The 72089-nt window shown below is 33.8% G+C and overlaps 1 protein-coding gene across 1 annotated transcript; it reads right to left on the bottom strand.

Annotated features, from left to right (window-relative positions):
- Positions 1-17713: 17713 nt before the first annotated feature.
- On the bottom strand, positions 17714-68803 carry LOC139889599 (polycomb group protein EMBRYONIC FLOWER 2-like). Its single transcript, XM_071872542.1, has 22 exons — positions 67748-68803; positions 67151-67525; positions 65865-65945; positions 65675-65742; positions 65105-65204; positions 55988-56069; positions 55659-55800; positions 55267-55322; positions 54911-55022; positions 54670-54829; positions 54520-54579; positions 53662-53783; positions 28363-28425; positions 28162-28283; positions 21685-21690; positions 18884-18941; positions 18574-18627; positions 18419-18472; positions 18276-18335; positions 18054-18094; positions 17836-17932; positions 17714-17758 (listed from the first exon to the last, which is right to left on the bottom strand). The coding sequence occupies exons 6-22, from the start codon at positions 56020-56022 to the stop codon at positions 17714-17716; spliced, it is 1287 nt and encodes a 428-aa protein (XP_071728643.1). The 5' UTR covers positions 56023-56069; positions 65105-65204; positions 65675-65742; positions 65865-65945; positions 67151-67525; positions 67748-68803.
- Positions 68804-72089: the final 3286 nt, after the last annotated feature.

Genomic DNA, 72089 nt, shown 5'->3' with positions numbered 1-72089 from the left:
TGGTTAAATTGATAGACATCAAAATTTTTTGGTTCGTAGTAATAGTTGGATTTGTACGTGGACCGGGTTATTGGAGCCAAACAGTCCTCAATTATATTGAGACCAAACGAATCCTGCCCCTCTGCTGCATCTTTTGGCTATTCGAAACGTGGGCAAAATCAGAAAAGTCTATTGATTGGATAACTTATTATAATTTTTCTTTCCTTTTAAAAACTAATAGGATATTCAGTGAATGCACCGAGCAAGACGTTCACCACCTTTTGTACGTTCACCACCTATAACTAGATCAAGACATTTAGCAAATATTACTGCCGTTGATTTTTCTTTAGAATCGTCATCCAGTCGACCAAGTACTTCAGTTCAAATTTCCGATAATCCATTTTTTGAACCCGACCTCACAATTGAGAATCCGGAGAATATTCAGGAACGATTCGTAGATCCTGAACCACTAAACTTTCCTCCGGAACCACCAATCATTCAAACAGAGATTGTTGTGGAACGAACCATTAAATCAGAATCCTCTAGTGATTCCGATTCAACAAATTCAATTATGGAGAATCTGGAACCTTTAAGTATGGAAGACCGAATGAGAGCTAAACGCACTGGCCAAGGTCACGCAATTACTCATCCAGACATTAATGCGCCAGATTATGAAATCAAAGGACAAATTCTACACATGGTGACTAATCAATGCCAATTTAGTGGTGCGTCGAAGGAAGATCCAAATGAACATTTACGTACCTTTAATAGGATCTGCACACTATTTAAAATCCTAGAAGTGGAGGATGAACAGATATATCTCATGTTATTTCCCTGGACTTTAAAGGGAGAAGCCAAAGATTGGTTGGAATCGTTACCTGAAGGGGCGATTGATACATGGGACGTTTTAGTTGAAAAATTTCTTAAACAATTCTTTCCGGCATCTAAAGCCGTAAGACTTCAAGCAGAAATTGTTACGTTCACACAGAAACCGAATGAAACTCTATATGAGGCGTGGACAAGATATGGAAAGTTGTTAAGTGGATGTCCGCAACATGGTTTAGATACCTGTCAAATAGTACAAATATTCTACCAAGGATGCGACATCACTACAAGGAAAGACATAGATATAGCAGCTGGTGGTTCTATTATGAAGAAAACCGAAACTGATGCTTACAAAATTATTGATAACACTGCTTCCCACTCACATGAGTGGCACCAAGAAAAAGATATCGTTAGATCATCTAAAACAGCTAGAGCCGATTCTAGCCATGACTTAGATTTCATTTCCGCAAAGATAGATGCTGTGGAGAGACGAATGGAAAAGATGACTAAAGATATTCACTCAATACGAATTAGTTGTGAGCAGTGTGGAGGACCACATTTGACAAAAGATTATCTCAGTATTGAATTAACAATGGAACAAAGAGAGAATATTTCATACATAAACCAAAGGCCTGGAAATAATTATCAGAATAATTATCAACCGCCAAGACCGATTTACAATCAAAACCAGAATTATAACCGAAATATTCCATACAACAACCAACAAGGTCCTAGCAATCAACAAGTATCCAATAATACTTACAATCAGCAAAGACCTAATTTTCAAAACAAACCACCACAACAAACCGATGATAAAAAGCCGAATTTAGAAGATATGATGACGAAGCTAGTTGAAACTCAAACGCAGTTTTTCACATCTCAAAAACAAACTAATGAACAAAATGCTCAAGCATTTAGAAATCAACAAGCTTCTATTCAAAATCTGGAACAAGAAGTAAGTAACCTAGCAAGGTTAATAGGTGAAAGAAAACCGGGAAGTCTACCTAGTGATACAAATGCTAACCCCCGGAATGAAACAGCTAAAGCTATTACCACAAGAAGTGGTACAACACTTAAACTACCGGAAATACCTGTAACTTCTGATGAAGCTATTCCTACTCCACAAGAACCACAACCTGATCAAGATAAGGAAAAAGAACCGGCAGTTGAAAAGGTTAATGAAGATAACACAGCTAAGGATAAACCTTATGTTAAACCATACCAACCACCACTTCCTTACCCGAGTAAAATGAAGAAAGAGAAACTTGAAGCCGAGCAATCCAAATTCTTGGATATGTTTAAACAGATAAATGTAAATCTTCCTTTCATTGATGTGATTTCAGGAATGCCTAGATATGCTAAATTCTTGAAAGATCTAATCTCAAATAGAAAGAAAATGGAAGAACTCTCGGCTGTTACCATGAATGCTAATTGTTCAACAGTGCTGTTGAATAAGATACCAGAAAAACTATCTGATCCAGGAAGTTTCACAATTCCATGTTTTCTGGGTAGTCTTAGTTCAATAGAAGCATTGGCAGACTTAGGTGCTAGTATAAATCTAATGCCATATTCACTATACGCTAAACTAGACCTTGGAGAATTGAAACCAACCAGAATAAGCATACAACTAGCCGATAGATCAATAAAATATCCTAGAGGGATAATGGAGAACATGCTAGTTAAAGTTGGTACTTTAGTATTTCCAGTAGATTTTGTTGTTTTGGACATGGAAGAAGATTCTCAAGTTCCTCTCATATTAGGAAGACCATTCTTAAACACGGCTAAAGCAATGATAGACGTGTTCGGTAAGAAACTGACCCTAAGTATAGAGGATGAGAGTGTTACCTTTTTAGTTGATAGAGCAATGCAACAACCACAATCTGCAGATGATACATGTTATTATATTCAAACTATAGATGCACATGCAGAATTATTAGAAGAATTTCCAGAATTACAAGGAACAGGAGAATGTTCTTTAGGAGAAGGTAATGAACCAATTGATGAAGCTGAAATGTTAGCTACACTTATAGCTAATGGATATGAACCAACAACAGAAGAAATTCAAATGCTAAAAGAAGAAGACAGATATCGATATAAATCATCGATAGAAGAACCACCGAAATTAGAGTTAAAGCCACTTCCAAACCATTTGGAATACGCTTATTTACATGGTGAATCTGAATTACCTGTAATAATATCGTCTTCTCTTACTGAAAATGAGAAATCACAACTCATTTCTGTGTTGAAATCTCATAAACCAGCCATTGCATGGAAGATTCATGATATTAAAGGAATAAGTCCTTCGTATTGCACACATAAAATCCTTATGGAAGAAGGTCATAAAACGTATGTGCAACGCCAACGAAGACTAAATCCTAATATGCAAGATGTAGTTAAGAAAGAGATTATTAAACTGCTAGATGCAGGTTTAATTTATCCAATTTCTGATAGTCCATGGGTAAGCCCAGTTCAATGCATGCCTAAGAAGGGTGGCATGACTGTCATTACAAATGAGAAAAATGAGCTTATTCCTACTAGGACTGTAACAGGATGGCGTGTATGTATTGATTATAGAAAATTAAATGACGCCACCAGAAAAGATCACTTTCCCTTACCTTTCATAGATAAAATGTTGGAAAGATTAGCCAGAAATAGTTATTATTGTTTTCTAGATGGATTTTCCGGATATTTTCAAATTCCAATAGCACCCGAAGATCAAGAGAAAACCACATTCACGTGTCCTTATGGTACTTTTGCTTACAAATGCATGCCATTTGGACTTTGCAACGCCCCAGCAACCTTCCAAAGGTGCATGATGGCAATTTTTCACGACATGATAGAAGAATGCATGGAAGTTTTCATGGATGACTTTTCAGTCTTCGGTGATACATTTGAATCATGTCTAGTTAATCTGGAACGAATGCTAATTAGATGCGAACAATCAAATCTAGTACTTAATTGGGAGAAATGTCATTTCATGGTTAAAGAAGGCATCGTTCTTGGACATAAAATTTCAAAAGAAGGAATTGAAGTGGATAGAGCTAAAGTAGATGTAATTGCTAAACTTTCACATCCCACCAATGTTAGAGGAGTTAGGAGTTTTCTAGGGCATGCCGGTTTTTACCGACGTTTCATAAAAGATTTTTCTCAAATTGCCACTCCTATGAATAAACTCCTAGAAAAGGAAGCTCCATTCATCTTTTCAGATGAGGGTATCAAATCTTTTAATATTCTTAAAGAAAAACTCACTAATGCACCGATCATGATAACACCAAATTGGAATCTACCATTTGAACTAATGTGCGATGCAAGTGATTTTGCAATGGGAGCCGTTTTAGGACAAATGATTGAAAAACGATTTCAACCTATATATTATGCTAGTAAGACGTTACAAGGAGCACAAACGAACTATACAACTACTGAAAAAGAACTCCTTGCTATTGTCTTTGCTTTTGACAAATTTCGATCATATCTCGTTCTAGCAAAAACGGTGGTCTATACCGACCATTCTGCTCTTAGATACCTATTTTCAAGACAATATGCTAAACCAAGATTAATCAGTTGGATCTTACTCTTACAAGAGTTTGATATTGAAATCCGAGATAAAAGAGGAGCAGAAAATCTCGCCGCTGATCATCTTTCTCGTCTTGAAAATCCCGAATTAGAAGTTCTGAATGAATCGGCCATACAAGACAACTTTCCTGATGAATATCTATTGAAGATAGATTATAAAGAAATTCCATGGTTTGCAGACTATGCAAACTACTTAGTTTGTGGATTCCTTGAAAAAGGATTATCGTACCAAAAACGAAAGAAATTCTTCAGTGATATAAAACACTATTTCTGGGAAGATCCTCATCTGTTTAAAAGTTGTCCCGATGGAATAATACGCCGATGTGTATTTGGAGATGAAGCCAGTAAAATATTAAACCATTGTCACACAGGACCAACAGGAGGGCATTATGGGCCTCAACTAACAGCAAGAAAAGTTTATGAAGCTGGATTCTATTGGCCTACATTTTAAAAAGACGCACACCTTCTTTGCAAATCCTGTGATGCATGTCAAAGAGCCGGAAAAATAAGTCAACGTGATGAAATGCCACAAAATGTCATCCAAGTATGTGAAGTATTTGACATTTGGGGTATTGACTTTATGGGTCCATTTCCAAAATCTCATAATAATCTATATATACTCGTAGCCATTGATTATGTATCTAAATGGGCGGAAGCACAAGCTCTCCCAACTAACGATGCACGAGTTGTAGTCAACTTTTTAAAACGTCTTTTTGCAAGGTTTGGAACACCGAAAGCTTTAATAAGTGATCGGGGTACTCATTTCTGTAATAATCAACTTGAGAAAGTTCTTAAAAGATATGGAGTAACTCATAAAATCTCCACCGCATATCATCCACAAACAAGTGGACAAGTTGAAAATACCAACCGAGCTTTAAAACGTATTCTAGAGAAAACCGTAGGATCAAATCCGAAGGAATGGTCCATTAAATTGGAGGATGCACTCTGGGCTTTTAGAACAGCCTACAAAACTCCAATTGGAACCACACCTTTTAGACTTGTTTATGGAAAAGCATGTCATCTTCCAGTAGAAATTGAACACAAAGCATTTTGGGCTTTGAAGACATGTAATCTTGATTTACATGAAGCTGGACGTCTACGATTAAGTCAACTAAACGAATTAGAAGAATTAAGACATGAAGCATACGAAAATTCGTTAATCTATAAGGAAAGAACGAAGAAATGGCATGATAAAAGAATCAGAAGTTCAAAAGAATTTAAAGAAGGAGACAGAGTTCTTCTTTTCAATTCACGATTCAAGCTATTTCCTGGAAAATTGAAATCAAGATGGTCTGGACCATTCATAGTCAAAAGAGTTTTTCCATACGGAACGATAGAATTAATAAATTCAAATGGGATTGAATTTAAAGTTAATGGTCACAGAGTTAAACATTACATACATGGTCCGATGGAAGTTGACAATGAAGTTAATCACAATTTCGACACCACAGCTAACTAAGTGTGGGGAGAATCAAATCTTTAAAGGATAATATGTATTTCTGTTAGAGTTAGATTGTCTATTTTCGTGTAGTTCTCGAAAATGGAACCCGAATGGTCTTTCCCTAGCAGACCCTAAAGAACTAGTCTTCTCCCCCCATTCTGAATTTTTATTTTTTTAGGTTTTTACAAAATGAAGACTGCCTGTGAACTAAACCATGGTCTAATGCTACACGCTTTGATCACTAAACGTAATAATGACATACTACCGAGTGAACTAGTATCAGTAATCAGAGAAAGAATGGACGGAGTTAGAAAAGAATCCAGATGCGAAGATAATAAGTTACAATTTGGTAAAGGAAAATCAAAATCCGCAGCGAAAAGAAGAGCACGACACCTAGAAAGATGTCACAAATGCGGAAAATGGTCACATGGAGGTAAATGTTCAAATAATCAAACCTATTCAAACACCGAATTTGTTACTTTATGCAGAGACGGACCATTCATATGTTTAGAAAAAAGACACTGAATGCTCGAGGTTACGCCTATGTAGCTATGGAAAACCAATTAAACCGACTATCTTATGAATGGGATAGATCATATAACTAAGAAATCTATTTCACAGGTAAGTCTGTACAGTTTTTATTTTTTTATTTTATTTTATTTTTAACCTTTTGATAATAAACGCTAATTTGTTCGCTAAAAAGTATTAAATTGGTATTGAATAAAATTAGGTTTGGCGACCGAAATTATTGATATCATTCAAAAATTTATTACATCACTGCGAAATTTAACGTTTATTCTTAAGGTATAAATATCTTTAATCAATCAACCCAAAATATTTCAAAAATTCGTCATGAGTTAAATTAGGTTTTGGAACCGAAATTACTTTACCGAAAAGAGGGGCGCATATTTTTGATAATATTTGATTGATTAAAGTGGGATAAAAAGCCAAAAAGATTTTTAATTTTGTTTTTACCATGTTTTTAAAATTAATATTTGAACCCTTTATAAATATTGTAAACTTTGTAAAATCAATATTTTTAAAATTGTAAATATTTGAAAAATTAAAATAAGTTTGGTGTGAATTTTTAATATGAATTTTTAATTTTTAAAATATGAATTTTTAATTTTATGCATTTTAAATTGTAAGTTTGGTGTGAATTTTTAATATGAATTTTTAATTTTTAAAATATGAATTTTTAATTTTATGCATTTTAAATTGTAAGTTTGGTGTGAATTTTTAATATGAATTTTTAATTTTTAAAATATGAATTTTTAATTTTATGCATTTTAAATTGTAAGTTTGGTGTGAATTTTTAATATGAATTTTTAATTTTTAAAAATATGAATTTTTAATTTTATGCATTTTAAATTATAAGTTTGGTGTGAATTTTTAATATTAATTTTGAATTTTATAATTAAATTGTGTGAATTTAAAAACAAAAAAATTTACTTTATCTCATTAAGTTAAAAATATGATTTTTAAAATTCGTCGTAAGTTGAAGACTAGGTATTTGAACCGAAATTGCTTTACCCAAGGGAGGGACGAGAACTTTTATTATCATTATTTTTAATCTTATTGAATTAAAGTATGCCAAAAACATTAAAAAACCAAAAATCTTAGCTTTTAAAACAATAGCTACAAAAAGACAAATTTTAAAATTTTGTCGAGGGACAGACTAGGACATCGATCCGAAACGACCTCGTCCTCAATAATAAGGGAAACAAAATTTTAAAAATTATTTACTTAATTGTTTTATAAGTTAAAGATTATAAAAAAAAATATATATATATATATACCAAACTCCGCGACTCGCGGAGTCTGAAGGCTTAAATGCCGCGAGTCACGGGAGGACCGAAAATCAGAAAAAAATAAAGAGCTGGAACAGATCAGTCCCAACCCACAAAACACACAAATACTGCGAACATAAACACGCAAAAACCCGAAAAATACACCCCAAAATCACAATTTTTAACCGTTAATCACCAAATTTTTTACTAAAATCATGTTGAGAAGGATGCTATCTAGGAATTACTCAAGAAAAACGGTAAATTTCTACACACACCATTTAATTCGAAATTTGGTGTTCTTGAGCAATTTTTTCCCCAATTTGATTTTAATGCTTTTTAGTGTAATTATGATTAAATTGCTTATGTATTATGCTTGTATAACCTAGATTGATGCTGTTTAACATGATTAGAAGCTTTAAACTTCAAATTTTGAGTAATCTAGGGTTTGTGTTCTTGAGCAAATTTGGGGCTTTTTGATATAAACAGGTTATGGCCGATTTTTGTCATGAATTGTTGCTAAATTAAGTAGTGTAACATGTCTAGGTAGTTAAATGATACAAACTTTGAGCCTAAACATGATTTTGAGAATTAAAGTGGACTTTTTCAAGTCTAAAATTCATGAACTTGATTTTTGAGAGATAATGCCATTTGAAACTTGTTTAATTGCTAGTAATGATTATTTTGACATGTTGTTTAAGTTGAATGCTTATGAACTTGGCAAACATTTTCGTATATGCTATTTTGAAAAAGTGTAGATTTGATGAAAATATGAAAATGAGCTTAAGTTTGATATAAATTGATCATGTCATTGTAATTATTTTGATTGATGATTTTACTGACACTAATGCATATTTGGATGCACAAAAATTGTGTTTGATGTGTTTTGCAGACTGAAAGGGGTGAATCTTCATCCCAAGCTCGCAATGCTCCTGCTGAGAATGCGGAACAATAGGAGGTGGATAACCACTACAAGCAGGATATACCTCATCCAGTCATAACATTTTCTGATATGCACTTGGAAGAGTTGCACCCGAACCTGAGATTTGACAGACTTTGGATAGATTATCCAAAATATCAAAGGGGTTTGCATACTCTTCATTCTAAGGTTGTTGAGGTACCGAGGGTCATAGAATGGGGACCCTTAGAAGCTGTAGAATTGGCCGGGCCAATTAGAGAATTACTTGTACAGAGGTATGGTAATTCTACTTTTAATGACTGGGTACGTTTATTCACCATGCGTAGACCTGTATATAAAGTATGGTGTGAAGAATTGTTGTGTAGTATAGAGTTGAATGATCGGGTAGCTAGTTTAACCGATCGTTCTTTTATTAGATTTTTGTTAGGCGGTTCGATGCGCCACATGTCTTTACTAGACATGGCTCAGGCTTTACGTATATATACGCCTGAGGAGTTAGCATCTGCCGATTGTAGAGGGTTGATACTAAATGGTAGAAAGATAGATGAAAATTTTGATACACACGGTGTGTGGAGTCAAATGACAAGCCATCACCGTTTCAAAGGGGGAAATTACTCTTATTTGGATATAGATAGAGCTGAATTAAGAGTAATTCATAGGTTTTTAGCTAATTCGATTACACAAAGGGGTAAGAACAAGGAAAAAGTAAATGAACAGGATTTGTTTTACCATATGTGTATTCGAGACCCACAAAGCGCTGTAAGTATACCGTATTGTGTGGGTTATTATTTATCAGCTATGGTTCGGGGGATGAGACCGCATAGCATAATAGGAGGTGGTATTTTTATTACTTTGATTGGTGAATATCTCGGTGTGGATATAAGTCGGGGGGGATTATTAGTAGAAGAACCAGAACCCCGCGATACTATAGGTTTAAATGTATACCATGGTGCGAAAGTTTTGAAGAGGCGAAATAACGCCGCAGTACAATACCATGGTAGACATCCACAGGTTGAGAGAAACCAACAGCAAGGTAATGTAGGAGGGGGGAATGAGATGCAAGAAATGCAAAGGTTTATAGCTTCTCAGGAGTACGAAAATGCTAGACAGAGAGCATTTGAAGATTGGCAAGTTCATCAGAACCAAATCATAGCTCATTGCCAACATATAGGTAGAAACTATATTCCTACACCGAAACCCATCTTCCCTCCCTGGTCTATAGAGATGCAGCCACCATATCCTACGTATAACCCTGCCGAAGCATTTTATAGCACCTATGGTTATGCCTGGAACCCCTATTGGTATCAATATCATCCCTAGTCTACTTATTTTTTATTTTATTTTGTAATTTGTAATGATTGATACGTTTAATACTTTTGTTAATATTGTAATCATTTTTATAATTATCTAACTTTCATTCTTAGATTTTAATAATTTTTGAATGTGGGGTAATATACCAAACTTCAAAAATATGTATATATGTTTGCAGTTTATCTTATGTACACAACATGGTAAAACAACGCATTTTCAAAGACTGGCATTAAGTTCAGCAAAAGCAACTAATTTTGACGACAAGATGCAAAATATATGTGAAATAACAACAAGACGGAATGAACAAATGATGTGCACCATTTATCATTCAGCAAACAAACGCCAATATATTTGAAAACTTTGGTAAAAATTTAATCATTTTCACAAAAATCACCCTCAATAATTTAAATTGTTACTGATTTCTTGCAAATGAGGGCATTGCAAGATCTTAAGTGTGGGAAGGGGTTAAATTCTTTCGGATTTTAAAATTTTTATCTTAAACACTTGGTTACCATTAAAAATACTAGTAAAGCAGTAGTTGTATTAGAATCTAGTGCTCTCTGATAATAAAGAACAGCCCTAGTCTTATATACTGACTACCCAATTCTAGTAAAAATTTTTTAAAAAAAATTTCAATTAAATGAACTCAAAATCATGTTTATACATATTTATGAACGATAAAACTAGGTTTTAACACCGAAATTATTGTTACCTCGGAAAGGACATAAATTTAGAAACAAACTAAAATGTTAAAATTCATTTAAAATGGAATAGAGGACGATAAAAAGGAAAATAAAAGCCAAGTGTGGGAAAATTTACCAAGTTATCTTAAACATATGTCACATATATCTGTAACAAATAACTGAAAATACTTTTGCTTTGGACTAAACTAAACTATTTTACCCGATGAAAGAAAAGAAAGATGGATCTACACGATGAATCAATTCCATCATTAAAAAGAAGTAAAGTCTTCCGAAAAAAGAAACGCGCTTCTTGATTTAGGTCATGAAGTTGTCGTCCAGACCAGCTGTAGGTTGACAAAAAATCTAGAAAAGTCATCACTAAAATCAGCAGGAAATCCACGGACCTCAGCATTAAACAGGGTCGCCAAGTGGTCAGATTTATCCTAACCATGAGAAGGATTTATCTCGTAAAATGGGAGGGCACCATGCAAATTAGCTGGATAAGACTAATGAATCAGATCCCCAGAAAGGATAATCTCCTTAAAGATTAAAAATCAGCTTTTAAGCCTGATATTACTCAATCCTAGAGATTGACCTTAAAGATTGAGAATTCAAACTCATGGAATTCAATGATATCTAAACTCGAGCTTAAACGAGAAAATATTTTGATCAAAATTACAAACCGATTTGTTTTCTGAAAACCCTATTTTCAAAGCGTTCATTACCATTGAACGTAAAATCCTAGGAATTCACCTGGAATTCATTAGGTCACCTGAACCAAATCGGGTGTCAACCATAAGAACGGTGGTTGCATAGCATGGTCAAAGACAAGACCTTGTGCCAGACCGAAAAATTATAAGGGTGAGCTTTACTATTGCTCCTACCAAGGATAGTAATTGCGTCCGACACGTTATAGACCATAATCAAATACATGTCATTAGACATTGCCTTAACAGTTGCTTGTTCAACGCTTTCCTTTACAACCGGACGGTAGTTTACCGAAAGGTAATATACGGAGCAAGTAAACTGGACGTGTTGCTTCCCAAATACAAGGTTAGCAAGTGGGTGACACAAAACCGCAAGTTTTGAGCTAAAATTTTCAAATCTGAAACCCACCAAACCCACAAAAATATTTTGCAAACACCGGTAAAGGGTTATTCCGGAAAACTTATCTAGGGTAAAAACTAGATTTAATTTTCAAAAGATCAAATGTTTTCATAAAGATCCAATTTCCTTAATGGATCTAAATTTTTATAGTCATGTGGGACTGTAAACCATATCGTTACTACCATTGTTTATACCACCGTATAGAAATCACTGATGTACAAAGTGTGAAGAATAAAGAAGTGATTCTAGTATTTCAAGACGATATTGCTTGAGGACAAGCAACGCTCAAGTGTGGGAATATTTGGTAATGCTAAAAACGAACATATATTTCATAGCATTATTCCTCAAGAAAGACAAGCTTTTAGTTGCAATTGTTCTATTTACAAGTGATATTCGTTTAAATAATAAAAGGTGAAGACAAAAGACAGATTCGACGAATTGAAGACGCAAACAACCAAAAAGCTCAAAAGTACAAAAGACAATCACAGAGGTTCCAATTATTGATAAGAAACGTCTCGAAATTACAAGAGTACAAGATTCAAAACGCAAAGTACAAGATATTAAATTGTACGCAAGGACGTTCGAAAATCCGGATCCGGGACCAGAGTCAACTCTCAACGCTCGAAGCAACGGACTAAAAATTACAAGTCAACTATGCACATAAATATAATATAATATTTAAATAATTCTTATAATTATTTAATATATTATATTTATATTAAAACCGTCGGCAAGAAAGACTCCAAAAGGGACTGAGCTGTAATTTCAATCTCCGCGACTCGCGGAGTTTGAAGGCCAAAAGGGCCGCGAGTCGCGGAGCCTCAAGTTTTGAAACTCCCTATAAAGCCAACCGAATTCTGAGCATTTTAATCATCATATATCCATCCATCTCTCTATCTATATCGTAAAATATATATATATATATATATATATATATATATATATATATATATATATATATATATATATATTTATAATTTATATTTTAATTTTAATTATAATTCTAATAATAAGGGTATGTTAGCGAATGTTGTAAGGGTGTAAGTCGAAATTCTGTCCGTGTAACGCTACGCTATTTTTAATCATTGTAAGTTATGTTCAACCTTTTTAATATTAATGTCTCGTAGCTAAGTTATTATTATGCTTATTTAATCCGAAGTAATCATGATGTTGGGCTAATTACTAAAATTGGGTAATTGGGCTTTGTACCATAATTTGGGTTTGGATAAAAGAACGACACTTGTGGAAATTAGACTATGGGTTATTAATGGGTTTTATATTAACTAAACAATACCTTGTTAATTTAATATACAAACTTATAATTCGACGTATTTATATATTACCATATACACTCGATCGGACACGATGGGCGGGGTATTTATATGTACGAATAATCGTTCATTTAACCGGACACGGGAATGGATTAATAGCCACTAGAATAATTAAAACAGGGGTGAAATTATGTACAAGGACACTTGGTATAATTGATAACAAAATATTAAAACCTTGGGTTACACTCAGTCGACATCCTGGTGTAATTATTAAACAAAGTATTAAAATCTTGTTACAGTTTAAGTCCCCAATTAGTTGGAATATTTAACTTCGGGTATAAGGATAATTTGACGAAGACACTCGCACTTTATATTTATGACTGATGGACTGTTATGGACAAAAACCAGACGGACATATTAAATAATCCAGGACAAAGGACAATTAACCCATGGGCATAAAACTAAAATCAACACGTCAAACATCATGATTACGGAAGTTTAAATAAGCATAATTCTTTTATTTCATATTTAATTTCCTTTATTTTATATTTAATTGCACTTCTAATTATCACATTTTTATTATTATTGTAGTTAATTGCACTTTTAATTATCGTACTTTTTAATTATCGCAAGTTTATTTTATCGCATTTTTATTATTTGCAATTTCATTATCGTTATTTACTTTACGCTTTAATTTAAATCTTGTATTTATTTTTAATATTTTACATTTGGTTTTAACTGCGACTAAAGTTTTAAAATCGACAAACCGGTCATTAAACGGTAAACCCCCCCCCCCCCCTTATAATAATAATATTACTTATATATATTTGTATTTTTATAAAAGTAAACTAATATAGCGTTAAGCTTTGTTTAAAGATTTCCCTGTGGAACGAACCGGACTTACTAAAAACTACACTACTTTACGATTAGGTACACTGCCTATAAGTGTTGTAGCAAGGTTTAAGTATATCCATTCTATAAATAAATAAATATCTTGTGTAAAATTGTATCGTATTTAATAAGTATTTCCTTGTAAAATTTAATAGTATTTTATATACACCTCGCGAAACATCAGCCGCTAGCTGAATTCTCTTACAACAACAGTTATCATTCGAGTATTAATGCCGCACCTTTTGAAGCATTGTATGGCCGCAAATGCCGTTCTCCTATTTTTGGGCTGAAGTAGGCGAAAAGCAAATCACCGGACCCGAGGTAGTCCATGAAACAACCGAGAAAATTGTCCAAATTCAAGCGAGACTTAAGGCAGCCCACGATCGCCAAAAGAATTATGCCGACCTAAAACGTAAAGACTTCGAATTCAATGTGGGTGACCGTGTAATGTTGAAGGTCGCACCTTGGAAAGGTGTGATCCGTTTTGGAAAGCGCAGAAAGTTAAACCCGCGATACATTGGTCCTTTTGAAATCTTGGAGCGTGTTGGACCCGTTGCTTACCGTTTGGATCTTCCGACTCAGTTGAGCGCAGTTCACCCTACTTTTCACGTGTCGAATCTGAAGAAATGTCTTGCCAAACCAGAACTTGTCATCCCTCTCGATGAACTTACGATTGATGACAAACTTCACTTTGTGGAAGAACCTATCGAAATCATGGACCGTGAGGTTAAGACTTTGAAGCACAATAAGATTCCAATTGTTCGAGTCCGATGGAATGCCAAACGTGGACCTGAGTTTACCTGGGAACGAGAGGATCAAATGATGCAGAAGTATCCTCACCTTTTCCCGACTTCAACACCTGCCTCAGCTTAAATTTCGGGAAGAAATTTCCATTAACAGGTGGGTAATGTAACGACCCGACTTTTTCGACTTGCTTTTGTGCCTTGTGTTTTAGCGAAAATGCGTATTTGTGCGTACTGTGCTACATGTTTATACTCTGGAATCTTTATACACATGGCCTACTTTCATTTATGTATTAAAATGTACCTTTAAGTACGTAGGATACTTAACTTGATCACCGGAAACCTTTATGACCGTTAGTGTCACTTGACGTTACGAACAAACTACGTACTGCGTACACGTTTAACTTTTGTCGTAATCGGAATATTATGACTACGAAATCTTAATTATTATTTTATAATAATAATTATTTGGGTTTATGGATGCTTAATTACGCGTAGTAATTTACTTATGCTTACTAGTTAGTCTTGTTGGACTTTCTACCTTGTTGAGCCTTAGCCCACCCTACACTAGTTAGTGGACAATTTAATTAGCCCAATTATTATTAGCTAGTGACCCATTAATATGTAAGACAAATGCCCATTTATTAGAGGGAACATACTAGCATTTATGTCAAGTATTATCCTTAATGTTGCATGGGATCTCAACATAAGCACCAACTTTAGACAACCATTAACCAAAAAGTAAAAGTTTGTCTCCCTTGTCCCACCCCCCACCCATACCCATGGCCACATACCCCCTCCCTCACCCCATCCACCTATAAATACAAGCCTCATTCCATCCATTTTACACTTGCTTTCATTTGTAATTCACACACACTCACTCTCTAATTCTCTCTCTAGTCCTTCCCTCTCTAAAAAGTGTAAGTATTGATTTTTCTTCTTCTTCTTCCTCTCTCTCTCTCTCACAAATTCATCATCATCATCATCATCATCATGGGTCTAGCTTTTTAGCTTTGATCTTGATTACATCTTGTAGATTCAAACTTAGATTTGAATCCTTCAAGAACATGGAAGATTCAAGCTTTCTAGCTTTGAATCTTCACCTACTTTGTAGATCTATATTTTTTTTAACTTTAATCTTGCTATTTTGTTATAAAGATTCAAACTTGTGTTTGTAATCTTCATGTAACTTAAAGATCCAAGCTTTATGCTTCAAGATCTTCAAGAACAACCAAGATGCAAGCTTTCTAGCTTGAATCTTCATATCTTTTGTTGGATCGATCTAAGTTTTCTAACTTATGATCTCATTATTTTGTTATAAAGATCAAAACTTGTGTTTATGGTATTCATATAACTTAAAGATCTAAGCTTTATGCTTCAAGTTCTTCAAGAACACTAAAGGTTCAAGCTTTCTAGCTTTGTGACCTTATAACTTGTGTGAAAAGGATCCAAGCTCTCTAGCTTAGGGTTCCATCACTTCATTTGACTTAGATTATGTTCATACTTGTTTGATTGAGGTAAATTTTGTAGCTTTAGTTGTAAATGTAACTTGAAATTGTGTTAAGACTAAGGATATGATGTAACCTTGGTTCATCATCCATCTAAGACTCTTAAATGAGTTGTGTTCTTACTTGGTCTTAATATATTGTGTGTTTATGGTAGAATCTTGGTCAAGGTGATGCTAACCCATCAACGAGTTGTACACTTGAAGCTACAAGCATCAAGGATGAGAACCGTGATGAGCATCAAGCACTAAGAACCCCACCAGAGCACCTTGCTTACTGTTTTTGGGATCTGATCAGACTACCTGGGCTACTGGAAAGCTGATTTTCAGTTAGTTCGGTTTGAGTAGATGATTTTCCGTTTAGACCTCGTCTTAATCCGAGTTACGGTTTAGGATTTATGGCCTTCCGAAAGTCACTACACCCTATTAACGTTGTGCTGAAATTTCTGACCTACTAGCACTTATACCGTCGCCACGGTCAAAAGAAGACGAGTTAGGTTTTGAAAATTGGTCATCGGTTAGGGGACTCATATACGGAGCCATATCCACTGATTACGTGTCTTTTCGATTTACTTAGAGGTCGTAACAGCTGACCGAAGTCAGCCTATTATTTTGATCTCTATTCTTGTCAAACTTACTTAGCTTTTATGATGATAAACGATGATGATGATGACACTTAAACTTATTTTATGCACTATTAGAACTTATGAGGATAACACACTGACCTAATAACCTTTGACTTAGGTTGACGACCTTTCGGACCGACTTACTACTTGCATACTTTCATTATCGACTTTACCGCTCTTATCACTGTGAGTTATAGCATCCCTTTTTACTTTAACTATTTTGGGACTGAGAATACATGCGCTTTTTACGTTTTACATACTAGGCACGAGTACTTAAACTTTATATATGTTCGGGTTATACAACGGCATAAATTTTCCCCTTAGCTCGGTAACGTTTAGTCATTGGTTTTTGAACCGGTGAATGCGAATCTTAGATATGGATCCATAGGGTTTGACATCCCCACTCGGGCTAGTCGCGCTAGCATTTAACGGGTGTTTAATACTTCGTAAACATACGCACTCGCCAAGTGTACTTTTAGGGGGTTATAAACGTTAAGTTAGTTACCAAGTGCCCATGGTTAAACATATACTTTTCATACTGTATTGGAACACTGAAATCTCGTGGCCTACCTTACATTACTGTTACAACTTAAACTATAGCTCACCAACATTATTGTTGACGTTTTTAAGCATGTTTTCTCAGGTGCTTAGAGGTTTGTTGCTTCCGCTGTTTAGACTTGCTGTGCTAGAATTCCGCTGCATAATCTTAGAGATGTCTCAATCATGGAACTTTTCTTTTGCATTCGTAGTTTATGTTATTTTCAAATAATGGCTTTGTAACGACCTTTGTGTCACGTTATCTTTTGTAAACGCTATGTCTTTTATGACTGCAAAACTGGTTTTCAAATAGCATGTAGTACTTGACCGTGTAAAGATCCTGTTGTTGACGAATCGTACACGATGGTTTTGTACGGGGCGTCAGGGTTAACGGCGTCAGGGCGTCAGATTTTATGCCAAATCACATGACACATTAGTTTTGGAGGCGTCAAATTTCGAAAATGACGCTGCGTATTAATTAAATCAGGCAATACAAACAAACATCCAGTTCTACGATCAATACTTATCAGCCAATGAAACACCACCAAACGAATATCCAAACTCATCCACAGAAGCACAAAAGCAAGTAATAAATAAACAAAAGAAATTAAAATAGCTCTCTTGTTTTAAAGGCAAACCTGAGTCCAAGTTGGTTTCCTGCGTCTCATGGGCCTATGGCTGTGATTTGCATTTGGAGTTCGGCATTTTGGTTTCCTGCGTCTCATGGGCCTATGGCTGTACCCATATTACTATATTAGTAAACTATCATATTATATTATATTATATTACATTACAGTTTAAATAATAACTCGAACTATATTCTAACTTGTAGCAGAGGAAAGCATTTTTAACTTACCAAAACGAGAATGCCTCTTCTGTGGGACTAACACCGCCAAACTGAGCAGCGAAAAGGGGAAAAGAGTGTTACACACATAGTAGTACAAAATTTCCACCAAGTTCAAATAGAGATAAATAATATTGAATATTTGGAAACCGGAGACACAAAAGAATGACCAGCATAGGTAATTTTTTATAAGAGTATATACTACTATATACGACTTGATGATCCTATACTTACGCCGTATTTTTCTACATTAATCTTCACAGATACATTTACGACTTGATAATCTTCATTTACCTACATATAAGTAACAGAAATGTGACTGTAATATGTATGAACTATGGTTAAAAATGGCAACAAGATTTAAGTTTGTTACCAACCAAGAACTCAAAGCGAAATAGATCATGTGATGCGGTCAAGTGATATTTCAGATCCTGAAAACATCAAGATCAAGATAATCGTAAAATGATCTCACTAAAAAAATAGGTCAAGTGCATTAAGAAATAGCATAAACAAAAGCTCAGACCATATATACCTTAAAACTTGCACATTTCATCAAGCAGAATGCACACGTATAATTTTCAGTAACAGCGAATTTGAACAAGTAACTAAGCTTCAAAAGACACCGAAAATGCCAAAGAAATTGTACGAAGAATTATCAGATACAGACAAGTAACTAGGCATGTTGTGACTAGCATCTTTCAAGTCATAATTATTTTCACAATGAAAATTAATAACCTTTGAACAGATATCATAAGTTTTCTGAAATAGTCAAGTACGTGACACCACCTAGTAATCGAATATGTACAATTCAATGCAACTAATGTGGAAAATACTCCCATACCTTCAGTCTTCTGCATTGTATCATTGTAGTACTTGAAGTTGAAAATGACCTTTCCAGCTCTTATCGCGACAGTAAATGCAGAAAATTAGAATTACAATTCGAAAAGCAAGGAATGTTATTTTTGTTGTAATAAAAAAAAATCAAAAGAACCAAAAGAAACAAGGTTGATAATGCCAAATTGGGGAACCAAATAACCAAACCGAAAAAGATAAAAAGAAGAAACAAAGGGAGATTAAAGACAATATACATAAACACTATAAGCAGTATCAATAAGTCGACAATAACACTGTAGGATTTGTGTGCAAGATACAACATATAACTATATGGCTAAATTTATTTGAGCATTCGGGGTCACACACATATACACCTAGACGTCAAATTAAATCTATATACATATGATGTATATTTACTACTTGAGTAACGGAACAAATTGAATGCTTGTTTTGATTTGAATTAATTAATTAATTGTGGATTAATTAATTTCTCAATGATTATAACTTTAATAGTTGATCAACTAATACATGATCATTTTGTTGTCAAATAAATGGGATTAGTTGGTGTCCACTTAAAAAAAGCTAAAGTTAAAGCAAAAGCAAAAGCTAAATAATTGATGAGCATTTTTTTATGATGGAATTTGAGAATTGGTGATATGCCAACAAATTATATATGTGTTGTTTTTGGTGGTGTTACGGATAGCACAAAAACAAATCAAAAGAAAACCTCAATATTACTTCTTATTATTTGCTTTATAAAACAAAACACATACAAGCTTATATTTTTGGGTGACATTCTAAACACAATCATACGGAGTACTACTTGTTATAATTATTATTACAATAATTTGATTATTGGTAATACGTTACTTGGGGTTTGGACTAGCATCCATTGGCGTCGTTTGAAGTGTAGTGTGGACTATCCAAAGAGACGGTCATACTATTGATCGTAAGTTTCTCTCATACAATCCATTTCTTCAGGAAAGGTATATCGTTTAACTCCTCTTGTGAATTTATATATTATGACAATTACTAGTGGTGTAATTGAATCTTGTTGGAACCGTCAATCGTGTGCATGTTTTGTAATAATAAGTTTATTTTAACTATCTGCTGCGTTAATCTGAATGAAAAGTATACACGATTTTCCATCAGTGGTATCAGAGCCAGGTTTTACACCATTTTAATTGTCACGTGATTTTCTCAGATCTAGTTTTGTGAGATGGTAAAAAGTAAAACTTTTTTTTTACAATTTCAACATGTTTGTTTTAAATTAAATCTCATGACGCACAAATAAGATCTGAAAAATATCACTGTTATAAATTTTGAATTTATTTATTATGGCTTGAATAATTGTTGTTTATTTCATTCCATGGTTGTACACATGCATTGTAACCATGGACAAGCCATATGTAGTTTTTAATAATGTAGTTATTAGAATTGTGATTGCACACATAGCCCATAATGCCCCGGCCTATGTATGATTGTTGTGATTGTTGATTACAGCAATATTGTGTCATGTTGATTATTTGTATTATAAGGCCATTTTGAAGTCAAAATTGTATTATATTTATTTTCCATTTTCATAGTATTGTATTTAAGTTTATTTCAATTTGTAAAAGTACTAGTTTAGTTGTATTTTCAAATTTAAATAAATGTAACAAGATGAAGATTGAAGATAAAATACATGCTTTTGGCTTAGAAGATGGCGAACAGGTCAAGTTGACAACAATGGCGTTTGTCAAGTTTTCACTTGATTCTTGAATCAAGTGGGAGCTACGATATTACCCTTAGTTTGACCTCTTGATCCCATGTCGGCTCATGGGATCAAGCATAGGATTTTTGGGCTAGGCTATGTGTGTGTGATGCATGGTATGGTTGTGTTTTATTTTTACGCATTTATATTTAATTGTTGATTATAATATATGCTAAATGTTTTTTGATGAAAACATCAAATAAAACTAGTAAAGAGTTTCAAAGGTTAAAATTGATGATTTTAAAAAGTTAAACTCTAACGAGTTTAAAGTTAAATATTTTTTGAAACTCAAATAATATATATGAGCAACATCTTTTAAAAATGTTTTAAAATGATACACAGTGTGTATTTGTTATTTTTTTTTTATAAAATAAAATAACAAACTTGACGCATAAACACGATCGACATATATAAAATTGGTTAAAATGTTTTTTAACAAATTGTAGCGAATCTTGTGTGCATGCATTATTCGTTAACACAAACATTTTTAAAATACCCGTCAAATTTAAGTCATGCCATCCAATGAGCTTGCAAACACTCCTCGTTATTTTTTGATTACGGTGAGACCTAATCGAATTATAGCCACGAGGTGAATTTTCAGTTACGAGTGAGACTAGGCTGAATTTCCACTGTTTCCAAATTGGACGACTTAATCGTATTCACGGTGAGACCTGAGATCGAGGCAAGGATGGGACAAACATGCCAATAGATAATAGTGGTTTGTTAGACTACACATATCTCAGGGTCCCATAAAGATCTAAGAGTTGCATTTGTGATGCAATTGGTACTCGCTACCTACCAGTAGACTCTATAACTGCTAGCTGATCAACAGATGTAGTTATGGAACCTCTATGTGGATCTTAGGCTTTCGTAAATTAATTGTTTTTAAATATATTAAAACTTGGGTAATTAATTTATTAAAGTACAATATCGAAAATACTAAAATTGAATCTTGTTCTCTTGTAGATGTCAAACAATCAAAACGTAAACCAAATCAACCTCCGTTCTTTGTTGGAGAAGGAGAAACTTAATGGTTCAAACTTTCTCGATTGGCACCGCAACCTGAGAATTGTTCTCAAATTTGAAGGGAAGTTGAACAAAATTGAAGAACCCTTACCCGAAGCTCCTCCTGAGACAGCTACTGCTGCTCAAAAGAATGCTTATCAGAAGTTGTTTGATGAGCAAGAGAAGATAGCTTTAATCATGCTTGCTAGTATGACTTCTGACCTCCAAAAGGAAATGGAAGATCGTACAGCATATGATATGATGACTGAGCTGAAAAATATGTTTCAGAAACAGGCTAGTCAAGAGTTATATGAAACTTATAAGCTTCTTCAAACATGCAAAATGGAGGAGGGTCAATCAGTGAGTTCTCATGTCTTAAAAATGAAAAGCTACATTGACCGATTGGAAAAACTTGGAACTACCTTGCCGCCTAACTTGGCCGTGAACACGGTTTTGGTTTCACTACCAAAATCGTATCACCAATTTGTGATGAATTACAATATGCAAGGTTGGGAGAAATCTCTGGCAGAGGTGCACTCGATGCTCAAAACTGCTGAACAGGATATTCCATATAAGGTTTCCAATCCAGGTGTCCTTATGATTAGGGAAGGTAGAGTGAGAAAGAATAAGCCAAAAACTTGGGGAAAAGGAAAAGGCAAGTCAATTGCTAAGAAAAAGATTCCACCACCTCCCAAGAAAGAAAACCCAGCGAAAGACGCCGAATGTTTCCACTGTGGAAAAGTTGGCCACTGGAGGAGGAACTGTCCTTCCTACCTATCTGAGTTGAGAAAAGGCAAAGCTGGCCAGACTAGCAAATCAGGTATATTTCATATACAGTTATATACTTTTTCTAGTGATTCCTGGATTTTTGATACTGGTTGTGGTACTCACATCTGTAACAATATGCAGGGAATGAGAAGAAGTAAGAGACTGAAGAACAACACACTAGACTTAAGAGTGGGCAATGGGGCTCGAGCTGCAGTCGAAGCTATTGGCACCTATGAGCTTACTCTACCTAGTGGTCTTATTGTTTTGTTGGAACAATGTCATTATGCTCCTAGTATTACGAGCAATGTAATTTCAGTTTCTCTTTTGAAAAATGTTGGTTTTGAACTTACATTTACGCACTTTGGTATTTCAGTTTCTAAGAATAATGTATTTTATTTTAATGCTATTCCACGTGATGGCATTTTTGAAATTGATATGCATGGTGTAATTTCAAATAATAATTCTGTATATACATGTACTGCCAAACGAGTCAAGAAAGACTTGAATAATACATATCTATGGCATTGTCGTCTTGGTCATATAAACAAACAACGCATTTCAAAACTCCAATCTGATGGGATTTTGGAATCAACTGGCTCTGAGTCATTTGATGTATGCGAGTCATGTTTATGTGGAAAGATGACAAAGGCTCCTTTCTCCGGTTTAGGTGAAAGAGCTAAAGATCTTTTAGGACTAATACATACTGATGTATGTGGCCCTTTTAGAACTATGTCTAGAAATGGTGAAACATACTTCGTTACATTTACTGATGATTATAGTAGATATGGTTATGTTTACTTGCTGAAACATAAACATGAAGTTTTTGAAACGTTCAAAATCTTCCAAAATGAAGTAGAGAATCAACTTGGAAAGACCATTAAAGCCCTTCGTTCTGATCGGGGAGGGGAATATATGAGTCAAGAGTTTTTGGACCACCTGAAGAATTGTGGGATTGTCTCACAATTCACTCCACCTTATACACCACAGCACAATGGTGTGTCGGAGCGGAGGAATCGAACTTTACTTGATATGGTTCGATCTATGATGAGTCTAACTACTCTACCGATGTCTTTTTGGGGTTATGCATTAGAGTCTGCTGCACGCATACTCAATATGGTTCCAACCAAGAAGGTAGATAAGACACCATATGAGTTATGGCATGGAAAGAGTCCTAAGTTGTCTTATTTGAAAGTCTGGGGTTGTGAAGCGTATGTGAAACGTGACACTTCAAACAAGTTAGAACCCAGAGGTATCAAATGTCACTTTGTGGGATACCCAAAGGAAACAATGGGTTACTACTTTTACTACCAAGCTGAAAACAAAGTGTTTACTGCTCGGTTTGCTGAATTCTTTGAAAGAGATCTTCTCTTACAAGAAGTCAGTGGGAGTAAAGTAGATCTTGAAGAAATTCAAGAATCACAAGGTAACATACCTTTTGAAGGCACTAGTTATCCACACGTTGAAGCTGAGCACATTGTTGATGAGCCAGAACGTGTTGCACCTATAATTCGTAGATCTAGTAGAACTCCTCATCGACCTGAGAAGTTAAATCTTCTGATTAATTCAGATGAATCTCATCTAGGGGATTATGATGAACCCTCTAGCTACCGTGAGGCCATATCAGGTTTAGAATCTGAAAAATGGGGAGATGCTATGAATACAGAGATGCAGTCCATGAAAGAAAATCAAGTATGGGACTTGATTGATCTTCCACCCAATTGTAAACCAGTTGGGTGTAAATGGGTCTACAAGAAGAAGGCTGACATGGACGGTAATGTAAACACTTTTAAGGCTCGATTGGTGGCAAAAGGTTATACTCAAACTCAAGGAATTGATTATGAGGAAACTTATTCACCAGTCGCGAGCATTAAGTCAATTAGGATACTTATTGCCATAGCAGCTTTTCATAATTATGAAATATGGCAAATGGATGCGAAAACCGCTTTCCTAAATGGCGACCTAAGTGAGGACGTATATATGGTTCAGCCGGAAGGGTTTGTAAATCCAAAGCATCCTAATAAAGTATGCAAGCTTCTAAAATCCATTTATGGATTAAAGCAAGCATCCAGGAGCTGGAATCTTAAGTTTGATCAGAAAATCAAAGAGTTTGGTTTTTCTCAAAACCAAGATGAGCCCTGTGTTTACATTAGAGCTAGTGGGAGCAAAGTTGTCTTCTTGATCTTGTATGTTGATGACATACTACTTATTGGAAATGACATTCCAACTTTGCAAGATGTCAAATCTTGGCTTGGAAAATGTTTTGCCATGAAAGATCTTGGAGAAGCTAAGTATATTTTAGGAATCAGGATCTATAGAAATAGATCCAAAAGGCTTATTGGTTTGAGTCAAAGTACATACATTGACAAAATCTTACGAAGATTTAACATGCAAAACTCCAAGCGCGGAGCATTGCCCATGCAAAAGGGCATAACCTTGAGCAAGTCTCAAAGTCCTATCACACCTGATGAGATAAGACGAATGAAATGTGTTCCTTATGCTTCAGCTATAGGATCCATTATGTATGCTATGTTATGTACTAGACCTGATGTCTCGTTAGCTTTGAGTTTGACGAGTCGTTATCAACAGAATCCAGGTGAAGAACATTGGATTGCTGTTAAGAGCATTCTTAAGTATTTGCGGAGAACTAAAGATATGTTCTTGGTTTACGGTGGTTTGGAAGAAGAGTTGAGTATTAGATGTTATACAGATGCTAGCTTCCAAACTGATCGAGATGATTCCCGATCCCAGTCAGGGTATGTCTTTGTCATGAATGGCGGGGCAGTTGATTGGAGAAGCTCAAAGCAGACCACAGTTGCACAGTCTACAACGGAAGCAGAATACATTGCTGCTTCAGAAGCTGCTCAAGAAGCTGTCTGGATTAGGAAGTTTATTGCTGAACTCGGAGTAGTTCCCAGCATTGAATCCCCTATGGAAATGTACTGTGATAATTCAAGTGCTATTATACTTGCGAAAGAATCACGTGTACGTAAAGGTAGCAGACACATTCTTCGAAAGTTTGACTACATTCAAGAAGTCGTTGAGAGGAATGATATTAGTATTCTTAAGGTTCATACAGATGATAATGTGGCTGACCCGTTCACGAAGCCCATGACACACAACAAGCATGATGATCATGCTAGTAGTATTGGACTTCGTTATGCTGCTGATCTTTTTAATTTGTAATTTAGTATTTGGATATTTTTGGAACATTAAACAGTTTTATCATAATGAATTGATATATTGATGGTATGATCATTTTCATTTATATCACTATGTTCTATATTAGCATGTTTAATCCATGAGTAATTGTTGATTATTCAAAATCTCCATAATCGATCATGTTATGGGAATAACATGAATTAAGATTAATATGAAGTTTTGGTTTATATTTATTGATGATAAATAGTTAACTTGTAGAGACCAAAATTTATATGTATTCATTGATGATGAATATTGGAATGACCCAACCGAGATATCACTACATGGATGGTTGTCAGTAGTGAATCTTTTAGTGATTATGTTTTTATGTCCTTAGACTTGAGATGCACGCCGGTTTTGATGTGTGAAATATTGTACTTTGATATGGTTAAATGCTGTCCTGAATAAGGCTGTAATAAAGGCCATTATTGGGTATATTGTAAAGCTCGTGAGAGACACGTGTATGCAATATAGGATTTGTTCCTCCAAAATGTTTGGAGTTAGATACTTTTGAGCTCCTCGATGAATGAATAAGATATTTGTGTGGCCGCACTCAGATGTAATTAAGATGATACTTAATTAATTTGGTGATCTAATTCAGTTCTAAGATCGAGAAATAAAATTGTTAAACAAATGAGAATGACCGATGATCCATATCTCAAGCTTAACTCAAGTATCTGAAACAAAAGGAGGAATGACATTTAACACTTACTATAAGCAGTTATGAGAAACTATCCTCACGTGAATTTAGGGACAATGGCGTGTTGCTAGACGCTATCCATTGTTTGTATAGTTACATAGGGTTGTACCATGCACAAGTGGGAGTCTGTAGGATTTGTGTGCAAGATACAACATATAACTATATGGCTAAATTTATTTGAGCCTTCGGGGTCACACACATATACACCTAGACGTCAAATTAAATCTATATACATATGATGTATATTTACTACTTGAGTAACGGAACAAATTGAATGCTTGTTTTGATTTGAATTAATTAATTAATTGTGGATTAATTAATTTCTCAATGATTATAACTTTAATAGTTGATCAACTAATACATGATCATTTTGTTGTCAAATAAATGGGATTAGTTGGTGTCCACTTAAAAAAAAAGCTAAAGTTAAAGCAAAAGCAAAAGCTAAATAATTGATGAGCATTTTTTTATGATGGAATTTGAGAATTGGTAATATGCCAACAAATTATATATGTGTTGTTTTTGGTGGTGTTACGGATAGCACAAAAACAAATCAAAAGAAAACCTCAATATTACTTCTTATTATTTGCTTTATAAAACAAAACACATACAAGCTTATATTTTTGGGTGACATTCTAAACACAATCATACGGAGTACTACTTGTTATAATTATTATTACAATAATTTGATTATTGGTAATACGTTACTTGGGGTTTGGACTAGCATCCATTGGCGTCGTTTGAAGTGTAGTGTGGACTATCCAAAGAGACGGTCATACTATTGATCGTAAGTTTCTCTCCTACAATCCATTTCTTCAGGAAAGGTATATCGTTTAACTCCTCTTGTGAATTTATATATTATGACAATTACTAGTGGTGTAATTGAATCTTGTTGGAACCGTCAATCGTGTGCATGTTTTGTAATAATAAGTTTATTTTAACTATCCGCTGCGTTAATCTGAATGAAAAGTATACACGATTTTCCATCAAACACTACATACGGTTGATAATATACCAAGTATATGCGGGGTCATAAAACAAACAGAAGTTATGCAACTCTTTCGGTAAGGATAGCTCACACATGTGAATCGAGATTTAACAGCATTTGACTATGTTGTTCATGCAAGTATGTAACACAGTGGCGGTTCTAAAGGTTAAGGTGCGGGGTTATGGGACCCCACTACTTTAAAAAAAATTTATACTATATACTCTTCAAAATGTATAGGACACCACTAAATTTAGTTATAGGACCTCATATATTTTTAAAATTTATGATTTTTTTAAAGGTAAACATAACCTTAAAAAATAATTAGCTTTGAAAAAAAAATTTAGCACCCCATTGGAATTTCATCCTAGAATCGCCACTGATGTAACATTGTACTTTAGGACACCAAATGAATGATCAACTCAAACCATCTTCATATTAAAGTAATAAACGATGGCATCTTTAATAAGAATCTAAGAGAATAAAAGCTAAGTTGGAAAAAAAATTCGCAACTCATTATGGTAAACGTAGGTGCGTGCATACAGAAGTAGAAAACTATGATTAAGAAAGTTAAGATATTAAGTTTCAGAAGATGTGGAGAAGAACCCAGAAGTAATTAAGATAACATTACTAGATTGTTCAGCTGGGAACACGAACCCGATTCAATACTTAACTTTAAAAGAGTGCTCTAATTAGCTTTCTGACGCCTTTTCAGATGTTACATTGTCTAATGTCATACATCGAAAACTAATCATAACATACAGAAACCAACAAACACGATATGACAATGGAAATTACCCAATTAATGATACAACTACAACAACAGAAAAAAGAAAACTCATAATAGAAAAGCTAGTTGTTGCACAAAAACCATAAATACCTTAAAATTTGAGGGAGGGAATCTTGAGGTATATCACTGTATGAATACAAATCGTATGCTGATATATCTTTCGCACCAAGCTCCTCTGCAGAGATGAAGACCGGTACCTGCTTCAATATACTCTTTGGCACCATAATAAAAATTTAATCAGCAGTTGGAATACATCATCAAAGTTAACCATATAGCTACAAGTAAACATACCACAGCTTCTGAATTGTGTGGAAACTTAAAGGACACATGTTTTTCGTCATCCAGACAGCTCAACTGCAAAAGCAGATAAACTTACTAAATCACGGATATATGTGTATCTAAGAATATAACACATTAAATAGTCAATGTGTCATGTTGACCAAACTTAATGTGACGATCGCTCCAAATTCATATGGACGAACACGTCATTAATCGATTTCATTGCGAGTTATTTGACCTCTATATGATACGTTTTATAAATATTGCATTCTTTTGAAAAGGCACGCCATAAATGAATATTTAAATCAGAGGTTTTCGACATCTGATGATTTCTACATATAGACAATCACCGTATATAATGGTTTACAATAATACATCCGTTGACAATGCAGTCAAAATAGGTACATGGTGATGGTTTTGTGAATGCAACGTTTCCTTGAAAAATATGTCATGTAAGACTCCATGCACATAGCTTGTCTATCATATAAGCAAACAGCGGAAGACTTATAGGGAACCTAAGAATAAACATGCTAACAAGTGTCAACACAAAGGTTGGTGAGTTCATAGTTTTAGTGTTTCGCATAAACTGTATATAAAAGTGGATCACAAGATTTCAGTTGTTTCATCCAAAAACGTTTATCAATAGATTCTACGTAACAGAGCAACCTGGTAACTAAACTTTAACGTTTTAATAAGTACCCCTGTTTAACATGCAACCAACATGTACAATACACGCAATCCAACGTGTACTAACCTCAAATAGCATACGTCTGTTTTATAGTTCAGGTTAGATTTTTCTATACCTGGAACAGACGGGGATGTCAAGCCCTATGGATCCATATACACCTATTCGCGCCCATCGGTTCTTATAACCGACAGTTACTAGTTACCAAAGCTAAGGGATTTTCGGTTCAACTCGGTGTAGAATTTAGTATGTACTTGTATCCATTGCGTTTAAAATAAAGTGCATGTATTCTCAGCCCAAAAATATATATTGCAAAAGCAATTAAAAAGGGAGCAAATGAAACTCACCTTAGCAGCAGATAAGGTCATTCACCAAAAAGTAACTGAAACTCGGAATGCAAAATAACCGTAGATCTCAACCTAGAGAACATATGTTGGTCAATAAATGTCTATCAAGCTAGGTCTGGTCATAGTGTATCACAATCCTAATGCTCGAGATTGACATACAAAAGTTATTCAAAGTCGTTTCAAAAAGTCAATTTTGACAATAGTTCAACAAAACGAGACATACCTTATATAAGGAGTTATTTACTCGGTTGGTAATATTCAAAAATTCATTTTATCAATCTCGTAAACAAGTTGTTTAAATCTTAATTGTAGATTCAAAAGCAATTTCAATTAACGTTAATCATAATTCAGTTGATCATATCTTTTAATCCGTTCATCGAAACTATTCGATATCTAAATGAAAAGTCATTGATTTTTCGCCAGCTTTCCAAAAACATGCATATCATATACCTTTTACCAGTAATATATGTATTTAATTTGTGATTCATCATAAACTGTTTAACGACAAAATTTAGCATACAAGCATGTATAAATATATATACTCGAGCACTAGACATGGATACACAATTAATATATAAAAGATAAAATATGAGTGCTTACGTATCAATATTGAGATTCAATATTGTAGGAAAGTACGTAGACGCAACGGAGATGATAAACACTAGGTTTGATTTACAAATATACCCCCGAACATTACCCATAACCTCCTGGGCAATAACCCATAATTTCCTTAGCTCTATCCCGCTTGAAAACCATTTTGAAAGTGACACACTCATAACCTCATCGTAGTATTTTATGTATAATACTACTAATAAAAATAATAAGATTAATAATAATAATATTAATCTTTATAATTATAATAATAATAATAATAATAATAATAATAATAATAATAATAATAATAATATAAATAGTAATTATAAACGAAGTATAGATAAATATATGTGTGTAATTGAACTGAAATCGTGCAATTTATAGAACCTTTTCTGAAAAAGCACCTCATGCGATCGCATGGGATTTGTGCTTCAAGGCCATGCGATCGCATGGCCCTCTGATCCAGCTCACAAACTTTTGTTTTCTTGTTTGTCGACATATTTATTTATTAATATATAATATATATAATTTATATTAAATAATTATATATTATATTATATTCTCGTGCATAGTTGACTTATAATTTTCATTCCGATGACTCGTACGTTATCACCCGACTTATGTCCCGGTTCCGGTTTCTCGAACGCATTTTCGTACGTTTAGAAAACTCGCAATTTACGTTTTGTGACTCGTACATTTGTCAAAATATAGTCTTAAATTAACAATAAACTATATCATTCAAAGTGTATCTTAAACTTTCGAGTGTTTTGGTCATTTACTTCTATAAATCATTGTCTCGCTATTTGTTAATATATATATAATAACAAATCGTTTTATGACCAAGTTAATATATATTCAACATTCATAAACACGTTTTAAATATACGTCGCAAGTTATTCATATAATTAATATTCCAACTTATCATATATATTCAAATAAATATTTAAACCAATAAGTTTAATGTACGGTATCCAACAATTAATACATTGTTAAGTTTTCAAGTTATAGTATATATATATGTATCTATATACATATAATTGTTCGCGAATCGTCAAGAACAACCGAAAGGTATTTGAATATATAAAAGTAGTTCAAAAATTTTGAGATTTAGTTTTACAGACTTTGCTTATCGTGTCAAAATGTTAATCATACAAAGATTAAGTTTAAATTTGGTCAGAAATTTCTGGGTCATCACAGTACCTACCCGTTAAAGAAATTTCGTCCAGAAATTTGAGTGAGGTCGTCATGACTAACAATAAAAATATTTTCATGACGTATATGTGTTGATAAATAGAGTTTTATCACCGTTGAATAATATGGATAAAACAATCCGATTATTCGAAGCGTATGAGAGAAGTTATCGTAAAAGAGTGAAATGAAAGAATAGATATCCGTCTTAACTTTTGACATAGTTACGATTGATTTTCGGAATTTAAGGAATAGAAAATCTTCATAATCTAAATAAGATTTGATTCTTCGAAATTTAAGGAAATTAAGATTTTCTTTAAATGCGTAATCTGCCTCGATTGCTATGCCTGATATTGTGCTATAAATTAACCACTTCCGTTTCATTATTTTCACCACTCCTATAATCTTCTTTCTCATTTCATACTTCCAAAAGATTGTGAAATGCTTCATCCAGTTCTGATTCTTGATATACTCCTAAGTTTTATATCTGTCATTCTTCTTTTTCATCTACCATCAGAGGAAGTTATTTTCTTCTAATATTACCTTGGAGTTATATTGTTTTTCATTCTCCCGTGTCTTTATATTGCTATACGCATTGATATACACGGTTTGTAATTTCGGGGTTGTTTTCGGGCTTTATATTTTCCATTATATTTCGGAGCTTCATGCTTTCGTTATAACGACCCTCATTTTTCCATTCTATATTTTTCCAATATTAAAAGCCCAAACAATATAATTAAAACTTAATGATTAAACTTTAATCAACAATTGTTAAGTGTTAAGAGTTAGAAAATATATTAATTAACTTTGTACAAAAATTGACAAGTTAATAAAAGATGAAAATAATAAACTTTTAGTCGACACTCACTGCTAATTAAAATTTATGCATTTATGTAATATTATAACTAATAACCTATAAGTAATAAATAAAAAGTGACATTTATATAAATAATAAAACAATTGGGAACTAAATATATACAAGTCATGAATTAGTAAAAAGAAAATAATACTTATCATGTAGTAAATGTAAAAATAATAATAATAATAATAATAATAATAGTAATAATAATGAGACTAAAAAAATCTTACATCCTTATGTTGACTAAAAATAAAGTGTAAACTAGTACATCCTTATGTTGACTAATTATAAACTAGTACCACCTATTGTTGACTAAAAATTATAAAACAAAATAAAATCATTAATTAGAACATCCTTATGTTGACTAACACTCTAATACTTGCACTATATAAACACTCCTAGACTCCTAGTTTCTCATTCACAAATCACACCAAAATCCTCTCTCAAAAACAATCTCTCCCTCTCCCTCTCTTGTGGTATTCGGATCTTCAAGCTTGTTCTTCGTGTTCTTCAAGAATCTTCAAGGAGTTCTTCAAGATTTTCAAGGCTTTGATCTTCCATCTTCATCGTGTTCATCTTTTCTTTGTTAATTATCTTGAATCTTCAAAGGTATAACATAAACCCTAAACTATTTACATAAACTTTAATCTTTGTTAATTCATATTCATATTATAAACTTGTTATTCATAAGTATATACATAAACACACCTAGATTTATATATACATATATACATGTAAAAAAATATATTTTTATATATATATACATATATATACGAATTATATATACATATACATATTAAAACCTTAAACCCTAATACTACTTATACTAGTACTTAACATGTATACACTATTACTATTACTAGCACCTATAACCTACTACTTATATTGTAGCACAAAAACATTTTGGGATATGTATTAGAGATGTATAGATCTTCGAACTTTCTTGACGAATGGTTTCTACGAGATTCTAGGCAGAGGGTTTGGATTTCCGATTTAAAGGGTCCTATGGCTCAAGCCCCTAGATCTAAATTAGCCATTCGAAGGGAAAGGGGTGATTGGAAGCTTATCTAATACAGCAAGTATCCTAAAATGGAAAACACTCATAAAAGTAGAAACTCTCTAGTCATAGAAACTTAGTAAAATAAGAAACTTTCTAAAAATGAAAACTTTATAAAAATAGTAACTTACTAGGAATAGAAACTTAGTAAAACAAACTATACTTAAACACATACTTAAACTTAAACATGGGCAAAACACTTAACTACTCTTAAATGTCAATAGGTTGACTTTCCTGCTCACTCGTTCAACTCTTTATTCCGAGGAATAACTCTCTCTCTACTTACTAAGGTGAATTCATAGCCCCACTCTTTATTGCTAGCAAACTTATTTAATTTATTTGGGATGAGACACATGCTGCTTTTACTATTTACAATTTAGACACAAGTACCAACTGCTAAAACTATGCTATACCCGGCTATGTCCGACTAAGTCCCTACAGTGATATTTTTAAGTGCTGCGGCATGCTTATTTATTGGGGGTAGGCCTATCGGGAGTAACGTCCCCGATACATTTGACCGCGATGTCTTTGTATTACTTAATAATGATTTAAACATGGTGATAAGGTACTGCCAACTTATCATCGGGGCAACAAAACGAACGTTTAGTCTAAATATCACGCACTGGCATAACTTTTTGATCCTGCGGGAGATCAACGTTACAAACTAAATCTTGTGGTCTAAAACAATGATAACTACTTTTGTTAAACCTATGAATTTCACTCAACTTTTTTGGTTGACACTTTAGCATGTTTTGTCTCAGGTGCTGTTTGATTCAAGCTTTCTTATCTACTACTTATGTGATGCTACTTGGACTTAGGATCAAGAGATATCGCATTTATTACCTCTGCATATGAACAATTACTTTTTCGTTATTTCCATTATTGTAACGACATTTCATTTTCCGCTGCGTACTTAATAAAGTTAAATTTTCTCATTTAGTATTGTTCTCGTATTATAATATGTTGGTTTATTTGATATTAGTAACGTTTCTTCCAGACCCTATTGGGAGGACGTTACAGATTGGTATCAGAGCATAACCAGGCTGTTATAGAGAACCAGGATTGTATTTTTATGTGTGCCTTACTTGCTAGCTAGGGTGCCTTAGCAATCTAGGAAACTATAACCTTTCCTGCCTTACACTTAAAGCACTTAGGATTGCCTTATAATCTTAACAATCATGCTTTACCAAACTTGACTTAAAGATTCTAATCAAAGTCTCTTTCCTAATGTAGGACTACAACTTTTCTTGACCATAGTGCCTTTAATTGTTGCCTTTAACTGTTAAATGCTACACTATACTTTAGAAACTTTACTTATCTTAGAATGCCGAGCTAATCTAAGAACTCTGCTCACTTTCCTGAGTACTATCCAATTACACCACTGCATCTAAATGCGACACAATGATTTCAGAAATTCTTGACATTCATAAGTCATCTATCATGGTTATGTGTATTACATATGTATTACATGAAATATTATCCTTGATTTTGAAACTCTTATAATTGTTACTACTCACACACAAACATATATAACTCCCTGTTATATCACGTACCTATATGCCTTATGCCTTTATGCATCGGTTTGTGAATCGAAAAATGTCATTGGGTTATCACAGTATACGAATTGAAAGTCTTTAATCAAAAGATTATTAGATTACATACTTATCACTTTATGATCTCGACACGTCATACTGCCATTATTAAAGTATAGACACATCATATCTTATTATATCTTATCGTATCTATCCCAATAGATTTTGTCTAACACTTTTCCTAAATTCCCTCCGTAAATTACGGAAATCTTTTTGCTATATACACGTATTCGAGGAGACGAATATATCATCCAGTATTCAACACTAATCTCATATCAAAAACCCTAATTCCAAACACATAATATGGATTCCTCGAACTCTTCGAGCTCCAATGGCAGCGTAACCGGAATGAACCAACCAATCAGCCATCATCTATTTTGGATGAATTGGGGATGGGTTCGTAGTAAACTTAATTAATGGAGACAAGAAGAAGGTGATCCCTTCCACCAACGGAATTCACCTCTTGGTGAAGAACCTGAAGCACTTACTGGCGAACCCGTTCGGAACACTATTTTCACCCTCATTTCCAGGATATCCAGTCATGAATATATAATATCTAAAATTTTAGATCTTATTCATCCACTTGTCCGAACCGCCAATCATCCCGGAATAATAGAAGAAGTCAACGAGCTTCGCGCTCGAGTAGTGGCTCTGGAGAATATGGTGCGAAACCTACGAACACCAGCAGCAGCACCAGCAGCATAACCAGTACCACCAGTACCATCGACATCACCACCAACATCACCACCAACATCACCAGCTTCACCAATGACAACATCCGCATTCCACGCCTCAACATCACACTCAGTACCTCAAACATCAACATCATACGCCCCATAGATACCAAGGAATATTAGTAATAATGAGTTAAGATGTATTGACTCATTCTTCCTGAAGAATTACATATGTATACTTTATATATATGGATTGGAACAATAATAAATCTTTTCGTACTAAGCTATTATGTGTGAATCTTAACTAGTATGTACTACATGGTTAATTCATATCACAATATGCTATGATGTACATCTTTTGTTAATAACTTAACAATCGTTAATCATTGCTCCAATACAATAAACTCCATTTCGTAATAAACCAAGTGTATTACTCAAATACATGATTGATTGTATACTTTAATTTTCGATGTACTCGAAACTTTCTAGAAAATATCATTAGTGCCTTATGAATTTCACAAGAATTCCAAGAGCACCAACATCATATACCGAAGTATATCAATAACAATGAACGATGAAGTATTAATTCATAACTTCATTAGCGAAATATTTCACGACAATTATGAAATCTCTAAGGTTTTGAAGATTATTTATTCTCGTTTCAACAGCAAATCAAATGAGTTTAATATTATATTAGCTCATTAAAACCATGATTACATCTGAAGAATACATAAATGAACGTATATCTTCTCTTTTGTACAAACTGTTAATTGTAAAAAATATTTTAACGGGTAGGTAAAACCCGAGAGATATTCATATCTCATATAAAAATGTTACATTGTACATTCTTCCATTCTGATTCAGCAGTTGTTAACTATACTACTTACATTCACATGATATATGTATATGTTCACCAAAGAAAAACCATTTTCATACAAATTCAGTTACATACTCTGATTTTGACATATCGGAACTTAAGTAAAGCTTTAGCAAGTGTTATCTTCCTAAAGATCACTACATTCATGAATTATATGATGAATTATCAAATCAAACCACCGAACTTACCATTCCTTACTTTTGAAAATCATAACATTTCTTCGTCAACCGTTAGATCCATTGATGGATGCATCTTACGCTTAAACACTTCAAATTCAAAATTCTTGAAAACATCCTTTGAATCTTGACGATCGCAATCAGCGTTTAATCATCTAAAAATGAAATTTCTTGAAACCATTTCGGATTGATAACCGATGATTCAAATATGGATGCATTAAATGTAGAGGAAACAGAAAAATTGTAGATGGTCTTAAGGGCCAACAGTTTGATAATAAAGAATGGTACGTTGGAAAAGCTCAAAAGAAAATTTGGAACTGAAAAACGGATTGAGCTAACCATTGAGGAGACCAAGGACAAACACAAGGGCCAAACCCTATATTCAAAGAATCCAGGTAATTTTGGATCCGATGAAATCTTTAGAGAATATCTTGCTCCGAAGTCATGTTAAAAGCTTGCGGAAAGTTTTTCTTCATCAACTTTCGAACTTAGAAATTCCAAAATATCATCATAAATATCCTCTATATTTCGAAAGATATCTTCATAACGATTCATGTCCGCAATTAAGTATCTCTTTGCGATATCTTTATAAAGAAAAATGTTTTAGTTTCTATATTCTGTAAAATTCGAGTTTAAATTATAAATGCTTTGAAGAAGTGTTGGGAATTGAAGCATGAGTTAGTATAATATAATGACGTCAGGCCAACGTGATTATATTACAGTAAGTCATGCTAAGTTTTTAATGGAAGATGATGATTCATAGATTTTATAATCATCATTTTCCATGTTACACGACTCTTACATTCTATTTAACCTCTAAACATATCAAGAAAATATTTTTCTTGATGATTCGGTCTTTTCCGGATATTCTGGTAATATGACAAATCAAATCGTGCTATTACCTTTCCTTTCTACTTTATATATTATGATCATTCGAAACTTCATACCTATGAATTCTGGACCATTACTCGCTTGACTTGAAGTCGGGAAGAAGAAACAAAAGCATAAAGCTCCGACATATAAGGGAAAATATAAAGCCCGATAACGACTCCGAAATTACAAACCGTGTTTATCAATGCGTATAGCAATATAAAGACACGGGATAATTAAAAACACTATAACCCCAAGAGCATAGTAGAAGTAAACAGATTCCTCTGGCGGTAAAAGAAAAAGAAGAATGACTGCATAGATGGTCAATATAATAACCAGGATCAGAACTGGATTAAGCATTTTCTTAATCTTTTGGAAGTTTGAATTGAGAAAGAAAGTATAGAAGTGGTGAAGATAATGAAACGAAAGAAGCTAATTTATAGCAAAATTCCAAACACATCAATCGAGGCAAATCACCGCATTTAATCAAACAAATCTCAAAATTTCGTAAATACCGGAGAATCAAATCTTATAGATTACGAAGATTTCCTTTAATTCCTTGAATTCCGGAAATCAATCGTGACTACGTCAAAAGTTAAGGCGAACATTTAATTTTCTCATTTCACTCTTTTATGATAGTTTCATTTATACTCTTCCTATAAACGAATCGTTTTATCCATATTATTCAATAGTGATAAAACTTTATTATTCAACTTATATTCATCATTAAAATATTCTTGTTGTAAACAATGAAGATCTCTATCAAATTTCATGACTGTGATTTTCACGAACTCCTCTTTGTTTGTCTGCCCTAATATTGTGGCATAAAATGCTCAAGGTTTTAAATGAGCTCAATACTATTCATAACACATTTCATGTATCCAATTTACTGAAATGATTGGTATAACATCATCATTTTGAATGATCTTCGCATTAATGATAAAATGCACTTCGTTGAATAACCTATAGAAATCATGGAAGGAGAGGTCAAACAAACGCGTAAAAGCAATATACCTATCGTTAAAGTCCGTTGGAATTCGCGTAGAGGCCCCGAATATACCTGGGAACGCAAAGACCATATGAAACGGAAATATCCCCATCTCTTCTCAACTGCTGATGCAAACGAGGAAACTACCTAAAAACTTCGGGACGAAGTTTTCAATAACGGGGAGGTACTATAACGACCCTCATTTTTCCATTCTATATTTTTCCAATATTAAAAGCCCAAACAATATAATTAAAACTTAATGATTAAACTTTAATCAACAATTGTTAAGTGTTAAGAGTTAGAAAACATATTAATTAACTTTGTACAAAAATTGACAAGTTAATAAAAGATGAAAATAATAAACTTTTAGTCGACACTCACTGCTAATTAAAATTTATGCATTTATGTAATATTATAACTAATAACCTATAAATAATAAATAAAAAGTGACATTTATATAAATAATAAAACAATTGGGAACTAAATATATACAAGTCATGAATTAGTAAAAAGAAAATAATACTTATCATGTAGTAAATGTAAAAATAATAATAATAATAATAATAATAATAATAATAGTAATAATAATGAGACTAAAAAAATCTTACATCCTTATGTTGACTAAAAATAAAGTGTAAACTAGTACATCCTTATGTTGACTAATTATAAACTAGTACCACCTATTGTTGACTACAAATTATAAAACAAAATAAAATCATTAATTAGAACATCCTTATGTTGACTAACACTCTAATACTTGCACTATATAAACACTCCTAGACTCCTAGTTTCTCATTCACAAATCACACCAAAATCCTCTCTCAAAAACAATCTCTCCCTCTCCCTCTCTTGTGGTATTCGGATCTTCAAGCTTGTTCTTCGTGTTCTTCAAGAATCTTCAAGGAGTTCTTCAAGATTTTCAAGGCTTTGATCTTCCATCTTCATCGTGTTCATCTTTTCTTTGTTAATTATCTTGAATCTTCAAAGGTATAACATAAACCCTAAACTATTTACATAAACTTTAATCTTTGTTAATTCATATTCATATTATAAACTTGTTATTCATAAGTATATACATAAACACACCTAGATTTATATATACATATATACATGTAAAAAATATATTTTTATATATATATACATATATATACGAATTATATATACATATACATATTAAAACCTTAAACCCTAATACTACTTATACTAGTACTTAACATGTATACACTATTACTATTACTAGCACCTATAACCTACTACTTATATTGTAGCACAAAAACATTTTGGGATATGTATTAGAGATGTATAGATCTTCGAACTTTCTTGACGAATAGTTTCTACGAGATTCTAGGCAGAGGGTTTGGATTTCCGATTTAAAGGGTCCTATGGCTCAAGCCCCTAGATCTAAATTAGCCATGCGAAGGGAAAGGGGTGATTGGAAGCTTATCTAATACAGCAAGTATCCTAAAATGGAAAACACTCATAAAAGTAGAAACTCTCTAGTCATAGAAACTTAGTAAAATAAGAAACTTTCTAAAAATGAAAACTTTATAGAAATAGTAACTTACTAGGAATAGAAACTTAGTAAAACAAACTATACTTAAACACATACTTAAACTTAAACATGGGCAAAACACTTAACTACTCTTAAATGTCAATAGGTTGACTTTCCTGCTCACTCGTTCAACTATTTATTTCGAGGAATAACTCTCTCTCTACTTACTAAGGTGAATTCATAGCCCCACTCTTTATTGCTAGCAAACTTATTTAATTTATTTGGGGTGAGACACATGCTGCTTTTACTATTTACAATTTAGACACAAGTACCAACTGCTAAAACTATGCTATACCCGGCTATGTCCGACTAAGTCCCTACAGTGATATTTTTAAGTGCTGCGGCATGCTTATTTATTGGGGGTAGGCCTATCGGGAGTAACGTCCCCGATACATTTGACCGCGATGTCTTTGTATTACTTAATAATGATTTAAACATGGTGATAAGGTACTGCCAACTTATCATCGGGGCAACAAAACGAACGTTTAGTCTAAATATCACGCACTGGCATAACTTTTTGATCCTGCGGGAGATCAACGTTACAAACTAAATCTTGTGGTCTAAAACAATGATAACTACTTTTGTTAAACCTATGAATTTCACTCAACCTTTTTGGTTGACACTTTAGCATGTTTTGTCTCAGGTGCTGTTTGATTCAAGCTTTCTTATCTACTACTTATGTGATGCTACTTGGACTTAGGATCAAGAGATATCGCATTTATTACCTCTGCATATGAACAATTACTTTTTCGTTATTTCCATTATTGTAACGACATTTCATTTTCCGCTGCGTACTTAATAAAGTTAAATTTTCTCATTTAGTATTGTTCTCGTATTATAATATGTTGGTTTATTTGATATTAGTAACGTTTCTTCCAGACCCTATTGGGAGGACGTTACATTCGTTTTCTCTTCCCGACTTTAAGTCAAGCGAATAATGGTCCAGAATTCGTAGGTATGAATTTCGGAATGAACATAATTAATATTCTAAGAAAGAAACGGTAATGGCACAATCTGACTTGTCAAATTACCAGAATACCTCGAAAAAGACCGAATCATCAAGAAAAATATTTTCTTGATATGTTTAGAGGTTAAATAGAATGAAAGAGTTATGTAACATGGTTCATGATGAGGGTGGGATCTGTGAACCTTTATCACGTTTCATTAGAAACTCAGCATGACTTACTGTAATATAATCACGTTGATCAAGTGTCATTATATTATACTAACTCATGCTTCAATTCCCAACACTACTTCAAAAACATCCATTTTTCAAAATTTTCAGAAATTAGAAACTAAAATAGTTTCTTTTATGATGTAACACAGATAGCGTGAAGAGATAAATAATTTCGGATGATAATAGTTATGAAGATATCTTCAGAAATATCGAAGATATTTATAATGAAAGATATGATAATATTTTAGAACTTCTAATATCGAAGGATGATGAAGAAGATTTGTTCGTAACAGATTTTGAGTCAGGAGCAAGGTATTCGTTAATGACTTCAGCAGATACTGAATCATTTGTATTCTTTGAAGGCAGGTTTAGTCTTTGTGATTTGTCCACAGCCTCCTTCATGGTCTGCTCAATCCGTTTTCCAGTTCCAAACCTTCTCTTTTTCTCAGCTTTACCACCATACTATTCTTTATCATCAAACTTTTGACTGTTAAGGTCGTTTACAGTTTTTGCTGCTTCATCAGCATTTTTCCAAAATTCGAAGAACTAGTTTCGCAGTTTGGGTGTTTTTCAGAAACTTCACCTTCGAAGTAAATAAGTCTAGGAGATAGACATTATATGTATATATATAACTGTTGGCGTAGAATTGCTGCGAAATTCGAAATACTGATTGCTAATTCCCGGTAGTTGGTATGGCAATTACTGTTACAAGATGTGGATGAGTACATGATAGGGTTTCAATGAACAATTATAATGGTTTTTCGGAGAGACTTTAAGTCACAGATTAATGAATTTGCTGGTACATTTACTGTTAATGTGGTGGAACATGAAAGGTTCTCCAGTAACAAAAAAAAACGTATATGCCAAATTACAAGTCTGAAAGGTCGTCGTTGACTGGTTGAACGGTTGATAATAATGGATACTTTGAAAAAAAATTGCAAGGTTATTTTCGGTAAAAACAATGCTAATGGATCTTGCACAGATTTGAAGTCAAAGTATAGCTTTGAAAGATGTAGAGATCTAAGAATGATGTCACCGGTTCAGAGTTATGACTTGGATTCTGATCCGTCAATATCAGAATATGTAATTGAATTTGTATGAAAATGATTGTATATCGTTGTGAGTATTGTTAATAATTTTTGAATCAAAGCTGAAGAATGTACAGTGTAACATATTAATTGCAAACTTAAATATTTCCCGGGTATTACCTACCCGTTAAAAAAAAATTCACAATTAATACTTTGTACAAAGAATTTTCGTTACAGTCTTTATGAAAATATTTGTATGTATATTTTCTTCAGATGTAATACAGATTTAATGAGTTAATATCATATTAAGCTCATTTGATTTTTGACTTGAATTAGAAATGAATAATCTCCAAAACATTAGAGATTACCTAATCTTCGCGGAGTATTTCACTAATGAAATCAATTCTTCATTATTTATTCTTATTGATATTCCTCGGTGAAGGATGTTGATCATATACATAGCATTGTATATGTATATTTTATTTGCTAAAAGCCGAAGGCAGAACTACGCGAATTATAAGGCAAAGCTGCGCAATATTCGCTGAAAATGAGTACCGCGGTTATGTTTTTGCATTAATACAAGACCGCGGTTTAATCCGCTGAGTTTCCGTGGATATTTATGTAACTCGCAGACCGCGGATATTTCGAATCCTATAAATAGAGAGCTTGGCCTCTCATTTATAGGTTGTTGATTCTCTGCCATTTTGCCTAAGCCTTTGTAATTTCCACTTGTGATCTTGCCCAAGGGATTTTTACATTGCGAAAAGGTGAAATAAGCTAATTAACAATCAAGACCGGGTCGGGGTGGTTGATCACTTGATAGTTAAACTGAAAGACGATCATCGGGGCCCAAAACAATCATCAAACATCCCATCCTCCGTTACAATCTTATTGCACTCAATCCGTGATTAAGTAACATCATTAATTATGGATTGATCAATTAACGCCATCCGTGGGACACGTTTTACAAATTAAACTGAAATTTTTTTGTTTTACGCCGTTAAGCAATTAATTCGACGGTTTAATTTCAATCGTGTTTTTGTTGTGATGATTTGCAGGTGCTTTTGGAATAAGCAATCAGTTAATCTGCTAGTCAATCACGATGACAAATGCAAAGCAAACTGGCATTTCTGCGAATGCTGATGCACTGCCTGGTGATTCGCAGAACGTTATAATATTTCCATTGCAAACAAATGCTAATATAACCGCGGGAAAATTTGTTCAAGAGCCGATCGTTAAAACATCTGCTGAAAACAATGTTAGTGACTCCCAGCCAGAAGCTGCTGCTGAGAAAATGACTGCGCGAAGAAATTTGCTGCAAAATCGCAGTGAAATAACCGCTGATGGGAAACGACCAAAAGCTTTGGCTGGAAAATCTAGTTTGCGAACTGACAAAATTGTCAGCACTGCAATTGAGCAAGCTAAGCGAGATGCTAAGCGTAATTGCGAATCTCGCATACCGCGCACTTACTTATGGCCATTAAACGATTCAGGATCACAAGTTGATCGTCTCGTTATCGAGCATAATGATAGCGATAGTGATAACGCAGAAGATCGCATTCATTTAAATTCTGCGTATAAATCAAAAAAGGTAAAAACGCCAAGAGAAGAGTGCGAATTTTCTGATGATTCGGACAGCGTGGAAGAGTTTGTTAAAAATCCACAAATTAAGCGAAAGCGACCACCAACACCTTTACCTCGCTATGGGGAAGAGGGTGACATATCTGACGCTGCTCGCAGAGAAAATGCCCAGAACTTTTTGGCGAATGCTTTCAGAAGCATTGCGCCAAAGTCAATGCAACATAAGTTTGATCAGCCAAACTTTTTGCAAGACATGTTTACCAAGTTTTGTGCGGAGAATGCAGATACTCGCACAAAAAAGGCAACAGAAATCACTACTGCGGCAGACAAGTTTGCCCAGCATATTTCTGACTATCCAATTGTTTCTCCGCCGATCGTGCTGGCAACTCTGGGAGTCTATTCGGATCTAACTGATCCTTTGGATTTTCTACAACGCTTTGAAGGTGTAGTAAGTACTTATAACTGGGATGAACCAGTCACCTGTAGAGTATTCCCCATGGCCTTGCAAGGGTCAGCAAGGGAATGGTTTCATAGTTTGCAATCTCGCAGTATCGTTGGCTTTGTAGACTTGCTCGAAAATTTTTTGCTACAGTTTCAAAATCTGTTACCGCAGAAAAAGACGCACATAGAATGTCACGATATTAAGCAAGGCAGCAAAGAGACTTTGAACGCATTACTTACGCGGTACATCTATGAATGTCAAAAGATTCCAGGCCTGCATGAAGATCAAAAAATCTCTGGATTTTTGCATGCTATTAACCCACAGCGACATCCTACTCTTGTGCGGAGATTGCGAAGAGATGTCCCGCTGACTTTTGCAAAAGTACAACAGGAAACATATGAATATCTCTGTGGTGGAGAGGATAGTAGTATAACCCCCGCGTGTGGATGGGGTAGAGATAAAAGTTGGCGAGATGACAATGACTCTTTTCGCGATGGTAACAATGATAATTACCGCGGATCAGGTTTTCCGCGAAGAAATGGCGGCGGTGGATACCCGCGCAATGACAGGTTTCAAGGCCAAAATGACAACCATGGATATGGCCGCCGTGATCGCTATTCTACGCGAAAGTGGAGCAATGAATCATTCAACATCATTCAGATGCTAACAAAAACGCCCAAGGAAATTTTGTTGCAAGAAAGAGTTGCTAAGTCTTTTCCTGATCCGCAGCCTTTGGGAGAAAATAGCAGGCGCGATAGATCAAAATTTTGTGTTTTCCATGATGATTACGGTCATGATACCAATCGTTGCAGAGATTTAGCGGAATTTATTGCAGAAGCGTACGAGCAAGGCAAGCTGGACCATTTAATCGCACAACACACCACGAATGCGGTTATAATGCCTACAGAAGCCAATACCTCGAATGCGTCAGGCGCGGTTGAGCGAAAGGCTCCCGCAGTAAAAAAATCTGGGAGTAAAAATGGTGAGCAAAAAAGAAAATCAGCGTGGAATTCAGGTGATCAACGTGGTAGAAGTGCAGGGTGAAACGTCAGTAATGCAAATTTCAGAACAGATTGTCAGTTGGAAATGTCCTTCTATAGCGTTTCCTCCTGCTAGTTTGACCGCTGATGTTGATAAACCTGTAGTGGTTTCATGTCGCGTTGCAAATACTGGAATAATAATAATGAAGGTTCATGTGGACACTGGTAGCAGTGTCGACGTCATGTATGAACAATGCTTTAGCAAGTTGCCTGCGAGCATTCAAGCTTTGATGAAACCCACTGCGGTTTCACTTGCCGGGTTCTCAGGAGAGTCATCCTGGCCTGTTGGACTGTTGGAGTTACAAATGAAATTAGTTGATGACAGCGATGAGTCGCTAAGGCGCCAAGCTTTATTGAATCGGTACATAATGCGAAATCAATCGCGATTCAATATGATACTTGGGCGCACAGCTTTGCGCATGTTTGACGCTATACCATCTACCATACATGGTATGTTAAAATTTTCTGCCAACAAGGGCATTGGCACGCTGATTTCTGCGGAAGTTTAGCCATTCCGCGGTACGATTATGGCAAATACAAATTTGAGTATTGAAGGACGTTCAGTTAATCCTGAGTAGTACGAAAATTTAAAAAGTTGTAATAAGATGCTAAGGCAAAATTCATAAATGCATGATATTAATATGCGAATTTGATAGTTGTGAATATTTTGAATACGAAATAGTAATGAATAAAGCAGAGTTAATTTCAGTGTTAAGTGATTGTTTCTTTACAAAGCGAAAACACTGCGTGTGGCCACGCGTAGTGCTTATTTCGCAGAATGCAATTACTTGTCTTTTACAACACTAAGTTAATGATTGTTCTGCGGATATTTTAAATAAGGTGGCATAATTTTTGTAAAGCATAGCCTGCTTAAATGCTATGAAAATGCAAAACTGCATTGCGAAATAGTTTGCTAAAAATCAAGTGATGAAATAAGCCCACTTGTGTTAATTTGAAAATAATTGCGAAAGGATAACACTTCCTAAGTATTTGATCTTGCCAATACTTAGATGCTTCGCAATGCTAAATTTGCCTAAGGATCGTTATGGCGGACTTAGAAGATTCATAACGTATAATTATATACGCATACAGATTGTTTCGCAAAAGTACACATTTATTATGTGTACAATAATAAAAGTTGGAAATTGCAAAGGACAAGTCCGTGTTATGAATATTGATAATAAAGCGCTATATAAATAAAAGAAGTTACAACTATAAACTGCGAAAAAAGTGATTAATATTAAGCGCGTACGCAACGCGAATTCTTACAACAAACGCAATTTGTAATTGCGAGAATACATTCAAAAGCAAATTAGTTAAGGCAAAACTAAAGTTCTAATGATTTAATATCTGCAAATGAAACGCCTTCTCGCTGACTGAGCTCTTCAAGAGCAGGTATGCTAATCTTCTCAATCTCCTTCTTCGCTCTCTCCAATATTTCGCGAGCATCATCGGTGGCGCATATTTCTTTCGCCATATCAGAAGGAAGAGGTTGCGAAAGATCGCCAAGTTTGCATAATAAATCATGCCACTCGCATCGAGTGGCGAGCTTTGCTGCTTGAGCATATGTTTGAAATTTTTCAGTGACTGGCTCGGAGTCCATCACTTTATCCGCAAATGTCGGGAGATATTTGACTAGCTGTGCGAACTCGTGTTCTGCGACTTCTGCCCTTCTTTTAAGCCTGGCGTTCTCTTCCAACACCTTTTCAAGATGCGATTCAGCCTTTCGCGCCCTTCTCTCTTGTGCGTTGGCAGCCTTCACTGCTTTCTCATACTCGTCTGACATCTCTGTAAAACGCTCCATGTTGTCGACTGTCAGACAAATTGCATTGTAGCAATTATGCAGTCGTTGTCTGGCAGCCTCGGGATAAGACAATTTGCAATATTGCTCTCTTGTTTCTGCAGGAACAAATTTATAAAGCCTTTGGTATAGTTTAAAGGCCCGATCTGCTGCGGCAGTTTCTTCCGCATTGGCTTCTCCTTCCTCTTCCTGGTTGGACGCTTCTGCGTCAGATGGAAGTGATAGATCTTCATTCCCGGGTTCATTAAGAACATCTGTAGGGATTATCCCTCTGATGTTGTAAAGTGGTGTAGCTTCAGCGGATGACCCTGGAAGAATAGCTATAAACAGATAAGCAAATATAGCATTTTTATGCTAAAGAAAACAATGCGTAATTAAATAAATACTGCGAAATAGCATTTCCTTACTTGTTTCTTGTTCAGAATGAGTGCGCAGACGTTTCTTGCGTGGAGTAGGGGTAGTTTCCGCAACCTTACGCTTACCGCGGTCCTCGCCTCCAGCGATGTAGCATGTATTGATGATCGGTTCATCAATAAGAATAATGTCGCCGTCGCCATTCTTTAGACGACAGGCAGGGCTAATCCTGCTTATATCAGCGGACCTCATGACAACGTCAAGTGCAACCGCTGAAAAAATAAAAGCGCATAGTGTTATGTAAAGCAAAAATATTGCGAAAAATGTAAGTACGTTAATACACTGCGATAAATTTAAGCGGCATACCATTTTTTGATTGATCAACCAAAAGCGCATCATGGTCGCTCCACGGCCATTGAATCGACACTCTGCCAATGTACAGAGGTACATTCGAGTAAGGTCGCAGAAATATGCCCGCGTTCTTTAGTGTCTTGAGAGTGTCATTCTCAAGATCATCGAGTACAGGCCTCTCATTGAGGTCGGGATTAAGCTCTGTACACCACATTTTTGGTATGTTGCTATTCACATACGCGGTATCGTTAATATAAAAGAAGGAACTGCGCCAATTTCCAATTGAATCTTTTGGTGAAGTCATTACGCCAAGTTTACTGCGGAAAGAAAACCACCCCACATCATACAGCACCAGGCTATTGCACATACGAAAATCGTTCAACAGTAGTGGTTGGTTGGTGGCATTGCAGAACATCTCGAACAGCACAATCTTGTTAATCGCGTTGGGATGCAACTGTACCATAGCGATATTATAGTATTCGCAAACGCTGCGAAAAAAGCGGGTAAGTGGAAATCGAAGGTTACCTTGAGAAATGGCAGCCTCGTAAACAGAAATCATCCCTTTAGGGGGAGTATCAGCTCGCTGTTCTACCGCAGGCGCGGTAGGAACAAATTGGGCAAGTGGCGGATACCATTCTTGCAGGGTTTGAAGTTTTGCCTCCGTCATATAAGAAACATAGCCTCCGGGAGTATGCATCGAAGAAGATGACGCCATTTGTAAAAAGGAAGATAAATTGGATGACAAAATTGAAGAAATTAAAGGTTGGAATTGTTAATTGCATGGTACGATTGTGATTCGACGAATTTGATTGCAGATGAAATTGAAAGAGAAAGAGTAAAGTTTTTATGCGGATTATTGTGTTATTTATAATCAGGATTAGGGCGAGCAAGTTGAAAGGATAATCATTGCATTTAAACGGCTAAAATTACCGCAACGTGTAAACGGTAATTTTGTAGCCGTCACAGCGTATTGATTTGACAGAGTGGCGAAAAGTTACCGTTGTAATTACGCGTTTGGCTTAATAAAAGCAACGGTAATAAATGGACGGTAAAAATTATAAAATATTGATTGTGGGATATTTTAGATATGCACTTCTTTATTTTAAGAGTTTATCATGATACATTTGCTTCGCGAAAATGTATCATACTAAACTGGGGGGACTTGATCATATACATAGCATTGTATATGTATATTTTATTTGCTAAAAGCCGAAGGCAGAACTACGCGAATTATAAGGCAAAGCTGTGCAATATTCGCTGAAAATGAGTACCGCGGTTATGTTTTCGCATTAATACAAGACCGCGGTTTAATCCGCTGAGTTTCTGCGGATATTTATGTAACTCGCAGACCGCGGATATTTCGAATCCTATAAATAGAGAGTTTGGCCTCTCATTTATAGGTTGTTGATTCTCTGCCATTTTGCCTAAGCCTTTGTAATTTCCACTTGTGATCTTGCCCAAGGGATTTTTACATTGCGAAAAGGTGAATTAAGCTAATTAACAATCAAGACCGGGTCGGGGTGGTTGATCACTTGATAGTTAAAGTGAAAGACGATCATCGGGGCCCAAAACAATCATCAAACATCCCATCCTCCATTACAATCTTATTGCACTCAATCCGTGATTAAGTAACATCATTAATTATGGATTGATCAGATGTTGATGCTCGTGGAATTTTTGCGAACCTTACAAGGCACAGATGATGTTTTCTAGAAAGTTTCGAGTACATCGAAAATGAAAAATGTAAAATCAATTATGTAATTGAATAATACACTTGGTTTATTAGGAAATGGAATTCATTGAGTTGAAACAGAGATAGTAGTTAACGATTGTTAAGTCATTAACGAAGGATGTATAGCATATTAGTAACATGAACTAACCGAGTAGTACCTACCAGTTATGATTCACATGTAATAGCTTAGTACGAAAAGATTTATTTTGTTTTCAAATTTCACATATATATATATATATATATATATATATATATATATATATATATATATATAATATACATATAATTTCTTCAGGGAAAATGAGTTAATACTTCATAACTCGTTGATATAATATACGCGTTGTTGATTTGTGATGATGTTGGTGATTATGAAATTGGCGGAACTTGTAGTGCTACAGGTTTTTCCGGTGTTGGTGATACTGACGATATTGTTGATGCTGCTGGTAAAACAAGTCTAGCTTGTAAATCGTGCACCATTCTGGTCAGGGTTTCTACTCTTTCTTCTATCATTTCGGTCCACTCATCTAATTTACGGTTACGGCTGGAATAGATTATCTCTAAGACTTTAGAGATTACATAATTGCCGCAGAATATTTCTCCAATGAAGTTATGAATCAATACTTCATCGGTTATTGTTGTTGGTACTCCTTGGTATCTATGGTGCGTATGACATTGATGTTCGAGGTACATGTTGTGATGTTGAGGCTTGCGGTGCGGATGTTGTTGGTGGTGGTAATGGTACTGTTGGTGTTGTTGTCGGTGGTACTGTTGATGCCGGTGATTCTGCTGGTGCTTGTAACCTTTGCACCATATTCTTCAAAGCCACTACCCGAGCGTGAAGCTCGTTGACTTCTTCTACTACACCAGGATGATTGGCGGTTCGGACGAGCGGTTGAATAAGATCCAGAATTTGAGAGAGTATATGATCATGACTAGATATTCTGGAGATGAGAGAGAAAATGGTATTACGAACAGGTTCGCCGGTAAGTGCTTCAGGTTCTTCGCCAAGAGGGCAATGTGGTGGATGGAAGGGATCGCCTTCTTCTTGTCTCCAATAATTAAGTATGCTACGAACCCATCCCCAATTCATCCAGAATAGATGATGGCTAATTGGTTGATCCATTCCGGTTACACTGTCTTCGGAATTCAGGTGAATATCCATATCGGAATAGCTGTCAGAGTTTAAGGAATTTGAACTAGATACGGGATCCATCATGTATAATTAGGGAGATGATTTTTGATATGAATTAGATTATATAATTTAGTTTGGTATTCTTCAATACATAATTTACATATGTATATATAATACCAAATTCCATAAATCACAGAGAAATTTTCGGAAGATGTCAGGAAAAGTTTACAGTAACAGATACGCTAAGATATGAATTTTGTCTATACACTATTCATGCAATCAATGCAGTAAAACGTGTCTAGACTAGGAATGATAAGCAGATAATTTTCGATAAAAAATGATAAGCAAAACTTTTGACATGCAGACACGGTCGAAGTCCAGACTTACTAATGCATCCTAACAACTATCAGTTAGACACACTCATGCAAGACCTGGTTCGCTAGGACCAACGCTCTGATACCAACTATGACGATCGCTCCAAATCCATATGGACGAACACGTCATTCATCGATTTCATTGCGAGGTATTTGACCTCTATATGATACGTTTTATAAACATTGCATTCTTTTGAAAAGGCACACCATAAATGAATATTTAAATCAGAGGTTTTCGACATCTGATGATTTCTACATATAGACAATCACCATATATAATGGTTTACAATAATACATCCGTTGACAATGCAGTCAAAATAGGTACATGGTGATGGTTTTGTGAATGCAACGTTTCCTTGAAAAATATGCCATGTAAGACTCCATGCACATAGCTTGTCTATCATATAAGCAAACAGCGGAAGACTTCTAGGGAACCTGAGAATAAACATGCTAACAAGTGTCAACACAAAGGTTGGTGAGTTCATAGTTTTAGTGTTTCGCATAAACTGTATATAAAAGTGGATCACAAGATTTCAGTTGTTTCATCCAAAAACGTTTATCAATAGATTCTACGTAACAGAGCACCCTGGTAACTAAACTTTAACGTTTTAATAAGTACCCCTGTTTAACATGCAACCAACATGTACAATACACGCAATCCAACGTGTACTAACCTCAAATAGCATACGTCTGTTTTATAGTTCAGGTTAGATTTTTCTATACCTGGAACAGACGGGGATGTCAAGCCCTATGGATCCATATACACCTATTCGCGCCCATCGGTTCTTATAACCGACAGTTACTAGTTACCAAAGCTAAGGGATTTTCGGTTCAACTCGGTGTAGAATTTAGTATGTACTTGTATCCATTGCGTTTAAAATAAAGTGCATGTATTCTCAGCCCAAAAATATATATTGCAAAAGCAATTAAAAAGGGAGCAAATGAAACTCACCTTAGCAGCAGATAAGGTCATTCACCAAAAAGTGACCGAAACTCGGAATGCAAAATAACCGTAGATCTCAACCTAGAGAACATATGTTGGTCAATAAATGTCTATCAAGCTAGGTCTGGTCATAGTGTATCACAATCCTAATGCTCGAGATTGACATACAAAAGTTATCTAAAGTCGTTTCAAAAAGTCAATTTTGACAATAGTTAAACAAAACGAGACATACCTTATATAAGGAGTTATTTACTCGGTTGGTAATATTCAAAAATCCATTTTATCAATTTCGTAAACAAGTTGTTTAAATCTTAATTGTAGATTCAAAAGCAATTTCAATTAACGTTAATCATAATTCAGTTGATCATATCTTTTAATCCGTTCATCGAAACTATTCGATATTCGTTCATCGAAACTATTCGATATCTAAATGAAAAGTCATTGATTTTTCGCCAGCTTTCCAAAAACATGCATATCATATACCTTTTACCAGTAATATATGTATTTAATTTGTGATTCATCATAAACTGTTTAACGACGAAATTTAGCATACAAGCATGTATAAATATATATACTCGAGCACTAGACATGGATACACAATTAATATATAAAAGATAAAATATGAGTGCTTACGTATCAATATTGAGATTCAATATTGTAGGAAAGTACGTAGACGCAACGGAGATGATAAACACTAGGTTTGATTTACAAATATACCCCCGAACATTACCCATAACCTCCTTGGCAATAACCCATAATTTTCTTAGCTCTATCCCGCTTGAAACCATTTTGAAAGTGACACACTCATAACCTCATCGTAGTATTTTATGTATAATACTACTAATAAAAATAATAAGATTAATGATAATAATATTAATCTTTACAACAACAACAACAGCAGCAGCAGCAGCAGCAGCAGCAGCAGCAGCAGCAGCAGCAGCAACAACAACAACAACAACAACAACAACAACAATAATAATAAACGAAGTATAGATAAATATATGTGTGTAATTGAACTGAAATCGTGCAATTTATAGAACCTTTTCTGAAAAAGCACCCCATGCGATCGCATGGGATTTGTGCTTCAAGGCCATGCGATCGCATGGCCCTCTGATCCAGCTCACAAACTTTTGTTTTCTTGTTTGTCGACATATTTATTTATTAATATATAATATATATAATTTATATTAATTAATTATATATTATATTATATTCTCGTGCATAATTGACTTGTAATTTTCGTTCCGATGACTCGTACGTTGTCACCCGACTTATGTCCCGGTTCCGGTTTCTCGAACGCATTTTCGTACGTTTAGAAAACTCGCAATTTACGTTTTGTGACTCGTACCTTTATCAAAATATAGTCTTAAATTATCAATAAACTATATCATTCAAAGTGTATCTTAAACTTTCGAGTGTTTTGGTCATTTACTTCTATAAATCATTGTCTCGCTATTTGTTAATATATATATAATAACAAATCGTTTTATGACCAAGTTAATATATATTCAACATTCATAAACACGTTTTAAATATACGTCGCAAGTTATTCATATAATTAATATTTCAACTTATCATATATATTCAAATAAATATTTAAACCAATAAGTTTAATGTACGGTATCAAACAATTAATACATTGTTACTTTTTCAAGTTATAGTATATATATATGTATCTATATACATATAATTGTTCGAGAATCGTCAAGAACCGAAAGGTATTTGAATATATGAAAGTAGTTCAAAAATTTTGAGATTTAGTTTTACAGACTTTGCTTATCGTGTCGGAAATGTTAATCATACAAAGATTAAGTTTAAATTTGGTCAGAAATTTCCGGGTCATCACACTTAACCAGATTATCTTGTTTGTCATTTTTCTACTGAACATCAAGCTTACCTTCATATAGCACGAACACATGTCAACAGTTGACGTCGTTTCTGCTACAACAACATCATTTTTCTCCACATGAAATAAATCCATTGGGATCTTCCCCATTAAGCAGTATCCTCCGATATTTGCTGTCAGCATGTACAAATGAGAAGTCGGATACAATTGTACAAAAGATCTAATAACTGTGAATAAAGAAAAGCAAAAAAAAAAAAAAAAAAAATTCTAAAAAGCAGAGCAGATGTTTTACACGATACGCTAAAGTGGAAATCCATTTATATATGTGGTGAGTGAACTAAAGTGTATTTAACAATATACATAAGTTGCATATCATATAAAATCCAAGCAAAAAAATCATCTCAGCAGCACCAGCACCAGCACATGTGGAAGTTTATATTGTTACTACATTTAAATTATATGGAATGCCTACAATAGCATAGACGTTAATGCTTGTATGCGAGGTAATACTTATGCAGATAATGATATAGACATATAACTGAAGATGACTAAAAAATCTTGGTATGAAAAAATACAAAAATAAATAAATAAATAAAAACAGACAAGAGGGAACTAGGGCTTAAACGGACAAATACCACTCGTCAAGACCAGGGGTGGACCTAGTATTGCTCCAGTGGTAGCACGAGACACTACTGAAATACTCAATGCAGTGGAAATTTTTTTAGGGTTTTAACTAGTGACACCAGTGTATAGTGTAGATTTTTTTTAGTGACACTACTAAGATAAACCATCTAGCAGAAAAAATTTTGGGATTTTAACCAATGACTATCATTCGTAGATCTGCCACTCTCAGGGCATAGAAATCTGAAATCAATTCAAATATAACTGTTAACCGAAATCACATCTTACATGAATCAGAAAATATGTGGTCCCCACTTGGATCAGTTCCTAGAGGGTTGGTGGTATCAGCTGTCAAGTAGATAGAAAGTTAGTACCAACAGAATCAAAAAGAATACATGCATCCTCTGGATATGACCTAACATGGAGACAACGTCATACCGCAGCTCACTAACAGCATGACAAGAGAACCAGACTTGACCTCTTCTGATAATTTGCTAATTTCTGGGAGAACAAATTTGGCTCGAGCAGAACTCGAAATCTCAGCTCCACTAAAAGCAGTCAGCTCACAAGCATTATTAAAGCGGTAAACAGCTGAATGCTGAACCACAACACAAAAGTTAACATATGAGAAAAAACTATCAAAAGAATCCATCATAAATAAGTATAATCATAACACTACCTCTGCGTTTTCAGTAGAAAGTGGCCTCGCCAAAAATACGTAAAATGGAAAGAGGCTTTGGCTATCCATTTCATCGTCGATAGCTCCAGATATGGAAACTGATAAATGAATCCTGAAATGAACAGAGGCAAAAAATTTAATAAAATATTCAAGTCAGCTTTACAATCAGCAAATTTTTTTAACCAAAATAGTTTCCGTAGGCTAAATTTATTTAGGTAGATCGACGTATATAACAATTAAGGCTTTTAAAAATCACTGTCATAGGTAACCAACCCTAGTTATAAACATGCATCGGTTGAAGGTCAAACGATATTTTAAAAAACTAATTAACAGACTTTCGGTTCTAGAATTCTTGCCTTCTTTTGTTCTTCGCTTGTAATTTATAATGCAAGCATCTCTGTAGAAATAGTGGCTGCAGTATGATAAACCGTCAGTAAGAAACAAGGCGTAAAAGTAGTAAAACAATTTCAATATACTAGATTCTTCCCACGTGTAACTGATATCGTAAATTTTAAACTCATGGATTAAGTATGTTTTACTCCACAACATATAGAAGGTATATCAATTAATATGTGCAGCTGAAATACATGTGACTGATATAAAAGCCAACACCGCTAGTAGATTATCTTATCCATTGTTAACCATGACGCAATTTCCAATCTGTACCGCCCACTCAAGCAATCATACTATAGAAGATAATAAACAAATACGGAGTATTAAAAACAAAATGTGAGGTTAAGTGAGTCACATTTTCAGTTGTACGGGTCATAATAATGTTGTATAAATCTACAGGCTTTAAGTAAACTTCAAAGCTTTCTTCAGCTGCCACTTCTTCTTCCGGAGACAGCTGTACATCATGTCCTCGACGACGCATCTGATCTCTAGAGAGACTACAAATGAAAACAGAATTCATGTTCCATGACACACACACACACACACACACACACATACATATATATATATATATATATATATATATATATATATATATATATATATATATAACATACATACATACATACATACATACATACATATATTCCTAGACTATCTAGATGGTGCTCAAATAAATCATACATGGTTATTCGAGCAGCTAAAGATATGCGGGGCATTCTTTTTTCAGAATTGCAATGAAAGTCGATTTCCGTACCCTGTACACCTGCATGAAAAACAAACCTAGTAATCAATCAATTCTAAATCTAATGATTTAGTTAATTCATATCTACACACACAAATATACATACAAACAATCAAAAAAATTATTTGAAACAACCAGTAGAATAAATATTAGATATAAACATATATATAATATAAATTAATCAATCTACAATTCGGTGAATCAAGAAGTAAATTGTAGCAGAGACAACACGATTTAAACATCTACACAATCTAAAATCAATTTAAGAGTAATAACAATGACTGAACTTCGAACCTGAAAGCGCTGAGATAAACTTATAGAATTGAAAGGAATGTGCATTTAGATAAAATTACCTTTGGATGTGAGGAGCCCTAATTATGTTGATAGTGAGAAATAAGGAGGAGAGTGTACGAAGAGCGGCAAAATGTGTCAAAAGAATTTATATAGGATGACGGGTGACTACGACTTTAGACTCTGAGTTGTCCAGTTGGCACCGAATTCAAAATAAATATATAATTGTTGTACTTTTTGCCTATTTCCAATGAAACGTTCTTATTTTTAGAACGTACTTTTTGCATATTTCCGGTACAACGTTCTTCTTTTTGTAACTACTTATATATTCCTCTTTCCCTTTCTATTCTATTTTAAATTGTCTCATATTAATATTTCATTTTTATAAATAGATAAAAACTAGTTTTTCAACCCTCGCTTCGTGCCGTGGTTTCGTTTCCAATGTATTTTATTATGTTTATTTTGCAAAATTATTTCGTGGCTAACGATGATGTCGTTGAAGCGCAACTCGAGTCGAACAAAAAGGTATAACCCGTCAAAGATTTAAATGTTATCTTAAATTAACAATATATGTGTATTTCCGCGTTTCGCTATGAAGTTGCTGACTTTTTTAAATTTAACGCAATTAACTCATTAGCTTATATTAACACTCCGTATGATTTAAGAATAGAATATTTACTGACTAATATAAAAAAAATTACTAAATAATTTTTTAAAAAAATAATAAGACCCATATGTATATGTTGTTAATAGATGAAAATAGTTACGGAGCCCGTGAGGAAAAAATCAACGTGTATGAAAGGTGGACTCAAATATTTAGCGTTTTTTAAAAAGCGTCTGTTTTGCGTATAGTTAATGACATTGTGTTCGTAAAATTATTTCAAGCTTAACGATGGTGTCGGAAAAATTTAACTCGTTGCGGGCCAGAAGATATGACCCGTTGAATATTTGAGTGAAATTTATTTATGATTTTTTATGAAAATGTTGATTTGACACTTTAACCCCTATTTGGTGGGTCGATTTTAATTTTTAAACAAAGTGTTGGGCTTTTTTGAAAGGGGGAAAAAGTGAAAAAAAAGAAAACGCCTTCGATACTATTCATAGCTTTTGTCCAATAGATAATATAGTAATAATAATAATAATAATGTAAAGTTTTTTATACTCTTAACTTTTACATATAAGACCAAAAGAATGATAAAACGTTAGGGGTAAAATTGTAAAGTAAAAATAAAGTACAATGTAATGATAAATTTTTTAAATTGTGTGTATTTTATCTGTGGACTATTAATATGGCACAGAGAAAATATTATTATTATTATTATTATTATTATTATTATTATTATTATTATATTATTATTACTACTACTAGTTTAAAACTCGCGAATTCGCGAGATTTTTTTAGGGACGAATTAATTACTGATAATAAAGCAAGTTATAACCTTAAATAAAATAAATAACACAAAGATGAAAATCATAATACTTGAAAAAAGTTTGAACTCGTGAATTATATACATTACGAAAGTTATTTGTTTTATTGTGAGTATACTCTAAATCTCCTTAAAGGTAATAGCGCGTAAAATATCTACCTACAAGAAATTAAAACAAATAGCATTAGAACATTCATTGAAATAAATAGATTGTTATAATTCAGTAGGCTTATAACTACCTTTAGTGGTTTGATTCTTGATGTTATAATTCAATAGGCTTATAACTACCTTTAGTGATTTGATTCTTGATTTAGAATACTAATAATGAAGTGTAAGAACAAAGATGATAATGGAGAGAAAGAAAGAAACACTTTGTAAGTGTGAGAAATGGTGCAAGTTTAATGCTTGCATTCATGACTATTTATAGCAAAAATATCACAAGTTTAGGTAATACAATAATATTACTTTTGTGTATCAATAATTGACTATCCATTTATATATATATATTTATATATTATAACACTCCCCCTTGGATAACAATTTTGTTTGTTGAAGATCAACTGTAAGTTACTGCCTCGTTAAAAACCTTGCTAAAGAAAACCCAGTGGGAAAAACTTTAGCTAAGGAAAAAAGAGTGCAGCATGGAGTTGACTCCCCCTCAAGTAGACATCGCTTCGGTTGTTACATCTTTTGAACATGTCTCATGCCAATGTTATGAACGTGTGTTCTGAAAATAGCAGTTGGAAGTGCTTTCGTGAAAAGATCAGCAGAGTTTTTGCTGGATTGAACATATCTCATTTCAATCTCGTTGTCCTTAATGAGATTTTGAGTGTATGAGAAGAATCTAGGAGGTATGTGTTTGGTTCGGTCACTTTTGATATACCCTTCTTTCATCTGTGCTATGCAAGCTGCATTATCTTCATAGATAATTGTTGGACTTTTATCGCGTTCTAGTCCACAAGAATCAGTAATGATTTGTGTCATTGATCTCAACCAAAAACATTCCCGAGTAGCTTCATGTAATGCAATCACTTCGGCATGATTTGATGATGTAGCAACAAGTGTTTGTTTTTGAGAACGCCATGATATTGCAGTACCTCCATTTAGGAATACATATCCAGTTTGAGATTTAGCTTTATGTGGATCAGATAAATAACCTGCATCAGCATAACCAACCAAATCTTGTTTTGATTCGTTAGAATAAAATAATCCTAAATCAGTAGTTCCTCGAAGGTATCGAAATATGTGTTTGATCCCATTCCAGTGTCTTTTGGTAGGAGCAGAGCTAAACCTTGCCAACAAATTAACTGCAAAAGAAATGTCAGGTCTTGTACAATTTGTAAGATACATAAGAGCTCCAATTGCACTAAGATATGGTACTTCTGGTCCAAGAATATCTTCATGATCTTCACATGGACGAAATGGATCAGTTTCAACATTGAGTGATCTAACAACCATAGGAGTACTTAATGGTTTTGCCTTGTCCATATTGAAACGTTTCAAAATCTTTTCAGTATATGTTGTTTGATGTACAAGTAAACCATTAGGCATATGCTCAATTTGTAAACCAAGGCAATACTTGATTTTTCCGAGATCTTTCATTTCAAATTCTTTCTTTAGAAGTTGAATGGCTTCATAGATCTCTTTATTTGTACCTATGATGTTAAGATCATCAACATAAACAGCTATGATCACATATCCGGATGTTGTTTTCTTAATGAAAACACAAGGGCAAGTAAGGTTATTTGTATACCCTTTGCTTATCAAGTAATCACTTAATCGGTTATACCACATACGTCCCGATTGTTTTAACCCATATAAAGATCTTTGTAATTTAATCGAATACATTTCTTTGGGTTTTGCATTTGATGCTTCTGGTACCTTAAATCCTTCAGGTATCTTCATATATATATCACTATCAAGTGATCCATATAGGTAAGCAGTCACAACATCCATGAGATGCATTTCTAAATTTTTAGAAACTGCCAGACTGATTAAGTACCTAAAAGTAATTGCATCCATAACAGGGGAATAAGTTTCTTCATAATCAATTCCCGGTCTTTGAGAAAAACCTTGAGCTACAAGTCTAGCTTTATACCTTGTAACTTCATTTTTCTCATTTCTTTTTCGGACAAAAATCCATCTGTATCCTACAGGTTTCACATCTTTAGGAGTGAGAATGATGGATCCGAAAACTTTTCTTTTATTGAGTGATTCTAATTCAGCTCGTATTGCTTCTTTCCATTGAGCCCAATCATGTCTATTTTGACATTCAACCATAGATGTTGGTTCTGGATCATCATCATTATTCATGATGTCATATGCAACATTAAATGAAAATTTCTCATCAAGATTTTTCATTTCGGTTCCATAATATTTTTGAATATGCATAATTGATTGCAATTTCTGTATTGACATCATCAATCTCCTCTGCAGTAGGAGTACTGATTTGTGGTTCTTCTTGAACACTTTCTTTTACTTCATTATCAGCTGATTTTCTTTTTCGAGGATTTTTATCCTTTGAACCAATTGGTCTTCCACGTTTCTGACGTGGCAAAGATTCATGAGTGACGTTATTGCCAGCTTTTGGAATTTCAATTCGAGCTGGAGTATTTACTGCTGGTATATATGATTTTGTCACCGTTTTTGTATCTGTAAATGCATCAGGCAATTGATTTGCAAGTTCTTGTATATGCATTATCTTTTGAACTTCTGTCTCGCATTCTTTTGTGCGAGGATCAAGATACTTTAATTGAGGTTCACACCATGAAACATCATTTTCTTTATTTTTCATTTCTCCCCCTAATCTAGGGAACAATGTTTCATTAAAATGACAATCAGCAAAACGTGCTGTAAAAGCGTCACCTGTCATAGGTTCAATATACCTTAATATTGAAGATGTTTCATATCCAGCATATATTCCCAACCTCCTTTGAGGACCCATTTTTGTACGTTGTGGTGTCGCAATTGGAACATACACTGCACAACCAAATGTTCTAAGATGGGAAATATTTGGCTCTTGACCAAAAGCAAGTTGTAGGGGAGAATATTTATGACTTGCACTTGGTCTGATGCGAATCAATGCAGCAGCATGTAAAATTGCATGACCCCATATAGATACAGGGAGTTTTGTTCTCATTATCAATGGTCTAGCGATTAACTGTAAACGTTTAATCAATGACTCGGCTAAACCATTTTGTGTATGCACATGAGCAACAGAATGTTCAACAACAATTCCTATAGACATGCAATAGTCATTAAATGCTTGAGATGTAAATTCACCAGCATTATCAAGTCTCACCCTTTTAATGGTGTAATCAGGAAAATGAGCTCTCAATTTAATAATTTGGGCAAGAAATTTTGCAAATGCCACATTACGGCTTGATAACAGACAAACATGAGACCATCTGCTAGATGCGTCTATTAGAACCATGAAATATCTAAATGGTCCACATGGTGGATGAATTGGTCCACATATATCACCTTGAATTCTTTCAAGAAACATTGGTGATTCTTTCTCAACCTTAAGTGGTGAGGGTCTAGTTATCAATTTTCCAAGAGAGCAAGATGTACATGGAACTATTGTATCATGATGGATTTTTCTATCCTTTAGTGGATGTCCATGAGTACATTCAATAATCCTTTTCATCATTGTTGATCCTGGATGGCCTAATCTGTTATGCCATAAACTGAATACACCAGGATCAATATATTTTTCGTTAACTACCATATGTATTTCTGGTACATTTATATGTGTATAATGTAATCCAGAACTAAGTCTTGGCAGTTTTTCAACCACATGACTCTTGTCAGTGATACTTAAATATTTCTCATTTTCTGTTGTCACTGACTGATAATCATACCCGTTAAGGTATATGTCGGAGAAACTCAATAAATTTCTGCTTGACTTGGGAGAAAATAAGGCATCATTTATTAAAAATTTTGTACCATTTGGTAGTATGAAATTTGCCTTTCCTATCCCTTTTATCAAGTTAGCAGGTCCTGATATTGTATGTATAGTTCCTTCCGTTGGTTTTAGATCAATAAAATATTTCTCGGATTTAAGTATAGTGTGTGTAGTTCCACTGTCTGCTATACAGAGATCTCCACCACTTGATTGATGTTGTATTCCAGCAAAATTCATATTGAACTTCATATATAAGAAATAAATAGTGAGTACATTAATATTACACAATATTTTAAACGCAAATAGATAGTACTGAAACATTTAGCAAACATAATGACAAAGACAGACGATATTAAATCGTTTATTTTTCGAAAGACACACAACTTAAACATTCAAGAAATCTTCATATAAATCAGATGGTTTCTCAGTGACTGTTGGATCGACGTTATCCACAAAGTTTACTTCCTTTTCTTTATCTTTCAGCGAATCCTGATACATCTTAACAAGATGTTTAGATGTTCGGCAAGTATTAGCCCAGTGGCCCATTCTACCACATCTGTAGCAAGATTCTTCAGAATTTTTAGAAGAATTTTCTTCAACATCTTGTTTAGTGGGCTTGTTTTGTGGTTGATATTTATATTTTCGTGAATTATTATTTCTTTGACCACCACGGCAACGACCACGACCACGTCCTCGCCCATTACCATTACCATAAGGATGGTTTCTACCATAGTTATGGCTTTTGGCATGATGATGGTGATGGTTATTATAACCACGATCTTGCCCGCGTCCTTGTCCCTGTTTATAATTATTTGCAGTATTTGCTTCAGGGATTGCAAGTGTACCAGTAGGACGGGATTGCTGATTTTTCATTAATAGCTCATCATTTTGCTCTGCAACTAAGAGATATGAATTAAGTTCAGGATATGTTTTGAACTTTAGCATTCTCAAATTTCTTTGCACTGTGATGTTTGCAGCATTCATTGTGGAGAAAGTTTTCTCCATCATGTCTGCATCACTTATTTCATGTCCACAGAATTTAAGTTGTGAACATGTATTATACAGAGCTGAGCTATATTCATTTACTTTCTTAAAGTCTTGGAACCTTAATGTTCTCCATTGTTCCATAGCAGCTGGAAGTAAAATTTCTCTTTGATTATTGAATCTGCTTTTGAGACCTTCCCATAAAACATGGGGATCTTCTACAGTCACATAATTATTTTGTAAGCATTCATCAATATGTTGATGAATAAAGCAACATGCCGTTGCTTGTTCTTTTTCAGAACAAGTGTTGTTTTCATTTATGGCTTCAAGAATACCCATTGATTTAAGATGCATTTTTACTTTTATAACCCATGGCATGTAGTTGTTTCCAGTTGATTCTAAAGGAGTAAATTTAAGCTTTTCCAGATTCGACATTTTCTATTAAAACAAACAACATGATAAATTATAGTCACTTTATATTCATAAGTATATAAAAATTAAACATAAATTTAATATAACATAAATGATAAGTAGGTGACAGTGTCGACCATATGTAAGCAATCATTAATAAATGTTATATAACATAAATATAAATATTAGTAAACATAAATGATAATTAGGCGACAGTGTCGGCCATATAAATGTTAGATAATAGAAATATAAATGTTAGTAACATAAATGATAATTAGGCGACAGTGTCGGCCATATAAATGTTAGATAATTGAAATATAAATGTTAGTAACATAAATGATAATTAGGCGACAGTGTCGGCCATATAAATGTTAGATAATTGAAATATAAATGTTAGTAACATAAGTGATAATTAGACGACAGTGTCGACCATATATTATTCAGGTGGTATAACCGACCATATATCATTTAGGTGGCAGAGCCAACCATAATTAGTATTAAGATTATCGTGCTGATAACGTGTTATAATTCAGTAGGCTTATAACTACCTTTAGTGGTTTGATTCTTGATGTTATAATTCAGTAGGCTTATAACTACCTTTAGTGATTTGATTCTTGATTTAGAATACTAATAATGAAGTGTAAGAACAAAGATGATAATGGAGAGAAAGAAAGAAACACTTTGTAAGTGTGAGAAATGGTGCAAGTTTAATGCTTGCATTCATGGCTATTTATAGCAAAAATATTACAAGTTTAGGTAATACAATAATATTACTTTTGTGTATCAATAATTGACTATCCATTTATATATATATATTTATATATATTATAACATAGATCACTTTTTTACATTGGAAAATAACGTTGAAAGATGTAATAGTATAGTATGAATGCGGAATGCCTCAGTTACAGATTCCACTAATATTGCCAACTATATAAGTTATCTATCTTTATATCTAATGATGAATACTACCTTCTGAACCAAAAAAAAAAAGATTACAGGTTGACATTTGACACACTCAACTTTAAATTAGTATTATCGTGATAATACTAATTTTAAAATTTTAAAATATATATCGTATATATTTATATTTAAAATTGAATATATACCGTATATTTATTATCATTTATATTTAAAATTTTAAAATATATACCGTATATTATAATAAAGAACAAAAAAGTGGTGGTAGGTCAAGCTGATCCAACTCATTTTCGTCTACACCCCATTATATTATTATAATGAATTTTTGGGGGATATTCTCACACACACTTTTTTGATCCTCACACACCTATTTTAACCTTTTACTCTTCTAATAATACTCAATTGGTGTGTGAGGATTAAAAAGTGTGTGTGAGAATCATCCCCTTTTATTAACCTGTCCATTTTGTCACATAATGACATTTAAGTATATTTTATCACCAATTCTATTTTACTATTTCCATTTTGGTATCTAATCTAATGTAATATAATAAATAAAAATAAAATTAAAAGGCTTCGTACTAAAACCAGTGTTGTAAAAAACGGAAAAAACGGGGGTGTAGACGAGGGTGTAGACGGATTTCGGAGTGCCCCGTCCCGTTTATACATAAAACGTTTGAAAAAACGGAAATCGGCCAAAAAACGGTCAAAAGACGGTCAAACACGGTCCGAGACGGGAAAAAACGGGTTTTTCTGATTTTTTTCAAGTTTTTTTTTTTTTTTATAAAAAAAAAAATTAAACGTTGTGCTATTACTTAGGGTTTCTTTTTTTATGTTTGAAATGTTGAAGTATTTAAACATGTGTGAAATGCTTATGTTTGAAATAATGTAATGTACAATATATATATATAATATATAACATTTTTATTTAAAAGTCAACGTTAGTCAACATCCGTCTAGACCTCCGTCTCGACCCCGTCTCGACCGTCTCGACCCTTTTAAGACCCGACCGTCTCGACCCCGTCTCGCGTCTTTTGCAACCTTGACTAAACATTAAAAAGATCTCACATTATGAACTGAAGCGATGTAAAGGGATGTGATCACATGTAAATACTTACAGCATGAGATAGAGGTACATCATATCACTTTCGTTTCAAAGCTAAATGTTTTTAATACAACACCATAAGGTTGTCTCTCTTTCGATTTCTCCCATTATTGCTGCATGAAATCACAAATAACATAATGATGAATTATATTAAGAAATAACGACAAAATCAAGAACTTGAAAGTAAAGTAAACCTCAAGAGATTCATAATTTATAAATAAGTTTCATTGCTTTAAAAAAAGTAAGCTTTCACTAATAAAACTAAAATAAACTTTTGAGGCTTCAATAATATGTCCTCAGCAAGGTGTTCAATAGTAACCATACTTAGTTTTAATGGGCCTATTCAGTAAATAGTACTATTCACTGAATGATTTTAGTAAAGGATCAATTGTGATCTCGAAGTATACATATTTCGAATTCATAAAGTAAAAGCACACATTGGATAAGATTCACAAATACTCTAACCATTTATTCCTACTTGGATGGTTTTAGTAATGATTTACTGGTACTTACAACCGAGTAACCCCATATAATTTGTTTATATCTTTATTTAGGTGAAATAACATCACTTGAAAGAACTTACTTTGGTGTCATGGAAACTTAATACCCATTTCAAGTGACCCGCTCACCCAAAAATCACTGCCTTCCAAACTGTAGATGATTCAAATGAGGGAAAATTGTCAACAAAATATGAAAAGAAAAATTAAAAGCTTACAACTCAACATCCTCAAGAATTTCAACTTTATCTGTGGCTAAGATCACTTGAACATCACCTCTTGAATCAAAACCATCCAGTTGGTTCAATAACTCTAACATGGTTCTCTGAATGTCACGTTCACCACCCAACCAAATACCTGCATAAGAAACATGGTCAGGCATCGTTTCTGTAACAAAGGCTGTAATTTTTGGAACAACAACATTCAAGGCACACCCAACCAAATTTTGAAAAGAAGTTTGAGGCACACGAGTACCAGTTTGAAGCACACTTGTCATGGTCGCCTGCGACACACGGGCCAGCAGATAGCCGAGACCAACGTCACCAAAAGCCTCATGTAGCGACCATCAGCCGACAAACAATCATTATTACTACTTTTTTTTTGTCTTTTCTTATGTGACATTATGTCCGTTAACATGGCTACTTATTTGAAGCCAAATTTTAAAAGGAATAACAGATCACAAATACACATCACAAATGCATAACACGTCACAAAACCGACAGTTAGCTACCACATAATAGAAAACAAAACAAGAGACAGGAAAGAACACAAAATGAAGTGAAATACATTAGACATGTATGCAATCACCATTACAACGCACAAAAAAAAACATAAAATTCCTTAAGTAGACATGAATACATAAGCATTTAACACAAAGTATTAGTAGGTCTTACCATATATATTATCAGACTCTAAACTACATTGTTATGATGAATATCAATACAATGAAGTGAGTAGGTAGTATTTATAAGTAATAATAAGACGATTTAAATTTTTAGATGTGGAGGGAAATTCCTAGTCAGAATCCGTATTTTATGGTAACAAATCGTTATTAATCTTCAAAACTTAAATCAGATAGTAATTGAGATTTAATAGTTACGTTATTGAATCGATAAATTTTGAATCTTCTATTTTGTTACCAAGACTTTATCCATAAAGTCAAATCAGAGCTAGCAATTAGGAGATTAGTTACTTACGATAAATGTGATATCCCAATAAATTTAGCACCAATTTAGGCTTAATTATTACCCAACAAACTTTTAAAACTATATTATATTATTCAGTTCTTATCTAACAAAGAACCTTGCATCACTTGCACGCTTGGATATAAATCATAGACTAAACCCATATGCAACAAATCAGCTTAAAATGAACTAATGAATCATCTATAATTCAAATGTCGTAAAAAGTCTTTTTTATATGCAACAAATCAAAACTAAACCTTCGATCAATGTTAATCATAGTAAATGATTTTGGAACCCATCTAGGAATTTAATTAAATTAAACACATAAGGAAAATAAAAACACAAGGGAAATAAAAAGGCTAATTTGCATGACCATACCTTAAAGTCAAGATTTTTCAAGCCATCCATTTGAAGTTCCAATAATCCATTACGCAAGCAAACTGTTTATAAACATTTTGTCAGCCAACTATGCCAGAAATTTACCATGCCTACCCATTTTGCCAGAACTTTACCCAGCTCGCCCATTTTGCACCATACAAACTATTCTTTAAGAGCATCCCTTGATACAATTAATGGTATATAAGGTGCTTTCAACATATACCAGCTAATTTTGAGGCAATTTGTTTTATCAACAATCAATTATAAGTAGGTGCAACTTTTGGCTTGCTTTCATCCACAAATATAAATATATTTCCCACCAAAAATGAGGCAACTTGTTTTATCAACAATCAATTCCATAATAAAATGGTAAATCTGTGAACAAATGGCAGGTACATCATGAGCAAACTATATAATAACAGATGAACTGTATATGAACAACATTTTGATTTGATAATTAATAACTCGACAAATATTCAAATCGTTATGAACTAAGGCATTATATAAGCAGTAGTTTAGTTTTCAGACGTAGCAACCACCAGAGTAACATGACAAGCTATAAAGTTATACGACAAAAAAGATAAGAATGTAGAGTACCTGGTATATGTGTGTATAAACTGATTTTCAAGTGCTACGAACACAAAATGACAACGAACTCAACACTATAGATTTGTTAATTACCAAAAAGATTAAAATACACCTATGAAACTTATACCATATCATTAGTAACATTCTAGAAGTTTGTATGCGAAACAAATAACACGCTTACAAAGACACCAAGGAACACACAAATCCATAAGCTTTTTATCTATATAAAGACATTTCAAGTAATGAAATATACCAAGCTATGTAGTTCCTTCCTTGAAATATTTGTTGCGTTGTGGATATGAAGGCAGTGCAAGAATGATTGATAATCATATGGGCTGTGTAATCTAATATTATACTCTTCACACTGCACAAAATTCAAATTCTTGATTTTAAATTTCTATAAAGAACAGATTTTGTAATCAATATGAGTAAAGGAATAAAACCATCATCCATAACATCTATACTGGAAAAGATATTTTCCTGCAGCCAAACAATTATAACATTATGTTTGTCTCAAAAAATAATGAAAAAAATCATACATAAGAACACCAAAAGATTACTTACATCCTAGAACCATAGTTTGTCAGTTTCAGCAGGTTACAATCGTGGATTATTAATATAAAACCCCGGATTCGTAGTAAATTTATTGACTGGCGGTATAAATCCGATTACGATTTCATCATAAATCGTAAATACAAGGGGTATAAATCCGATTTACGATTCAATGAATCGTAAACATAAAGGGTATAAACCCGATGACAAATTACGTACCCTTTCGAAATCGTATACCTCTTATCGCAAATCCATGATTTCTCATATGTAGACTTGAGAATCTTGTTCATAATTTTTGTTCCGCAAAAAAAAAAACCCAATTTCAATAATGAGATGCCAAAATCAGATACCTTTAAACCGCGAAATCATCAATTGTGGGTAAAATCATGATTAGCAGAGCATTTTGGAAGAAAGCTAGGTTTTCCTTTAGAGAATATGCTGAATGAAAGTGAATTTGGGAAACCCTAAATTGAATTTTGAAGAACCCCGTTTTCCATCTTTCATCCCGTCTTTTTTTTTAATGTTTAAAGGTATTTTAGTCTCATTGCTAAACTTGGAGATTATAACGTGTCATCATAATCATAATAATCATGATATTGAAATTTTAATGGTCTAGATTCAAGGGTTAATTAGAAATAAAAGGCTAGGATTAATTGTTATTAGATAAGATGACCTATTTTTGTGTTTATTATTATATATAGTAAAGATAAATATTATTATTATTATTATTATTATTATATAATTATAAATTATATTTTATATGTTAATATAAATAATTTAAAATATAATATAAAAATATTATTATATACTATTGTATTATACAAGTATCAAATTATATTGTATTGTGTTGTATTGTATTATATTATATTATATTATATTATATTATATATTTTTTAAAGAAACCCGATCCCTAAAATATCCCAAGAGCAGGCGGAACGATAGTCAGTAAAACCTCGTCGGGGTCAATTCATAAATCGTGTAAATACCTTGAAATGTTTTAAGGGAGATGACTCGAAGTTGAGACCTTCCACTCTAATCCAACACACAAGGTGTTAAGTGTATCACTAAGCCATAAAGGCGAGTATTAATAAATTATATTATATTATATTATATTGTACTTATATTTGTATTACATTGTATTCTATTCTATTATATTATACTATTAATAATTATTAATAAATTATATTTATTATATAATTTATTAATAATAATCCTATATAATTACATCAATATATATTAAAAATACCAACCGATGTTTATATATAAATTCACTTCTTTTAAATAGTAAGGGTAAAGGGTAATAATGTAATAATAAATATTTTGATTATTATATACCCCCAATTAACGAACAATGGCATTGAAACATTGGACCAAATTCTAACCTTCCTCCATAAATTTGTTGCAAGATCACATCCAAAGAATACATGTTGAGATGATTCAAAACCATGAGAACATAAAGCACAACCGATATCTTCAATATTCATACCTCTTCTAGATAAATTTAACATCTAATGCTATCCTCCAAAGGAAAATATTAATTTTTCTCAGAATACACTTCAACCATCTTGTAGATGTATCAAAAGTAGGATAAATTCGATCATCAATATACATTCTAGTTCCACTCACACTGAATTCGGTATCATCGTCCAGAGATCACTTCCACCTGTCTTATGTATCAGATGTGGTAATAGTACCAAGCATCCCCACCAACTCGTGTAATACAGACTCATTTCTTGGGCTTAGCTCGCGAACCCAAGCCAACTTCCAACCTTCACTACTACATCGATCCACTAAGTAACAACAATATTCATCTGAATCTAAATGAAAAAGCCTTCCATATTTGACTTTAGAGGACCGTTACCAACCCAATTATCTTTCCAAAATCTTATAGAACGACCATCACCCACTTTAACTCGAAGTACATGGTCAGGTAATAAGGCTTTATTTTTCACTTTAGCAAATGAGGAAACAATATTATGCCATATACCTTTACAACAAATAGAGTTACCAGCTAGTCCCACATTAGATCCATATAAGATGCCAATCACCGATGCCCACAAAGCATTCGGATAAGACACGAACCTCCAAATCCATTTAAATAAAAGACCATAATTATATGCACGAAGACTACCAACATTTAATATGCCTTTTTCGTGAGAAGCCAATACTTGATCCCAACTAACCCAATGCATTTTCTTCTATTTTCATTACTTCCCCAAAAAATCGAGCCCTCAAACTCTCTAATCTGTCTAGAACCGTTTCCGAACATTATCCGACTCGCGTTGTCAGCCAATTAATCCCAGAGCGACTATCCTCTTTGTGAACAACCTGGAGTCATCGCTGGTGAACCTTTGTAGCCACGAGGAATTAATTTTTGCAGGTATGTGGATTTGAACCAGTGACCTCTACTTTTAAAAGGTAGACCCTAACTACTTCAGCACCAACCCATAGTTCCTATTCAATATGTGATGCCAGTGATGCCAGATGTGTGTACAAATTTCCACCTAAACAATAATGAATATAATAAATTGTCTCGCTCTGCTAGCACCTATGTAGTTTGTTTTAGTTTATTTGGCAAAATCCATAAAAAGGTACTGTAACATATTGTACCATTTTTCCTATTTTCGGTAATCTATTTCGTTTCGATATAAAAAAAGGAGTCCTTTTTCTAAAGTTAATCAAATAAAGGGGTGTCGTTAACTTTCTCTGTTAAGTTGTATCATGTGTCATACATGTGAGGGTATTTTCGTCTTTTCACATAAAGCTTCAAGCACACAAACAAATCCAGAATCAGATTTAGTTCATATTCATCTTTGTTCTTCATCTTCTTCAAATGAAATTTGAGGGTTTTTGATTTTGTTAAGTAAAACGAGTTCTGAGACCAGATTTAAACTCCTAAACATTATTATAATTCTCGTCAACAATCAGATCCGTTTAACAATTGCAAAATTTTCTCAGATCTGAGGTCAAACTTTATGCTCATATGGTCAACAAATCAATTGAGACGAATCTGTGAGTTTCAGTTATTAATATTGGTTGTCGAGTGTTAGTATATTAATATCGAGCAACTTTCGTGCTAAAATCACCAACTAAAGTGGCCTGAATCACGAATTACGATTTGAAGTTCATGAAGAAAACCCTTACTGTTCATCATCGATTATGAAGGTTGGTGCTGTTTTGATCCTCAGTCGTTCACATAGAGTGTTAATCGATGCTTCAGGAATACATTACGACTGATTTCAGGCGTCAATCCAAACAATTGATACGTTTGGCAAATCTCAGGATGAACAGAGTTGGTTGCCATTGTTTTGTGTTGAAGGTTAGAATTGAACCTAGGCTGAAAAGAAATGGCAGCAAGTGATAAACTTTGGAATCTTTAGATATGGTGCTAGATACAAACTCGAATGACGAGTTTAAATTGGCAGTGAAAAAAATTACTTTGAATTGTAGGGACAAAAGCAATTGATTCTAAGAATATCTTGTATAGCCAAGCAACAATAATAACAAAGTGGTGGCATAAAGGAATATTTGTGTGAGAAGGATTATAGTTTAATAATAATACGGAGTAATAAGATTTATGTGTTGGTGTTTAAATTTATGTCAAAAAATCTCAATTTTTTTTTTTTTGAAGAACATGAAGAACAAATATGAATATGAACTGAATCTGATTCTATGTGTGCTTGAAGCTTTATGCAAAAAGACGAAAATACCCTCACATGTATGGCACATGATACAGTTTAACAGAAAAAATTAATGACACCCCTTTATTTGTTTAACTTTAGAAAAAAGGACTCCTTTT

Source organism: Rutidosis leptorrhynchoides, chromosome 2 (genome assembly GCF_046630445.1).
Source record: "Rutidosis leptorrhynchoides isolate AG116_Rl617_1_P2 chromosome 2, CSIRO_AGI_Rlap_v1, whole genome shotgun sequence".
NCBI lineage: Eukaryota > Viridiplantae > Streptophyta > Magnoliopsida > Asterales > Asteraceae > Rutidosis > Rutidosis leptorrhynchoides.
Note: the sequence above shows the minus strand (reverse complement) of the source record. Positions and strands in the feature narration are given on the sequence as shown.

Coding starts and splice junctions, on each gene's coding strand:
- LOC139889599 (XM_071872542.1), bottom strand. CDS start 56,022: ATGCCCCGCATATCTTTAGCTGCTCGAATAACCAT. Junction 55,023..55,266: donor CAAGCGAAGAACAAAAGAAG/GCAAGAATTCTA, acceptor TGTTCATTTCAG/GATTCATTTATCAGTTTCCA. Junction 17,759..17,835: donor GGAAACCAACTTGGACTCAG/GTTTGCCTTTAA, acceptor TCTGTGGATGAG/TTTGGATATTCGTTTGGTGG.